We start from the raw sequence: 71,489 nt of genomic DNA, 5'->3' as shown, positions 1-71,489 counted from the left end.
AAAATTCAAATTGTGTATTTAAAATATGTATCTTTTTTGTCAACTGTACCTCAATAAAGCTAAAAAGTAAATATAAGGCCCAGGACGGTGGCTCACACCTGTAATCCTAGCACTTTGGGAGGCTGAGGCAGGTGGATAACCTGAGGTCAATAGTTCGAGACCAGCCTGGCCAATATGGTGAAACCCCATCTCTATCAAAAATACAAAAAATTAGCCAGATGTGGTGGCAGATGCCTGTAATCCCAGCTACTCGGGAGCCTGAGGCAGGAGAATCACTTGAATCTGGGAGGCAGAGGTTGTAGTGAGCTGAGATCGTACCACTGTACTCCAACCTGGGCAACAAGAGTGAACCACTGTCTCCAAAAAAACAAAAATACAATATTTAATTGGAGTAAATATAATATGATGTAACATATATGCACACACATAAAGGGTGTGATTTGAGGTGATAAATACATCAATCAGCTTGATTTGATTATGGTAATTATATCATATGTGTATTTCAAAATTCAAATTGTATATTTAAAATATATATCATTTATATCATTTTTGTCAACTGTACCTCAATAAAGCTAAAAAGTAAATACAATATTTAATTGGAGTAAATATAATATAATGTAATACTTATGTACACATACACAAAGGGTGTGATTTGAGGTAGTAAATACATCAATCAGCTTGATTTGATTATGGTAATTATATTATATGTGTATATCAAAATTTAAATTGTATATTTTAATATATGTCATTTTTGTCAAATTTACCTCAATAAAGCTAAAAAGTAAATACAGCATTTAACTGGAGTAAATATAATATAATGTAATATATATGTTATATAGTATATCAATATTGTTTATTATTATTATATATTAATATAATATATTGAATAATAATATATTATAATTTATTATAATAATTTTCAATATTGTGTCAATTAATTTAAAACACATTTATAATTGTAATATCTAATGTTCAAGTAGATGAACATATAATTTGTATCAAAATATAAACATCAATATAAATAAACAGCAGAACATTGTGCTCTAGATTTCCAGATAAATTTGGTGAAAAAACATTGTGATGAAATATCATATATAGAAAAGAAAAACAATTTATCATTGTTTTAATTAAATAAAGTGTAAAATTTTCCTGTTAAATGTTATTTCATGTTATTTTCCTGGTTCAAAATTGTTTCTCAAAAATGGCTTGATATCTGGCCAAATTTTATTTGTGGATAGTCAAATATATCAATAAATGAAATTCATATCACTTCACTATGTGCTTTTGATAACATTTTTAAAATTACACAAATATATACATGTAATAAAACTTTCCCTTTTATCCTGCAGTATTGTAGATTACAGTTATAAAATGTGGCAACCACCAGCCAGCTTCCCTCAAGACTGATCAATGACTGATCAATGACTGGTCAATAGTGAGGCATTTTTTTCAATGCACAGGTACCCTCACTTGCATAAGTTGCAGGGTCGTGCCTGTGCAGGGTAGGATCTTCTCTCTATTTACAATTTTTATGTTTCGTTAAGATGGACTTTTTACATTACTTAAAATATATATTGCATTCAAATATTATTTATCTTGATCATAGAATTTTTAGCACCCCCTTAAATTTTGTTCCTGTCTCACTAGCCTCACTCTTAATTGGTACTAATTAGAAATAACACTTTTGATTTAATAAGCAGAGGCCACTATGTCAAAAAATAGGTGGAGAGCATAAAAACCCCATTTACAAAAGAATAAATGTATATCATAAGCATTGAAAAAATATGTATAAGCAGAATAGTACTCAAAAATATTCTTTTTTAAAGAAATTGGGAACTATTGCAAGCTTGTCTCCCTGTTCAGATTCCAGTGATTTGGGAGGAATTTTTTTCCCACAAGGGGGTTAGGGGAGCCAAGGAGCATGACTCTGTGTATTCATGAGTTGGCATGGGGCAAAATGTTCTTGTGATGGCTTAAGTGTACGGGTTGATAACAATTTATACATTGGTGTATATTATTAACTATCCGTTGACGAAAAGGAGTTCTATCGAGTCCTTTTTAGATTGAGGACACACGTTTCTAAGGAGTTTCTAGGGAGTAATAAAATTACTGAGGGTGGAACTAGAGATTTATGTAAATGGTTTAAAAAAGTGGGCGGGACCACCTGGCTAAGCGTATAAAACCCAGCCCTGTGCAGAGTGACTTGTCTCTCAGACGGTGGCTCAGCCTTCAGGACTCTCTTCCAGCATGGCCGAAGACACCTCTTCACGCAGTAAGTTCCCTTGTGCTTGACTGAGCGTTTGTTGGCTTGGGGGAAAAGTCGGGCTAAAAACCTAGTGGTCTTGTCAGAAGTTGTGAGAGTTCCGGCCGGGCGCGGTGGCTCAAGCCTGTAATCCCAGCACTTTGGGAGGCCGAGGCGGGCGGATCACGAGGTCAGCAGATCGAGACCATCCTGGCTAACACAGTGAAACCCCGTCTCTACTAAAAAATACAAAAAACTAGCCGGGCGAGGTGGCGGGCGCCTGTAGTCCCAGCTACTCGGGAGGCTGAGGCAGGAGAATGGCGTAGACCCGGGAGGCGGAGCTTGCAGTGAGCTGAGATCCAGCCACTGCACTCCAGCCTGGGCGACAGAGCGAGACTCCGTCTCCAAAAAAAAAAAAATAAAAGAAGTTGTGAGAGTTCCATTTGTAAACTTTAAAATAACTGTATCTGGATAAGGGAAAACCAGTTTCTCCGATGTGATATTATGAAAACAGGCTGTTTTCAGTGCATTTGAGCATTGGGAATTTCAGAAAGGTACAGATATTCAAGAACTAAATAAGACATATTTGAGCTTCAGGTGGGAAGAGAGGAGGAAGGAGCAGAAAAGAAAAAAAAGGAGAGGGAGACAGATACTAAAAGAAAGCAACTATGGGCCACGTCACAAAGTTTAGAGCTCAAAATATCCTTGGAATCAAGGATTCCAAATCTGGAGAGCACTTTCCAGATTTCTCTCTACAGAACGTTTGAACTTTTCTCCTGAACTTTGGACTTTATCTAATCCCCTACTGGTCTCTAACAGGCATCTCAGACTCAATGTGTTCCAAACTGAGCTCCTGATGTTCACATCTAAACTATTCCTCCCACTGTTTTCTCCAGCTCTGGAGGTGACAGGTCATGTCTCATATCTAGAAAACACCCCGACTCCATTTTTTTCCTCATAACATAATCTAGTCAGGCTGGACATTCTGATGGCTTTAACGTTCAAATATTTAAGGAATCTGACCATTTCTTGGTCCATCTCCTTAGATGATTGGTCCATTGCATTAGATTATTGCAGCCTTCTCCTAACTGATCTCTCTGCTTCCACCAACCTATTCTCAATGCTGTACCTCATGTGATGTTGTTAAACTGTTAATTAAATTATGGTAGCCAGGTGCGGTGGCTCATGCCTGTACTCCCAACACTTTGGGAGGCTGAGGTGGGCGGATCACGAGGTCAGGAGTTCGAGACCAGTCTGGCCAACATGGTGAAACCCTGTCTCTACTAAAAAATTAGTAGAGACAAAAATTAGCTGGGCGTGGGGGCATGTGCCTGTAACCCCAGCTACTTGGGAGGCTGAGGCAGGAGAATCACTTGAACCCAGGAGGCGGAGGTTGCAGTGAGCCAAGACTGCACCATTGCACTCCAGCCTTGGCAACAAGAGTGAAACTCTGTCTCAAAAACAAAAAAACAAAAAAACAAAAAACAAAACGATGGATCAGTTGTTTGAAACTGAAGACAGGGACAAGCATTCAAAGATCAAACAAAAAAGCTGTTGGGCTTTTAACTGAACCTCTAGCATCTCTAATAACTTTTCTTGTCATCTCAATTCACTAAGTCTAATTCTGTTACAGAGTGGTATGTTCCAAAATGCTTTCCAGATTTGGTTATTTCAAGGGGATGTCCTATCCAGAAAATTATGTGATGTTGTTGTTTTTTATTTTTTCCTATTGGAAAATTCTACTGAAAGTATGAAATTCTTTTTCCAGTTAGTTTTGTCCTCTCTGTGGTGTTTTTAAAAACATCTTGGAAACTGATACTGTTTGCCTGCTATTGCTATTTGCAATGGAGCAATGGAGCAATGTAAAAAAATATGCTCCGGCCAGGGGTGGTGGCTCATATCTGTAATCTCAGCACTTTGGGAGGCCAAGGCTGGGGGATCGCTTGAGCCCAGGAATTTGAGACCAGCCTGGACAATGTGGTGAAACTGTATCAAAAAGTAGAAAAATTAGCTGGGTGTGGAGGTGTGCACCTGCAATCCCAGCTACTCCGGAGGCTGAGGTAGGAGGATCACCTAAGCCTGTGGAGGTGAAAGCTGCAGTGAGCCATGATTGCACCACTGCACTCCAGCCTGGGCAACACAGTGAGATCTGGCCTGAAAAAATAAAAATAAAAAAAAATAAAATATATGCACCAAGGAATTTTGACCTGAAAAACTGAAAGGGGTTGAAATGGTCCATTGTATCACAAACTCTTCGTTTCTATGACTTCATCACTATGCCATATCACCTGCATTATTGACTTATATTGTTTCTAATCCATATGAACAGAACACATTGTTTTTCTTAAAAAAATTATTGGTATTTTCATGACATACACATTGTTTTTTTGTTTTGTTTTGTTTTGTATGCTTTTGTTTTTGTTTTTGTTTTTTTGAGATGGAGTCTCGCTCTGTCACCCAGGCTGGAGTGCAATGGCATGATCTCAGCTCACTGCAACCTCCGCCTCCCAGGTTCAAGCAATTCTCCTGCCTCCACCTTCTGAGTAGCTGGGATTACAGGCACATGCCATCACGACTGGCTAATTATTTGTATTTTTAGTATAGATGGGGTTTCACCATGTTGGCCAGGCCGGTCTCGAACTCCTGACCTCATGATCTGCCCACCTTGACCTCCCAAAGTGCTGGGATTACAGGTGCGAACCACCGCGCCCAGCTCACAATGGTTTTTAATGGTTTTACAAAACAGAGGATCCCTGACTTCTTAGGATGGCATTCAGATGAGCTCAAGAAGTTGAAAAATCACCATCGTGTGTTCAAGAGCTCCACCATTGTACAAGGGCAGTTCTCCCCGAGTGGGTTCCCGTGGATTCGGGAAGAGGAAGTGAGAGACTAGCCTGAACCTGAAGTTCGAATATATAAATTAACCTATTACATGCTGCTTCTTTTGTAATCTTCCTACAGAGATGGTAACAACAAATCACAGGCGCAGTCGCACCAAATTCACAGAAGATCAATTGAAAATCCTCATCAATACCTTCAATCAAAAGCCTTACCCAGGTTACGCTACCAAACAAAAACTTGCTTTAGAAATCAATACAGAAGAGTCCAGAATCCAGGTAAGTTTAAGTTCGGTATCTCCAGGACTGGAAGTAGAAAGGCAGGAGGGAGAACCATTAACAGAGCCCGTACTATGTACCCATGTGCTGAGGGTTTGGTGGGGAGTCTCTCAACGGACCCTCAATAAACCCACAAAGGTGTTGGTTGATTGACCAGCTAATTTTTTTTTGTATTTTTAGTAGAGACGGAGTTTCACTATGTTGGCCAGGCTGGTCTTGAACTCCTGACCTCATGATCTGCTTGCCTCAGCCTCCCAAAGTGCTGGGATTACAGGGATGAGCCACCGCGCCCAGCAGGCTAACCCTTTTTTTTTTTTTTTTTTTACTTTTTTGTTTTTAGTAGAGATGATGTTGTCACACTATGTTGCCCTGGGTGTGAATGCCAAGTCTTGACCTAAGACTAGGTAGATGGGCCAGGCATGGTAGGTCATGCTTATAATCCCAGCATTTTGGGAAGCCAAGACAGGTGGATCACCTGAGGTCAGGAGTTTGAGATCAGCCTGACCAACATGGAGAAACCCCATCTCTACTAAAAATACAAAAATTAGCCAGGCATGATGGCACACGCCTATAATCCCAGATCCTTGGGAGGCTGAGGCAGGAGAATACTTGAACTCAGGAGGTGGAGGTTGCAGTGAGCCAAGATCATGCCACTGCACTCCAGCCTGGGCCACAGAGTGAGACTCCATCCCCAAAAAAAAAAAAAAAAAAAAAAAAAAGAAGACTTGGCAGAATGTGACAGAAGTGAGTAATAATCCTGGGCTTAGGCCCAATAAGAATTGCTCACTTTGGGAACAGGCAGTGATGTAGCTTAAATGACATTAACATGTAATTCTCTCCTTTTGTTTTCCTCACTTAGATTTGGTTTCAGAATCGAAGAGCTAGGCAGAGATTCCAGAAAAGACCAGAAGCTGACACTTTAGAGTCAAGCCATAGCCAGGGGCAAGATCAACCTGGTGTAGAGTTTCAAAGTAAATAAGCATCTCAGTTCTGTTCCCCAGCAGAGCTTCTCTACGGTGAAGCCAACTGCTACTTTGAAAAAAGAATGTCTCTTCCCTGACGACCTCCTATTCAGGGTCTTATGGTGGCAAAGGGTTCATCGTACCCTAGGAGTTCTCCCCTGCCCTCTTCCCAGGCCTTCTGAGTGTTTCTCTTGTCTATTTTCTATTTATTTATTTATTATTATTATTTTTTGAGACGGAGTCTCGCTCTGTCGCCCAGGCTGGAGTGCAGTGGCTGGATCTCGGCTCACTGCAAGCTCCGCCTCCCGGGTTCACGCCATTCTCCTGCCTCAGCCTCCCGAGTGGCTGGGACTACAGGCGCCCGCCACCTCGCCCGGCTAGTTTTTTGTATTTTTTAGTAGAGACAGGGTTTCACCGTGTTAGCCAGGATGGTCTCGATCTCCTGACCTCGTGATCCGCCCGTCTCGGCCTCCCAAAGTGCTGGGATTACAGGCTTGAGCCACCTTGTCCGGCCTCTATTTATTTATTATTTATTTTATTATTATTATTTTTTGAGACGGAGTCTCACTCTGTCACCCAGGCTGGAGTGCAATGGCTTGATCTTGGCTCCCTGCAACCTCTGCGTCCCAGGTTCAAGCAATTCTCCCGCCTCTGCCTCCCAAGTAGCTGGGATTTACAGGCAGGTGCCACCACGCCCAGCTAATTTTTGTATTTTTAGTAGAGACGAGGTTTTGCCATAATGGTCAGGCTGGTCTCAAACTCCTGACCTCGTGATCTGCCCCCCTCAGCCTCTCAAAGTGCTGGGATTACAGGCGTGAGCCACTGCGCCCGGCCTCTTGCCTACTTTCTACTCGAGTCCAGAAGTCCAGACATATCATCCCGTGTCTCCTCTAGAACTTTCCACCTCGAAGGAACCTGGGACAAGACCCTCTCAGGAGGAGTCAGTGGGATCGAAATTGGATGGAGAGTGACAAGTTTGGGTTGTGTGTTTGAATATGTAAACGGACTCTTGAAATATTCCTTGACCGCCTCCCTCAATCTTTCCATGCCCTCCCTAGGTAGAGAAGCCAGACGGTGTCGTACCACCTACAGCACCTCTCAATTACACACTCTCATCAAGGCGTTTGTGAAAAACCCATACCCGGGGATTGACTCCAGAGAAGAACTTGCTAAAGAAATCGGTGTTCCAGAGTCAAGAGTCCAAGTGAGTGATAAGCGTGGCTGTCCCATCTCCTAGGGCTATAGGTATACAGGAAGGGAAGCCGCATGGGTCTCAGGCAGTTCCTCATCATGCGGGGCACAGTTCAGGGTCTTTCACAGCTGGCTGTTCCCTGTCTGCTGGCTTCTACCCCCAGGTGCCCACAGGACTCAATCTCACATCCCCTTCTGGTATTTTCTGTCTGTCCTGAGCAATGTTGTATTCCTTGGGCCCCGAACAGTGCGTGGCAGTGAGAATTTGTTGAGTTAGTGAATATTAGTTAACATGGCATATAAGCCAGGCATTTGGCTAAAGCCTTTTTTTTTTTTTTTTTTTTCCACGAGATGGGTACTCACCCTATTACCCAGGCTGGAGTGCAGCGGCGACATCTTGCCTCACTGCTGCCTAGACCTCCTGGGTTCAAGTGGTTTTTGTGCTTCGGCTGCCTGAGTAGCTAGGATTACAGGTGTGTGTCACCACGCCCGGCTAATATTTTTTGTATTTTTAATAGAGACAGGGTTTCGCCAAGTTGCCCAAGCTGATCTTGAACTCCTGGCCTCAGGTGATCCACCCTCCTTGGCTTCCCAAAGTGCTGGGATTACAGGGTTGAGCCACCGTGCCCTGCTTATTTGACTAAAGTCTTTTTGTCTACCGTATCCTTCAGATCTTCTAAGTATGCCCTGAGGTTAGAATTATGAGGTCCAGGCTGGGCGCGCGGCTCATATCTGTAATCCCAGCACTTTGGGAGGCTGAGATGGGCAGATCACCTGAGGTCAGGAGTTCAAGACCAGCCTGGCCAACATGGTGAAACCCCGTCTCTACAAAAATACAAAAATTAGCCGGGCGTGGTGGCGCACGCCTGTAGTCCCAGCTACTTGGCAGGCTGAGGGAGGAGAATCGCTTGAACCTGGGAGGTGGAGGTTGCAGTGAGTAGAGATTGCGCCACTGCACTCCAACCTGGGCAACAGAGCAAGATTCCGTCTTGGAAAAAAAAAATTATGAGGTCCACTTTAGACATTTAACATTTAGCTCAGAGAAATGTACCAGTCTGTCCGAGGATTCATTCCTGACACATCTTAAAACGGAATAAAATTGTCGGACTGCTGTGTAGGGTGTGTGTGCGTTTAAATCAGTGCTGCCTCCTGTAAGCAGGACATGAATGCACATTAGTGGTTCTGATGGTTCTTTCCTTTTACCTCCCTCATCTTATTTTCATTTTTCATTCTCTCCTTTCATTTTGCATTATTTGGAGCATCTACTATGTGCTAGGTACTGTACTAGGTAGTGATTGCTATGGTTTGAATGTTTGTCTCCTCCAAAACCAATGTTGAAACTTAACTGCCATTGTAACACTATTAAGAGTTGTGGCCGGGCACAGTGGCTCACACCTGTAATCCCAGCACTTTGGGAGGCCGAGGCGGGTGGATCACCTGAGGTCGGGAGTTCGAGATCAGCCTGACCAACATGGAGAAACCCGGTCTCTACTAAAAATACAAAAATTTAGCTGGGCATGGTGCTGCATGCCTGTAATCCCAGCTACTCGGGAGGCTGAGGCAGGAGAATTGCTTGAACTTGGGAGGTGGAGGTTGTGGTGAGCCGAGATCACGCCACTGCACTCCAGCCTGGGTGACCGAGAGAGACTCAAGAAAAGAAAAAAAAAAAACAACAGTGTATATATATACTATATATATACACTATATATAAAAATATATATATAAAATATAATATATACTATATATATAAAATATACTATATATATTATATATACGTATATCTTGGGTTGGGCACAGTCAAGTGTGCCTCTAGTCCCAGCTACTTGGGAGGATTGCTTGAGCCCAGAAAGTCATCAGCCTGGACCACGTGGTGAAACCTTGTCTCTACAGAAAGTTTAAAAATTAGCCTAGTGTGATGATACACACCTGTAGCACTAGCTACTCTGAGAGAGACCGCTGTCTCAAAAAAAAAAAAAAAAAAAGAAAAAGAAAAAAGAGAAGAAAGCAATCATGAGTTTTACACAACATCCTTTGTTTAAATTAAGTTTTTTTGTCTTACCCACTTAGATTTGGTTCCAAAATCGAAGATCTAGATTACTTCTCCAGAGAAAAAGGGAACCTGTGGCTTCCTTAGAACAAGAAGAGCAGGACAAGATTCCTGAGGGACTGCAAGGTAACTAGCCTGTTGTTGCAATGTGGTTCACAAGCAGAGCCCTTGGATGTCCAGTGCTTCGTCCTGGTGGAGCCGACAGCTGCTCTGGGAGGTGGAGGATATTCCCACCCAAGTGTTCCATGGTTCCGTGGGATTGCTCACAGTCCCCAAAGACTCTTCCCAGGCCTGTGGACCTTCTAAAGAATCCACTGCCCACTTTCCAACTGGAGTTCAGCAACCCCACGGATACAAATTCTGTTCACCGATGTATCCACAGTGCCTGGTGCAAAGTAGACGCTCAATACACTTCTGTTGAAGGTGTGATTGAGTGAGCGGAGGAATGAATCCTCCTGTGTGGTCTGCCAGGGACAGCAGGGGCATGGCTTTCTCAGGAGGTTGTAGGTTCCATATTGGATTGAAAAGGTGGGGGCTGGGCGCGGTGGCTCACACCTGTAATCCCAGCACTTTGGGACGCCGAGGTGGGCAGATCACGAGGTCAGGAGATGGAGACCATCCTGGCTAACACGGTGAAACCCCATCTCTACTAAAAATACAAAAAATTAGCCGGGTGAGGTGGCGGGCACCTGTAGTCTCAGCTACTCGGGAGGCTGAGGCAGGAGAATGGTGTGAACCTGGGAAGTGGAGCTTGCAGTGAGCCGAGATCGCACCACTGCACTCTAGCCTGGGCGACACAGCAAGACTCCGTCTCAAAAAAAAAAAAAAAAAAAAAAAAAGGAAAAGAAAAAAGAAAAGGTGGGAAAAGGTTGACTTCCATGTTTGTGAATATAAGCTGACCTCTTGTATTCTTTCCCCTATCTTTTTTCCGCCTTAGGTACAGAAGATACACAAAATGGCACCAACTTCAGTAACGACTCTCGTTTCTCTGGAGCCAGAACGTGGTGAACATAGTCAAGTTCAGTGTACTCGATATTATCCATTGGGCCCCAAATCTCTCTCACACTCTTTCTGGGAGTCTGTCCTTCTGTTGAAACTGCAACCTAAGCCTTCTGAAGATGGTAAAGGACTTGGCCCGATGTGGTGGCTCACACTTGGAATCCCAGTACTTTGGGAGGCCAAGGCAGAAAGATTGCTTGAGCCCAGGAGTTTGAAACCAGCCTGGACGGCGTATAGGAAGACTCTGTCTCTATTATTAAAAAAGAAACAAAATAAATGAAAAGGACTGTAGGAGGCAGAGACAGGTACAGGAGGTACCACACTACCCTGTCGACACAGCCTAGATCCAGAGTTTAGCAGACCTTGAGACAATGAAAATAAACTTGGTAATCATTTTTTTTCAATCATCACAGTAATTATTGATTTGGACAAAAATCACTTGACGTTGGAACCTTAAAGTGACACTGCTCTGTCTGTGGAGTAGTCTTTCTTTTATTCCTTTATTTTCTAACAAATTTACTTTCACTTGAAAAAAAAAAATCTTAGAGTTCAAGGAAGAATGAGATATATACCTCATCTCAAATAATCTACTCACACACACTTATTCATTGCAAAAGGAAAATCAGTAATATGGCAGTGGAGAAATATGGCCAACTCCACCTTAACCGCATGGCTGAAAGTCACAGTAATGGCACAAACCAACGTGAGCGGCTTCCTGATATGATACAGGAAGAAGGCCAGTCTCTTCTGCATGTTACTGACAAACAGTGGGTGAGCTGAAACTCATAATTAGGCAAAGTCAAGCAAACACAAACTCGGGATGACAGACTGCAAAGTAACATCCATGTACTCTTCAACAACGGATTGATCAGGGCTACTCCGGAGGCTGAGGCGGGAGGATTGCTTGAGGCCAGGAGTTCCAGATCAGCCCGGGCAACATGATGAGACCCTATCTCTACAAACAAGTTTTAAAAAAATGAGCCAGATGTGGTAGTGTGCGTCTGTAGTCTCAGCTACTCAGGAGCCTGAGGCAGGAGAATGGTTTGAACACAGGAGATTGAGGCTGCAGTGAGCCATGATCGTGCTACTGCACTCTGGCCTGGGTGACACAGCAAGTTCCTGTTTCCAAACAATGACAACAACAACAGCAAAACAAAAAACAAACAACAAATGGATAGAATAATGACAATAAACATGGAGAAAAAGTAGGCTGACTCAGGAAATACTTAGAAAGTACAGTCATACTTTGCCGGGCACGGAGGCTCACGCCTGTAATCCCAGTACTTTGGGAGGCAGGTGGATCATGAGGTTAGGAGATTGAGACCATCCTGGCTAACATGGTGAAACCCCGTCTCTACTAACAATATTTTAAAAATTAGCCGGGTGTGGTGGTGGGTGCCTGTAGTCCCAGCTACTCGGGAGGCTGAGGCAGGAGAACGGCGGGAACCCGGGAGGTGGAGGTTGCAGTGAGCTGAGATCGTGCCACTGCACTCCAGCCTGGGCCACAGAGTGAGACTCCGTCTCAAAAAAAAAATTAAAAAAATTTAAAAAAAAGTACAGCCATACCTCAAAGACATTGTGGATTGGGTTCCAGACCACCACAATAAAGCAAATATTGCTATAAAGCGAGTCACACAAATTGTTTTGTTTCCTTATGAATATAAAGTTACATTGGCCGGGTGTGGTGGCTCATGCCTATAATCCCAGTACTTTAGGACATAGAAGGGGGAGGATCACTTGAGCCTAGGAGTTGTGAGGTCAACCTGGGCAATATAGGGAGATCCTGTCTCTACTTAAAAAACTAAGCTACATTTACACTACACTATAGTCTAATAAAGTGTGAAATGGCTTATGTCTAGGAAACAAGGTACATACCTTAATTTTAAAATACTCCATGCCAGCTGGGTGCCGTGGCTCATGCCTGTACTCCCAGCACTTTGGGAGGCTGAAGCAGGTGGATTGCTTGAGCTCAACCTGGACAACATGGCAAAACCCCGTCTCTAAAATAAAACAAAAACAAAAAAGCTTGATGCCCTTATTTGTAGCTCAATTATTTTTTAAAAAGAAAATATATAAAAATACTTTATTGCTAAAAATACTAATTATCTTAGCTTTCAGGGAGTCATAATCTTTTTGCTGGTGAAGAGTTGCCTCGATGTGGTTGGCTGCTGGCTGATAAGGGTGGTGGCTGCTAAATATTGAAGTGGTTGTAACCATTTCTTAAAACAATTTGCCACAGTAACTGACCCTTCCTTCCACGAAAGATTTCTCTGTAGCATGCGATGTTGTTTGATAGCATTTTACCCACCGTAGAACTTCTTTCAAAAGTGGAGCCAATACTCTCAAACCCTGCCACTGCTTTTTTAACTTCGTGCATCAATATTGTCTTCGGACAATTCAGGCCCCTGAATTGTCTTAGGAATTTTCTTTGCTAAGCATTTGTGAAGACACTGGGATGAAGGTTGGGTTAAACTTTTGAACGTGAAGTAGGCCAGGCATGGTGACTCAGGCATGTAATCCCAGAGTTTGGAGAGGCCCTGGCAGGAGTATTGCTTGAGGCTAAGAGTTCAAGACCAGCCTGGGCAACATGGCCAGACTCCATCTCGACAAACAAATTTTTCAAAAAAATTTGCCAGGTGAAGTGGCACATGCCTGTGGTCCCAGCTACTTGGGAGCTGAGATGGGAGGATTGCTTGAATCCAGGAGGTCGAGGCTGCAGTGAGCCGTGATTGCACCACTGCACTCCAGCCTGGGTGACAAAGAGAAACCTTGTCTCAAAAAAAAAAAAAAAAAAAAAGACTTTGAAGGAAAGTGACTTACGGGGAAAGAATGTGAAGAAAACATTGGTGGCCAATGCTGTGGTTCACACCTGTAATCCCAGCACTTTGGGAGGCCGAGGCGCTTGGATCATCTGAGGTCAGGAGTTTTAGACCAGCCTGGCCAACATGGTGAAACCCCGTCTCTACTAAAAATACAAAAGATTAGCCGGGCGTGTTGGCGCATGTCATTAATCCCAGCTACTTGGGAGGCTGAGGCAGGAGAATTGCTTGAATTCTCTGGGAGACAGAGCTTGCAGTGAGCCAAGATCACGCCATTGCACTACAGCCTGGGTGACAGAGCGAGATTCTGTCAAAAAAAAAAAAGAAAAAAACAAAAAAAGAAAAAAACGTGGGTAGTTTGGCTAGAGCATAATAGATTTTCTGGTTTTTAAAAGTTTGAATTGCAATGAAGAAGCTGTAATGTACCGCTTTTGCAATTTTCAGTAGCAAATACGCACATAGAGAAAAAATAAAATTGACACATTTGAGTACCGTTAAAAAAACACTTTATTTGCTTATCCATAGAAGCAATTCCTCATCTGTTCAAGTGTTTTTGTTTTTGTTTTTGTTTAATTTTAATATTTTCACAGAAGCTGGTCTTTCTTTTTCTTTTTTTTTATTTTTGAGACAGAGTCTCACACTGTTGCCCAGGCTGGAGCGCAGTGGCACGATCTCGGCTCATTGCAAGCTCCACCTCCCGGATTCACACCATTCTCCTGCCTCAGCCTCCCGGGTAGCTGGGACTACAGGCACCCGCCACCTCGCCTGGCTAATTTTTATATTTTTAGTAGAGAGGGGGTTTCACCGTGTTAGGCAGGATGGTCTCCATCTCCTGACCTCGTGATCCGCCTGCCTCAACGAGGTCTTTAATTTAAAAAAGACTGACCTCGTGATTCTCCTCCCTAGGCCTCCCAAAGTGCTGGGATTACCTGGCCGATACATTTTCAAAGAGCAATGATATTTTGTGTTTGTGCGGTCTTTCGCTTTTTTCTTATTTTTCTATTGTTGTGTTTAGGTTTGATGAGCAGTAACATATTTTTATTATTTATTTATTTACTTATTGTGTTTGGAGGCTGAACATCTGGGATCTGAAGAGCAGTAATGCTTTGAAGGGAATCTTTTTTTTTTTTTTTTTTTGGTCTGAGAAGTAGTTCTCAACAGTGGGCTTCAAATATTCAAAATCATACTGTAAACAAATGTGCTATCACCCAGGCTTTGTTGTTCCATTTACAGAGCACAGATAGAGTAGATTTAACATAATTCTTTTCTTTGTTTGTTTTTTTGAGACACAGTCTCACTCTGTCACCCGGGCTGGAATGCAGTGGTGTGATCTTGATCTTGGCTCACTGCAGCCTCCATCTTGGCTCACTGCAGCCTCCACCTCCCAGGGTCAAGTGATTCTCTTGCCTCAGTCTCCTGAGTATCTGGGCCTACAGGCATGGGCCACCATGCTCAGCTAATTTTTTTGGTATTTTTAGTAGAGATGGGGTTTCACCATGTTGGCCAGGCTGACCTGGAACTCCTGACCTCAAGTGACCTGCCAGCCTTGGCCTCTCAAATTGCTGGGATTAGAGGCGTGAGCCACCACACTCGGCCAGCGCAATTCTTAGAGGCTTTAAAATCTTTTAAATGGTAAGTGAGCATTGGGTTAAACTCAGTCACCAGCTGCATTAATTTCATGTAAAAGAATCATCCTGTCCTTGGAAGCTTTGAGGCCAGGCATTGACTTCTCTCTACCTATAAAAATCCTAGATGGAATCTCCTTCTAATAGAAGGCTTTTTCATCTACATTGAAAATCTGCTTTGAGCCAACTGCAGTGGCTCATGCCTGTAATACCAGCATTTTGGGAGGCTGAGATGGGAGGATTACTTGGGGCCAGGAGTTTGAGACCAGCTTGGCAACATAGTGAGACCTTGTTTCTAAAAAAAATTTTTAAAAAGGCCAGCACAGTGGCTCAGAAAAAAAAAAAAGATGTAAATCACTCCACCCCTTTCAGTTCACCCTCAGGCTTGCTCTGTCCCTCAGGCTGGAATGCAGAGGTAAGATCCTTGCTCACTGCATCCTTGACCTCTTGGGCTCAACTGATCCTCCCACCTCAGCCTCCCAAGTATCTGGGACTACAGAAGTCCACCACGGTCGCTGGGATTCAGGTGTGAAGCACCAGGCTGGCTGGGTCATTTTGTTTTTCTTTTTTCTTTTCGTTTTTTTCTTTTTTTGAGACGGAGTCTCCCTCTGTCACCCAGGCTGGAGTGCAGTGGCACGATCTCGGCTCACTGCAACCTCCACATTTTGGGTTCAAGCGATTCTCTGGCCTCAGCCTCTTGAGTAGCTGAGTAGCTGGGACTATGGGTGTGCACCACCACGCCTGGCTAAATTTTGTATTTTTAGTAGAGACAGGATTTCACCCTGTTGGCCAGGCTAGTCTCGAACTCCTGACCCCAGGTGATCTGCCTGCCTCAGCCTCCCAAAGTGCTGGGACTACAGGCTTGAGCCACCGCACACTGCCAAGGGTCATTTGCTAATACGATCTTTGGATACCTCTTCTCCTGGGAGGAGGTCTAGTCTGGTGCATCCTGTCCCATGAAGTCTGGTTTAATCTCTCAGAATTCAGCTGGACACTCAATTTTGGAACATCTCCATGTCTGCAGGCAAGGGCAGGTAGCCTGTGTTTAAATTCAACACCCAGACTAGGGTGGGGCTGGATTGGCATGTTGATCTCATTTTGAGAGCATTAGTACCACTGAAGAGATTTTGCCGGTTGGAGATTGGAGCCTGAATAGTTTCTGCCGGGTGGAGAGCGCTTTAAGACATTATTCCACCTCCGTTGGCCCTATTTCTTTTTTCTTTTCCTTTCTTTTTTGTTTGAAACCGAGTCTTGCTCTGTTGCTTGGGCTGGAGTGCAGTGGCATGATCTTGGTTCACTGTAGCCTCCGTCTCCCAGGTTCAAGCGATTCTCCTGCCTCAGCCTCCCAAGTAGCTGGGATTACTGGCACGTGCCAACATGACCAGCTAATTTTTGTGTTTTTAGTAGAGACAGGGTTTCCCAATGTTGGCCAGGCTGGTCTTGAACTCCTGTCCTCCCAAAGTGCTGGGATTACAGGCATGAGCCACCGTGCCCAGGCAATTTTTTGTTGTTTTAATGTATTTTCATCCTCTGACCTTTGGATAATGTTTTCCATGCTTTCTATTTCAAAGTTAAGATAAAAAATTTTCACTTGTAGGAACTTAAAAAAATTTCCATTGGAAACAGATTGGGCAGATTGGAAAATTAAGCTTTCACAATCACAATTTTTGTGAGAGTTCATTCGGTCTTGGAGAAGTCGAGGAAAGAATTGGGAATTGAAATTTCGGCGTGGCCTGATAGGACCAGGTGGGGCTTTTGATAGGAAGTGAGTGTTTTGGGTTGTTTCTTGACTGGATTATGATGCGGAATACAGTGGGTAGGGGGCCTATTAAGTTTTAGTCATTCGTCTAGCTTTTCAGTATACATGTGTTGATCCTCCGCGGGGGCCTGCTGTGCACTGCTCTGACAAGGCGTTCCACCGGGGCAACTGCCTACCGGGAGCTCTCTCAGGATCCGCATCGCTCAAGCTGGCCAGAGTCCCCAGAAGGGATGCTCTACTGGGCAGGCACTTAAGAGCTCTTACGACGCGAGTCTGCCGACGCTCCCGGCCGAATAAAAAACCTCTTCCTTCTTTAAGCCGGTGTCTGAGGAGTTTTATCTACGGCTGGTCCTGCTACACATGCCTTTTCATTTTCAGTCCCTTTCAGAAGAAAAGACCACAGGCATCAGAAATCAATCAACTTGCTAATTTATGCCAGATTCCAGTGGAGGTAAGCTGATTTTGTTTCTCCCTGAAAAAGCCAAATGTCTGGGTTTTGTTTCTTTCTTTTTCTTTTTTTTTTTTTTTTTTTTTTTGCATTTTTACTTAGTTTCATTTTTCTGCCTCTCTTATTTGCTGGAATAAGCCAAATGTTTTACATTGGTACGTTAGATTTTTTTTTTTTTTGAGATGGAGTCTCGCTCTGTCCCCCCGGCTGGAGTGCAGTGGCGTGATCTCGGCTCACTGCAACCTCCACCTCCCAGGTCCAAGCGATTCTCCTGCCTCAGCCTCCCAAGTAGCTGGGATTACAGGCGCCCACCACCACGCCCAGCTAATTTTGTGTATTTTTAGTAGAGTTGGGGTTTCACCATGTTGGCCAGGCTGGTCTCGAACTCCTGACCTCAGGTGATCCACCCACCTCGGCCTCCCAAAGCGCTGGGATTATAGGCGTGAGCCACTGTGCCTGGCCTAGATTTTTTTTTTTAATTGTCATATTCAGAAGTGATGCTCCCAGGACACCCAAAATTATTTTCGTGGTCCTCCAACCCTCAGCATTATTGGTGGCCCACAGCTACTTCTGAAAAGTTTTTTTATTGACAAATAATAATTGTGTTTATTTATGGGGTACAATGTGATGTTTTGATGCATGTTTACATTGGGGGATGATTAAATCAAGCTAATTAGTCTTTTTTTGTGGTGAAACCATTTACAATTTACAATTTACTCTTTTTAAAAAGTATATATATTTTTTGTTGTATATATATGTGTAAAAGTATATATATTTTTGAAAGTATATATATATTTTTGTTCCTCAAACTTTAATAAACATTAAAGTTGTGCCCAGCAAGTTTACTCTTTTTTAAAACATATTTACTTATTTAAAACTTTATTCCTGGCTGGGTGTGGTGGGTCATGCATGTAATCCCAGGATGTGGGGAGGCTGAGGGAGGGGGATTGCTTGAGCCCAGGAGTTTGAGACCAGCTTGGGCGACATAGCAAGATCCCTTCTCTACAAAAAATAAAAAGTTAGCTGATGTGGTAGCATGCGCCCATAGTCTTAGCTATTCAGGAGGCCGAGGTAGGAGGATTGCTTCAGCTGGGGATTTTTAAACTGCTGTGAGCCGGGATCACACCACTGCACTCCAGCCTGGGTGACAGAATGAGACCCTGCCTCAGTAAAATAAAATAAAAAATAAAAATTTTATTATTTGGCCAGGCGCGGTGGCTCAAGCCTGTAATCCCAGCACTTTGGGAGGCCGAGATGGGCGGATCACGAGGTCAGGAGATCGAGACTATCCTGGCTAATACGGTGAAACCCCGTCTCTACTAAAAAATACAAAAAAACTAGCCGGAGGAGGTGGTGCACGCCTGTAGTCCCAGCTACTCGGGAGGCTGAGGCAGGAGAATGGCGTGAACCCGGGAAGCGGAGCTTGTAGTGAGCTGAGATCCGGCCACTGCACTCCAGCCTGGGCGACAGAGCGAGACTCCGTCTCAAAAAAACAAAACAAAACAAAACAAAAAAAACTTTATTATTTAAACAGAGACAGGGGTTTCACTATGAGGCTGGTCTCAAACTCCTGGGCTTGGCCGGGTGCGGTGGTTCACGCCTATAATCCCAGCACTTTGGGAGGCTGAGGTGGGTGGATCACTTGAGATCAGGAGTCTAAGACAAGCCTGAACAACATGGTGAAACCCTGTCTCTACTAAAAATGCAAAAATTAGTTGGGCATGGTGGTGCGTGCCTGTAATCCCAGCTACACGGGAGGCTGAGTCGGGGAACCCCTTGAACCCGGGTGGCAGAGGTTGCAGTGAGCCGAGACTATGCCACTGCTCTCCAGCCTGGGTGATGGAGCAAGACTTAATCTAAAAAAAAAAAAAAAAAAAAAAAGTAACTCCTGTGCTCAAGTGATCCTCCCACGTTGGCCTTCCAAAGTGCTGGGATTATAGGTGTGAGCTACCACGCCTGGCCCAAATCTACTCTTTTAGCAAACAATTACCAATGATCCAGCTATCCCACTTATGGCAAAGCTGAAGGGCTGTCTGCATCCCGTGTTCACTGCGGCGTTATTCATCATGACCACAGCTGCTTCAGGATTCATGGCTTCTGCTCTCAGCCTTCCTCACTGTGCTCTAGCTGATCTGATGCTTGCTACATCGTCTTTGCACAAGCTTGTTTTGTTTTGTTTTGTTTTAGCTTGAATCTTGCTCTGTCGCCCAGGCTGCAGTGCAGTGGCACGATCTTGGCTCACTGCAACCTCCACCTCCTGGGTTCAAGTGATTCTCTTGCCTCAGCCTCCTGAGTAGCTGGGATTACATGCTGGCACCACCAGGCCCGGCTCATTTTTGTATTTTTAGTAGAGATGGGGTTTCATCATGTTGGCTAGGCTGGTCTTGAACTTCTGACCTCAGTTGATCTGCCCACCTTGGCCTCCCAAATTGCTGGGATTACAGGCGTGAGCCACCACACCCGGCGACAATTTTTTAAAATTTTAAATTAAATTTTTTTTTTTGTAGACATGGGGTCTCACTATGTTGCCTAGGCTGATCTCAAACTCCTCGGCTCAACCAATCCTCCCATCCAGCTGGGATTACAGGTTCGAACCACTGTGCCCAGCCCTGTTTTTTTTTTTTTTTTTTCAATAGTTTTTGGGGTATAGGTCGTTTTTAGTGACATGGATGAGTTTTTTTTGTAGTGAATTCTGAGATTTTCACGCACCCATTACCTGAGCAGTGTACTGTGTACTCAGTATGATATATTTTAATAATATAACTTATTAATGTTGGAAATTCTAAGCAATTTCATTGATAAATAGTCCTGCCTCCTCACCACCTTGCCCTCCAAAAACTTTTGTACGTATAAATTTTAAATAACTGCCTGTATTCAGAGGCAGTTGATTAAATATTCAAATAACTGCTCCTACCTACTATCATTATTTTTGCTTGTGTATGAAAAATCCCCAGACACTGAAAAGGGAGAGAACGGACATTTCAAGGTGTTAAACGTGCTGCGTGTCAGTGAAATCTATGTCAGTGTTAAGTTTTCAGTGTTTCTATTTGCCTCACTTTTAGGAGTGATCAGAAAAGATTAAGATCTTTTTTTGCTGTTGTTTATCTGTTTTTCCATTGATTTCTCATAGTGTCTGCTTTATCATTTTGCCATTATCTGGAGGCAAAGCCATGTATGACTGGTAGATTTTCCTTAAGGATTTCACCTTTTGTCATTATGTTGTACTTAAAAAACACAAAACTCATGCATTTTTTCTTCCTACACTTGATCTTAGCCAAAAGACAGAGAAGTGACTGAAGTCTGTTTTTTCCGATAATCATATTGTGACTTCTACTTTTTTTCTGTGCATTTTTACAGTGTTAGCTGATAATTTTAATATTAACTCAATTTATATTATTTTGTGTGGTTCTATTATATACCACAATACAGTTGTGCTTTACTTTTGCATACTACTGGAGAATACTTTTTTTTTTTTTTTGAGTTGGAGTCTTGCTTTGTTGCCCAGGCTGAAGTGCAGTGACGCAATCTCAGCTCACGGCAACCTCTGCCTTCCGGGTTCAAGTGGTTCTCCTGCCTCAGCCTCCCGAGTAGCAGGGATCACAGGCGTGTGCCACCACACACAGCTAATTTTTTTTTTTTTTTTTTTTTTTTTTTTTTGAGACGGAGTCTCGCTCTGTCGCCCAGGCTGGAGTGCAGTGGCGCGATCTCGGCTCACTGCAAGCTCCGCCTCCTGGGTTCACGCCATTCTCCTGCCTCAGCCTCCCGAGTAGCTGGGACTACAGGCGCCCACAACCGCGCCCTGCTAATTTTTTGTATTTTTAGTAGAGATGGGGTTTCACCGTGGTCTCGATCTCCTGACCTTGTGATCCGCCCGCCTCGGCCTCCCAAAGTGCTGGGATTACAGGCGTGAGCCACCGCGCCCGGCCTAATTTTTGAATTTTTAGCAGAGACGGGGTTTCTCCATATTGGCCAGGCTGATCTCGAACTTCTGACCTCAGGTGATCCACCTGCCTCGGCCTCCCAAAGTGCTGGGATGACAGGCGTGAGCCACCATGCCTGCCTATGGAGACATTTTTGATTGTCACAACTGGGTGTTTGCCTGTTTACTACAGGCATTTAGTGGGTGTAGGTCAGGATTACTGCTCGACATCCTGCAGTGAACAGGACAGCACCTCACAACAGAATAATCTGGTTCAATATTCCAATAGCCCAGAAGTCGAGAAGCCCTTGCTTATATCAATTGATAATATCTTCCCTTTGATTCCTAAAGTTATAAATTTGTCTTTTTAAAAAAATCCTCCCTCCCTCCCTCCCTCCCTCCCTTCCTTCCTTCCTTCCTTCCTTCTCTCCCTCCCTCCCTTCCTTCCTTCCTTTCTCTCTCTCTCTCTCTTTTTTTTTTTTGAGGTCTCGATAGGTAGCCCAGGCTTGTCTTGAATTCCTGGCCTCAAGCAATCCTCTCAGTGTCCCAAAGTGCTGGAGTTTCAGATATGAGTTGATGTGCCCAATATTTGTTTCTATTTTTTAAAAAATAAATTAATAAGTGAAGACGTAGTTAGCCTGGGTGTGGAGCATTCTACATTGGGTGATCCCCAAGTTCCAAAGCAATTCTGCTGTTTCATGGTTCTTTTCTATTTTCCCTCAGATCTGCCTTCCCAAGACTTTACTGACTGGTAAAGAACAGGAAATGAACAATTCCCAGGTGAGTTTTTCAAACAAATCTAAATGCTCATAATGAACAAACATATGATCCATGGTCCTGTTGCTCAGAATTAACCTCCGTGAACCTTTTGGCATATTTTCCTCCTTCCTTCCATACTTTTATTAAAAGGTAACACACACTCTACTTCCTCCTTTCCTATCAAAGCTAAAACATTTCAAGTAAAGCTCAAGGCCGGGCACGGTTGCTCGCACCTATAATCCAGCATTTTGGGAGGCCGAGGCAGGTGGATCGCTTGAGTTCAGGAGTTTGAAACCAGCCTGGGCAACATGGTGAGATCCCATCTCTACAAAAACTTAGCTGGGTGTGGTGGCATACACCTATAGGCTCAGCTGCGCTGGAGGCCAAGGTGGGAAAATCCCTTGAACCTGGGAGGTCGAGGCTGCAGTGGGCCATGATCGTGCCACTGCACTCGAGCCTAGGTGACAGAGTGAGACCCTGTCTCAAAAAAAAAAAAAAAAATCTTGGTTAGAGAAACACCAGGGGTTTGGTCTAGGTCTTGCTACTGGCTGCACAGAAAGGTATTGACTGAGACAATAGGTATTGCCAAGGAAGAAGCTTTAATCAGCTGCCCTAGCTGAAGAAATGGGAGCTCAGGCTCAAATCCATCTCCCAGACTCACTAAAACTAGGGGTTTATACAGCACGGAAGAAATATAACAATGTGGCCAGGCGCGGTGGCTCACACCTGTAATCCCAGCACTTTGGGAAGCTGAGGCAGGCAGATCACAAGGTCAGGAGATTGAGACCATCCTGGCTAACACAGTGAAACCCCATCTCTACTAGCCACCACATCTGGCTAGTTTTTGTATTTTTAGTAGAGATGGGGTTTCACCATGTTGGTCAGGCTGGTCTTGAACTCTTGACCTCAGGTGATCTGCCTGACTTGGCCTCCCAAAATGCTGGGATTACAGGCGTGAGCCACTGTGCCCAGCCTATATTTAAAAAATAATTTCTAATAGAGGCAGGATGTTTTAAGAAAAATAGAAAAAAAAATAAATAAAATTTTCTTTTTTTCTTTTTTTTTTGAGACAGAGTTTTGCTCTTGTCGCCCAGGCTGGAGTGCAGTGGCGTGATCTTGGCTCACTGCAACCTCCCTCTCCTGTGTCAAGCGATTCTTCTGCCTCAGTCTCCTGAGTAGCTGGGATTACAGGTGCACCCCACCACGCCTGGCTATTTTTTTTGTATTTTTAGTAGAGACGGGGTTTCTTCATGTTGGCCAGGCTAGTTCAAACTCCTGACCTCAGGTGATCACTCTCCTCAGCCTCCCAAAGTGTAAGGATTACAGGTGTGAGCCACCACACCTGGCCAAAATAAAATTTTCTTTGAGATTGGGGTTTCACTATGTTGCCCAGATAGCCTCAAACTCCTGGTCTCAAGCAATCCTCCTGCCTTGGCCTTCCAAAATGTTGGGGTGACAGGTGTGATCATATGACACCATACTCGGCCTCTGGCTTACTCTAAGTAAAAGATGACAACGTGGATTAACGAATGGTGGAGAAGATGGAAACTAATGGCTGGGTTTGAGATTCAGGAAGTAAAATTGGTGGGACTAGAGGGTAGGGAAAGATGGCAGTGTCATGAGTAGGTCTAAGGTTTATGGCTCATTGGCAAGATCCTCTGGGCACAATTTATTTTTGTCCAGAGTAGAGAGAATTATGGACATGCTTAAAGCTTGGTTCAGCAGAAATAAGTTTCTGTATCCCCCGCCGCAGGATTCAATGGCATTTTTATACCGATTGGGAATCTGTTGTTACAGGGAAGAGTGACCTTTGAGGATGTCACTGTGAACTTCACCAAGGGGGAGTGGCAGCGGCTGAATCCCGAACAGAGAAACTTGTACAGGGATGTGATGCTGGAGAATTACAGCAACCTTGTCTTTGTAGGTAAGGACGGCTTCCCGGGCAGGGGGACTCAAAACCTAAAGTGTGAAACACACAGACACCCCATGGCGGGCCGAATAGGGTTGGCACAGAGGTGCTCCTCACTTTGCATATATTTTTGTCGAGCCGGGACTAGGGTGAGGCAAGTGAAATGTACCAAGTGCTGCATTTAAGGAGCCCCCATCCTCAGGGTCGTGCAAGTGCCCGGAGAATGAGTGAGGGTCTCTGTAAGTTTTGTGGGCTGGATGCCCCACCCATCACCCTACCCTGGTCTTGATTTTTGGAAAAGCTTTATCCTCCAAGAAGAAAAATCATTTCCTTCCTTCCTTCCCCCACTCCCTCCTTTCTTTCTTTCCTTCCTTCCTTCCTTCCTTCCTTCCTTCCTTCCTTCCTTCCTTCCTTCCTTCCTTCCTTCCTTCCTTCCTTCCTTCTTTCCTTCCTTCCTTCCTTCCTTTTTCCCTCCCTCCCTCCATCCCTCTCTCCCTTCCTCTCTCTTTCTTTCTCTCCTTTCTCCCAATGCAGTCTGGCTCTGTCACCGAGGCTGGAGTGCAGTGGTGCAATCATAGGTCACTAGTATTTTTTTCTTTATTTTATTTTTGGAGACAAGAGTCTCACCCTGTCGCCCAGGATGGAGTGCAGTGGTGTGATCTCTGCTCACTGCAACCTTTGCCTCCCAGGTTCAAGTGATTTTCCTGCCTTAGCCTCCCAAGTAGCTGGGATTACAGGCGCACACCACCATGCCTGGCTAATTTTTGTATTTTTTGCACAGATGGGGTTTCTCCATGTTGGTCAGGCTAGTCTCGAACTCCTGACCTCAGATGATCTTCCCGCCTCAGCCTCCCGAAGTTCTGGGATTACAGGCACGAGCCACTGTGCCTGGCGTCACTGCAACATTGACTTGGGGACCTGGGCTCAAGCCATCCTCTCACCCCAGCCTCCTGAATAGCTGAGACCACAGACGTGCACTACCACACGTGGCTTTGGTTTTGTAGAGACTGGGTCTTGCTATCTTCATGTAACACGTAACATGTTGGTCTCAAATTCGTGCGCTCAAGCAATTCTCCTGTCTCTGCCTCCCAAAGTGCTGGGATTACAGGCATGAACCACCATGCCCAGCCCAGAAAAAGCATTCTTTGTTTAGTTTGACTGCTCGTGTGCATTCCCTCAAACTGTCCATCCACACAACTCCCCCCAACCAATGGCACCTACCTGCACACTGACATACAAATGCTCACACTCACAAATATTCACACATGTATACGCAAGCACTCGTATACACTCACACACTTGCACAAACAACTCACACATCCACAAACACCAAGGTATCTTCCATCACAGGACGAGAGGAAACCACCACACCCGACGTGATCTTGAAGTTGGAGCAAGGAAAGGAGCCATGGTTGGTGGAAGAGGAAGTGCTGGGAAGTGGCCGTCCAGGTAGGTGACCAGAGCACTGTGTGTCAGTGTTGCATGGAAGCCAATTCAGTGTTTCTAAATGATGAAGTCATTTGGCAGCAAGCAGGGCCGGCTGTGACTTCCTAGGAGTGCTGGAAGAAATCTCCAGATATTTTTCTCCACTCAGAAATGTTCTTTACATTCTTCTCTGAGTTTTCCTTTGCAGACAAACTTTCTTTTTTTCTTTTCTTGAGACCGAGTCTCACTCTGTCGCCCAGGCTGGAGTGCAGTGGCGCGATCTGGGCTCACTGCAACCTCCGCCTCCCGGGTTCAAACGATTCTCCTGCCTCAGCCTCCTGAGTAGCTGGGATTACAGGCGTGTGCCACCACGCTTGGCTAATCTTTTGTATTTTTAGTAGACATGGGGTTTCGCCATGTTGGTCAGGCTGGTCTCGAACTCTTGACCTCAGGCGATCCACTCACCTTGGCCTCCCAAAGTGCTGGGATTACAGGTGTGAGCCACCACGCCTGGCCTGGCAAACTCTGTTTCTTAATCTCCCTCTCCAAGGTATCCCTGGGCTCTCACCTGCTCCCCGTGCACTAGGTCTACGTTGCTCAGTCCTTTAAAGATAGACATGTGATAGCTTCGTGTAACATTAGTTCACCTAGAACTCTAACAGAGCTGACATTAACTTTGGTTTCTCATAGACATTAGGTTTGAAGCCAGAATGATCACCACAATAGATTGTTTATGGCATTTTATTCCAAGCATGTGAGTGGAACGTTCTACACGGGACATTTTTTTTTTTTGTATTCCATTTTAGAAAAAAACGGGGACGTTGGAGGACAGATTTGGAAGCCCCAGGACGTGAAAGAGAGTCTCGCAAGAGAAGTCCCATCAATCAATAAGGAAATGCTGACTACGCAGAAAGCCATAGAACCTACCGGATCTAAGAAAATACTTCGACTGGGCATAGATAATGTTTCTTCCAGACTCAGATTCCTCGAATGTGACCCGTTTGAAAGGCATTTGAACCACAATTTACATTTGAAAAGCTATGTACACAATGATTCTCACAACGATAATGGATACAGAAAATTAGTTGGTGAGAATCCATCCAAATTTGTAGGAAACCAGCTTAAATGTGATGCCTGCAGAAAGTTATTCGGTTCAGAGTCGCGCCTTCAGAGTCATCTGAGGCAGCATGCCGGTCAGAAATCCTTTGAATGTCGTTGCTGTGGAAGGGCGTTCGGGAAGAAGTGGAAGCTTGATAAACATCAGAAAACGCATGCAGAGGCGAGGCCCTATAAATGTGAGAAATGTGGAAACGCCTACAAGCAGAAGTCAAATCTCCTTCAACATCAGAAAGTGCATACTAAAGAGAAACCCTATCAATGTAAGACATGTGGAAAAGCCTTTTCTTGGAAATCATCCTGCATTAATCATGAGAAAATTCATAATGCCGAGAAATCCTATCAGTGTCATGAATGTGAGAAATCCTTCAGGCAGAATTCAACCCTCCTTCAACATAAAAAAGTTCACACTGGACAAAAACCCTTTCAATGTCCGGACTGTGGAAAGGCTTTCATTTACAAGTCAGATCTTGTGAAACACCAGAGAACACACACGGGAGAGAAACCCTATAAATGTAGCGTATGTGAGAAGGCCTTTTCCCAGAAATCCAATGTCATCGATCATGAGAAAATTCACACTGGGAAGAGAGCTTACGAGTGTGATCTATGTGGAAATACCTTCATCCAGAAGAAAAACCTCATTCAACATAAAAAAATCCATACTGGGGAAAAGCCCTATGAGTGTAATAGATGTGGAAAAGCCTTCCTTCAGAAGTCAAACCTTCACACCCATCAGAAAACTCACAGCGGAGAGAGGACCTACAGATGTAGCGAATGTGGAAAAACCTTCAACCGGAAATTAAACCTTAGTTTGCATAAAAAAACCCATACTGGACAAAAACCTTATGAATGTTCCGAATGTGGTAAAGCCTTCGCTGACAAGTCATACCTTGTTAGGCACCAGAAAAGAATTCACTCCAGATAGGAAACCCGTGCACTTAAAAACACATGGGAATTATGGTCGCCTGGAATTGTCACCCCAGAATTCATGTTGAAATGGCCTGTGATTTGGAGGCTGTGTTTGAAGGTAGCGAGGCTTTATTATGCACAGTGTCCTTTGAACACCGATTTGGCATACTCACTCAGCAAATATTTATGAAGTATAAATATTTCCTCGATGCCTTCTGTGTGCCAGGGACTCTCAAACACTGAAGATGTAGCAATAAACCAAATGTGCTAAAAGGCCCTTATGGAGTTTTTTTTCCAGTGAATAGTGACCAGTGGTATCCATATCTTTAAAAACGTTTACAAGACTGTACTTTTGGCCAGGCCTGGTGGCTCAAATGCCTGTAATCCCAGTACTTTGGGAGGCCGAGGTGGGCGAATCACCTGAGGTCAGGAGTTCAACACCAGCATGACCAACATGGTGAAACCCCGTTTCTACTAAAAATACAAAAATAGCCAGGCATGGTTGTGGGCACCTGTAATCCCAGCTCCTCGGGAGGCTGAGATAGGAGAATCGCTTGAACCTGGGAGGTGGAGGTTGCAGTGAGCCGAGATTGCACCCTTGCACTCCCGCCTGGGCCACCGTGTCTGGCCTACACTTCTTTTTTCATAGTACGTTCCTTCTTTTCCTCTTAAATGCTACAAATAATGTATTTTTAAAAAACCTCATATGTGTGTTTCTGGTTGCTCTTCTCTTCTTTCCCACACCTACTCTGCCTAGTTTTGCCCCGTTCATTATATATCACCAGGCTCTTCTTATCTCATTGTACACACAAAACCCTCTCAACTTCCATTTATCTACTCACATGGCCATTTTAAAAAATTGTTCTTTACTCCTTGCTGAATTCAGTCTAATATATCACCCACTGATACTGGGTACATCATAGGCTCTTTAAGGCTTGGCCACTGGGAAATGGACATTTATGGGGATAGGTTTATCATCTTAATCATATTAATAACATGAGCAACATCTTACAGTGCTTTTGAATTCACAAAAATCACATGGATTTTAATATACCGCATTTTTCTTTTTTTTTTTTTTTTTTGAGACAGAGTCTCGCTTAGTCGCCCAGGTTGGAGTGCAGTGGCGCGATCTCGGCTCACTGCAAGCTCCGCCTCCCGGGTTCACGCCATTCTCCTGCCTCAGCCTCCCAAGTAGCTGGGACTACAGGCGCCCGCTGCCTCGCCCGGCTAATTTTTTGCATTTTTAGTAGAGACGGGGTTTCACAGTGTTAGCCAGGATGGTCTCGATCTCCTGACCTTGTGATCCGCCCGCCTCGGCCTCCCAAAGTGCTGGGATTACAGGCGTGAGCCACCGCGCCCGGCCAATATACCGCATTTTTCATATAACCCTGATGTTATGCCCTGAAATTATTGGAAAATGGTAAATACAGTTGATTGCTGCATAGCAAATTTTACTAGTAACCAGTCGCAAACACATGTGGAAGCCAGCCAATGTATTGGTGAGGTTATTATTTTCATAACTTTACAAAGGAAAACTATTCCCCCCTGCTCTTTTTGTGTCCTGACTGAAAATCATGGAGTGCTTTGACCACTCTCACCAGCCAAGCTGCAGGTTTTTCCCAGAAGGCTTGAATCCAAACCAGAGCCTAAAACAATCCCAGGCACTGATAGAGGTATTTAGGTTTAGGTTGCTTCCCAAAACACTAAAAGAAACTGGTCCCCGCCCTTGACCAAATTCCTTATAAACTTATATAAACCCCATACCCTGACGGTCTCACGGCAGCAGACACACCAAGGTAGACCATCCTCCACCTTTTTTTTTTAGACAGGGTCTTTGTCACCTAGGCTGGAGTGCGATCATAGTTCACTGCAGCCTTGAACTCCCAGACTCAAGTGATCCTCCCACCTCGGCCTCCTGAGTAGCTGAGACATGCCTGGCAAATTTATTTATTTTGAAATGGAGTTTCGCTTTTGTTGCCCCAGCTGGAGTGCAGTGGTGTGATCTCGGCTCACTGCAACCTCCATCTCCTGGGTTCCAGTGATTCTCCTGCCTCAGCCTCCCAAGTAGCTGGGACTACAGGTGCCCGCCACCATGCCCAGCTAATTTTCTATTTTTAGTACAGATGGGGTTTCACCATGTTGGTCAGGCTGGTCTCGAACTCCTGTCCTCCGGTGATCTGCCTGCCTTGGCCTCCCAAAGTGCTGGGATTACAGGTGTGAGCCACTGTGCCTGGCTGCTAAATTACTTTTTGTAGAGACAGGGTCTTGATATATTGCCCAGGCTGACTTTGAACTCGTCTGCTCAAGCAGTCCTTCCACCTTGGCCTCCCAAAGTGCTGGGATGACAGGCATGAGTGACAGTGCCCAGCCAGTTGGCCATGCTTTTTCTCTCACTGTCCGCCTGAGGATATGCTGCAGCACTCTCTAAGTTCCCCTCATAAATGCTCCGGACAGATCCCTCTGGTGTTTAGTGCTTCTTTCTTTGGAATCGCAACTGGCCTGATCTCAGAATGGTTTTGGGCACTCTCTTGTTGGAATTTCCCTGCTGCCACTTTTGGAGTGACTCTTACCTAGTCTTAGGTTCAGTGGGACAAAATAAAGGGAACGCAAAAAATCCAGTGAAAATCATTTATCTAACATAAACAATCCATATCAACAGTAGCAAAATACACCAAGATACTCCACACATTACCAGTGTTCTTCCAACTCTCATGAGCACTAGCATCTCCATCCGATTGCTGGCTCACACCTCCTGTTTCTGAGTCAGTTGGTCTGGAGGGGGACCCAAGAATTTGCTTTTCTAATCAGTCCCTAGCTGCTGCTGTTGCCGGTGGGAGAACAACATTTTGAAAACCATTGTGTCAACACATGAAGAGCACCATTCTAATCTTGTAGGGAAAATATGCATATGCACCTGAGTTCTGGGATCTAGGTGTCTGAAGCAGTTAAAATAGATATACCCCAAAATAAGTGTTTTTCAATGAGCTTGCATCCTGAGATACTTGTTCCTTCATTCTGAGTGAAGTACAGGATTCTTCTTGCAAGGATGAAGTGAGGCCGAGTGAGTTTGCCAAGCAGCTCTGTACAGAGTGTCATCTTCTTATTCCCCCTGAGGGATCACTCCTGCCTGTGTGCTAAGTAGCCGAGAGTTCTCTGCCTTTCTTAAAAGCTCCTCAAAAATCCCATTGTGCATGTAGAAGAAGATATACCCAGAGTGAAGCCTCGCCTCCTGCATTTTGGTCTCTGAGATTTCTGATACACGTAGATCGTTGTATGTGAACCAGGCCTGCTTCTGAAAGTCATACACATCGCTGATGTAATGGCCTGAATTTGGGGAGCTCCCAATGTGGCTGACAACACTGATGAGTCTGTAGGCCTGGAGAGGATCCCCCATCTTCACGTTTCTTGTCAGTTCCTTGGCTTCACCTCTTGTGTTCTCTGTATCTAAAATGTTTTTGTTTCCTGGGTTATCACAACCCAATGCCTCGAGGTGGTTCAGGTCAGCCTGCTGAAGTCTTAATTCTGTAGACTGACTGGGGGTCTCCTCTGCATGTTCCTGGGCATCCAGTTTCCTAACACCTGGAGGTGGTGCCTGCTGAAGAAATTCCTCTATGATGCTCTCCTCAAAACACTGCTGGAACTGTTCAGTCATTCCTTGAGATCCTTCTGGAATCCTGTTTTCTTTACACTCATAAAAGCCATTGGTAGACTCCATGACACTGTCAAAATCAAACTCTACGAATGTATTGGTTTTCTCATACTTCTGAAGTTCTGGATGTTGAGGCACTTCTTGAAGATGAACCTCAACAAGCCTTGTGTCTGGGCTGCTGATCGGCTTCCCTCCATCTTCACATATCACAGGAAGAGAAATGTCTTCCTGGTCCATCAGTGAGTCAGCCACTGGAAGCTCCTGTTCACTTATGGCCCTATCTCTAAAGTGGACCAATTCTGACTCTAGTGCAGAACCATTTTCCAGGTCTCCCTGATGCTGCTCTTGGCTTTCTTCTCCACAGTCTCTCTGGGATCTTTGTAGGTCGGCATTCTTCTCTGGTTCAACGGGTAGAACCAGGGAATCACTGGATTCTGAGGTCAGCTTCATTGATGGTGTCAATGGGCTGGTGATCTCAGAAATCATCTCCTCAGAGACTTCCAGGACTTCACATTTCCCAACAGGTGCATTACTGCTCAAGGGAAGAGGTGGTTTGGTGCTTTCATTGCAATAAGAAGATAAGCTTAAATATTTGGGAATATAAACTTGCTCGTTATTCTTCACCAGCAACCAAGCATTGTTGAAGCTATAGCGTTTCAGATGAACGATAAGGACCCTGGAGAGCCTACTAAATGTATGCCTTGCAACACAACTCTTGTGCTTACACATCTCACAGTTATACTCAAGCTCTTCTTCTCTAAAGAAAAGATCTAAAGAATTCTGAATGGACAAAGGAAGTGGTTTTGTTTCTTGGTGCAGGTTGATGGAGAGATAATTGTTAGGTTCTACCTTGAGAACCGCATGACCACAGGCTTTACAGATAATGGAGAGCTGCAATTCAAACTCAAAATTAGCAACAACAGGACAAACAAACACTTTGGTGGCAGCACTACCAACATGCATTTGTGGAGATGAATTTTCATCCCCGCATTTTTTCCCAGTATTCAAAATGGCATTTAAGTTCTCCATGTCTTCTTTCAGCTGGTCTAAACACTGACCTAAAAACTCATGCGCATCATTCTGCATGTTGCCAGAAAATATTTCTGCAACTGCTGAAATGACTTTTTTAACATTCCCAAGTAATTCTCTCTTGATCTCTGTACTACAGAAATCTTTCAAAGCAAGCAGCTGGGTCAAGGTCATAATAAGAGCCTCAAAGGGAATATATTCCCATGGGACATCTTGAGTGAGTAAGTCATCAGCAAAAGACGGAATTGCAAACAGCGATTGTAAAATTGCATTCATGTAACAGGTGTTTCCCAAATTGGGGAACCCTTGCTGCAGTTGCTCTGAATGAGAGTCAAGAGGCACCTGGGCTTCGTTGCATCTCGGGTCATCCTGGCTGTGCGCTGGTTCTAATGGAAATGTCAAACCATTTTTGGCATCGAGAGTCTGGGTTGCAAGAACAGTCTCATCTAGGTTAGGATGTCCATTAGAGTTGGTCTTGAATGAAGGCCCGAGTTTCAAATCGCTAGCTTTTTCTAAATCCTCTAAACTTGATGGGTTCTTCCTATTGCTTTGTATATATTTCAAGGAATCTGTCTTATATTTCTTGTTTGGTACAGGGTTATGTTCCTTCAGAATGTCCTCATTCATCTGTAGACCAGATGCTAGTGGGTTTTTCTCCTTCCCACCTTGATTTTCTAATAACCCTTTTTTCACATGTGTTGGTGATTTTGACATAAACAAAGGCATCTTCTGATAACTTGGCTTGTTACAAATGCTGTAAAATGAAGTTTTGTCAATTTCCTTCAGCACATTCCTGCTTTCAAACACACTCCAATCATCATCAGGTTTCATGGGTTGCTGAAATTTGTTTTGATGGATTATGTCCAGGAACATATTCAACTGTTTAGCATCTCTGTAGGATAATTTGTCAATAAACAAGAACACATTGTTTTTCAAAGTTAAACGCAGGTGACTTTGTCTTTTTTTACAATGTCTAAGGACCACACTTCTAATGTTATTACTCAGCTGAAAAATTCTTATAAATTTTCCAGATTTGAAAGTGACCACCAGTTTAATTTCCTTTTTTCTTTGCACTGTTTCAATGAGAGCTTCTTTCAACTTAGTCATCCCAGTCCTCTGGCTCCAAATCTGGATGAATCCACGTACCTTTAGAGATATCATCCTTTCTTCATGTAACCTAAAGAAGAAAAGCACACATGCATTTTAACCAAAAATATATTAACAGTTATATTTTATGAAAAACCTCATCCACATATAATAATGATTTATTTTTCGTCTTCTTATGCTCTAAGTAAAACACTCTTTTGGGGAACTGCTCGTATTCTGAAGCTACGCCAGTTCTGTAGAAGACATAGACTGAGGGCACACACTCTTTCAAGGGAGCTGTTAGACGAGAAAGAAGATACAAATGGCCAACAGAGAGATGAACAGGTGTTCAACATCACTGCTCATCGGGAAAATACAAATTTGGTTGGACATGGTGGCTCATGCCTGTAATCCTAGCACTCTGGGAGGCCAAGGTGGAAGGATCACTTGAGGCCAGAAGTTCAAAACCAGCATGGCAACATAGGGAGACCTCATCGCTACATAAACTTTTTTAAATTTAAAAAAGGGGAGGGGCCAAGATGGCCAAATAGGAACAGCTCCGGTCTCAGCTCCCAGCAAGACCAACGCAGAAGGGGGGCGACTTGTGTGTTTCCAACTGCGGTACCCGGTTCATCTCACTGGGACTGGTTAGGCAGCGGGTGCAACCCACAGAGGGTGAGCAGAAGCAGGGTGGGGCATTGCCTCACCTGGGACGTGCAAGGAGCCGGGGACCTCCCTCCCCCAGCCAAGGGAAGCCGTGAGGAACTGTGCTACTTGGCCCGGATACTACGCTCTTCCCACGGTTTTTGCAATCTGCAGATCAGGAGATTCCCTTGTGTACCTACACCACCAGGGCCCTGGGTTTCAAGCACAAAACTGGCCAGTTGTTTGGGCAGACACCGAGCTAGCTGCAGGAGTTTTTTTTTTTTTTTTTTTTGTACCCCAGTGGTGCCTGAAACCCCAGTGAGACAGAACCATTCACTCCCCTGGAAAGGGGACTGAAGCCAGGGGTCCAAGTGGTCTCACTCAGCAGGTCCCACTCCCACAGAGCCCAGCAAGCTAAGAACCGCTGGCTTGAAACTCTCACTGCCAGTGCAGCAGTCTGAAGTTGACCTGGAATGATGGAGCTTGGTTGGGGGAGGGGCATCCGTGATTATTGAGGCTTTAGTAGACACTTTTCCCTGGACAGTACTAAGGAGGGTGAGAGGTTTGGACTGGGCAAAATTCACCACAGCGTGGCAAAGCAGCTGTGGCCAGACTGCTTCTCTAGATTCCTACTCACTGGGCGGGGCATCTCTGAAGGAAGGGTAACAGTCCCAGTCAGGGGCTTACAGATAAAATCCCCATCTCCCTGGGATAGAGCAGCTGGGGAAGGGGTGGCTGTGGGCACACAGCTTCAGCAGATTTAATCTTTCCCACCTGCTGGCTCTGAAGAGAGCAACTGATCCTGATAAGAGGGATTTCCCAGCACAACAGCTCTGCTAAGGGACAGGCTGCCTCCTCAAGAGGGGCCCTGATGCCCGTGCCTCCTAACTGGGAAGACACCTCCCAACAGGGGTTGACAGACACCTCACACAGGAGAGCTCTGTCTGGCATCAGGCTGGTGCCCCTCTGGGACAAAGCTTCCAGAGGAAGGAACAGGCAGCAATCTCTGCTGTTCTGCAGCCTCCACTGGTGATGCCTAAGTGTACAGAGTCTGGAGTGGACCCCCAGCAAACTGCAGCAGACCTGCAGAAGAGGGGCCTGACTGTTAGAAGAGAAACTAACAAACAGAAAGCAACAACATCATGAACAAAAAAGACCCCCACACAATAACCCCATCCAAAGGTCATCAGCCTCAAAGATCAAAGGTAGATAAATCCACGAAGATGAGGAAAAACCAGCATAAAAACGCTGAAAAATCCAAAAAACAGAATGTCTCTTCTCCAAATGATCGCCAATTCCTCTCCAAGGAGGGCACAAAACTGGACGGAGAATGAGATTGACGAATTGATAGAAGTAGGCTTCAGAAGGTGGGTAATAACAAACTCCTCTGAGCTAAAGGAGCATGTTCTAACCCAATGCAAGGAAGCTAAGAACCTTGATAAAATGCTACAGGAATTGTTAATTAGAATAACCAGTTTAGAGAGGAACATAAATGACCTGATGGAGCTGAAAAACACAGCAAGAGAACTTTGTGAAGCATACACAAGTATCAATAGCCAAATCGATCAAGTGGAAGAAAGGATATCAGAGACTGAAGATCAACTTAATGAAATAAAGCATGAAGACAAGACTAGAGAAAAAAAAATGAAAAGGAATGAACAAAGGCTCCAAGAAATATGGGACTACGTGAAAAGACCAAACCTACGTTTCACTGGTGTACCTGAAAGTGACAGGGAGAATGGAACCAAGTTGGAAAACACACTTCAGGATGTTATCCAGGAGAACTTCCCCAACATAGCAAGACAGGCCAACATTCAAATTCAGGAAATACAGAGAATATCACAAAGATACTCCTTGAGAAGAGCAACCATAAGACACATAATCATCAGATTCTCCAAGGTTGAAACAAAGGAAAAAAATGTTAAGAGCAGCCAGAGAGAAAGGTCAGGTTACCTACAAAGGGAAGCCCATCAGATTAATAGTGGATTGCTGCAGAAACCCTACAAGCCAGAAGAGAGTGGGGGCCAATATTCAACATTCTTAAAGAATTTTCAACCCTGAATTTCATATCCAGCCAAACTAAGCTTCATAAGTGAAGAAGAAATAAAATCTTCTACAGACAAGCAAATGCTGAGGGATTTTGTCACCACCAGGCCTGCCTTACAAGAGCTCCTGGAGGAAGCACTAAATATGGAAAGGAAAGCCGGTACCAGCCACTGCAAAAACACACCAAAATATAAAGACCAATGGGACAGAAGAAACTGCATCAACTAATGTGCAAAATAACCAGCTAGCATCACGACGACAGGATCAAATTCACACATAACAATCTTAACCTTAAATGTAAATGGGCTAAATGCCTCCAATTAAAAGATACACACTGGCAAATTGGATAAAGAGTCAGGACTCATTGGTGTGCTATATTCAGGAGATCTGTCTCATGTGCAAAGACACACATAGGCTCAAAATAAAGGGATGGAGGAATATTTGCCAAGCAAATGGAAAGCAAAAAAAAAAAAAAAAAAAAAAAAAAAAGAGGAGGGGCTGCAATCCTTGTCTCTGATAAAACAGACTTTAAACCAACCAAGATAAAAAAGACAGAGGGGCATTACATAATGGTAAAGGGATCAATGCAACAAGAAGTGCTAACTATCCTAAATATATATGCACCCAATACAGGAGTATCCAGATTCATACAGCAAGTTCTCAGAGACCTACAAAGAGGCTTAGACTCCCACACAATAATAGTGGGAGACTTTAACATCCCACTGTCAATATTAGACAGAGCAACGAGACAGAAAATTAGCCAGGATATTCAGGACTTAAACTCAGCTCTGGACCAAGCGGATCTAATAGACATCTACATAACTCTCCACCCCAAATCAACAGAATATACATTCTTCTCAGCACCACATAGCACTGATTCTAACATCTACCACATAATTGGAAGTAAAACACCCCTCAGCAAATGCAAAAGAACGGAAGTCATAACAAACAAGCTCTAGGCTGGGTGCGGTGGCTCACGCCTGTGATCCTAGCACTTTGGGAGGCCAAGGCTGGGGGATCACGAGGTCAGGAGATCGAGACCATCCTGGCCAACATGGTGAAACCATCTCTACTAAAAAAATACAAAAAATTAGCTGGGCGTGGTGGCGGGCACCAGTAGTCCCAGCTACTCGGGAGGCTGAGGCAGGAGAATGGCGTGAACCCGGGAGGCGGAGCTTGCAGTGAGCCGAAATCGTGCCACTACACTCCAGCCTGGGGGACAGAGTGAGACTGTTTCACAAGAAAAAAAAAAAATTAGTTAATTAAAAAATAAAAGCTCTCAGACCACAGTGCAATCAAATTAGAACTCAGGATTAAGAAACTCACTAACCCACACAACTACACGGAAATGAACAACCTGACCCTGAATGACTACTGGGTAAATAACGAAATTAAGGCAAAAAAAAAGAAGTTCTGTCTGGAAGTGGTGGCTCATACCTGTAATCCCAGCACTTTGGGAGGCTGAGGCAGGTGGATCACTTGAGGTCAGGAGTTCAAGACTAGCCTGGCCAATATGGTGAAACCCCGTCTCCACCAAAAACACAAAAATTAGCCAGGTGTGGTGGTGCATGCCTGTAATCCCAGCTACTCTGGAGCCTGAGGCAGGAGGATCACTTGAACCTGGGGGGCGGAGCTTGTAGTGAGCCACGATTGTGCTACTGCACTCCTGCCTGAGTGACAGAGTGAAACTCTGTCTCAGAAAAAAAAAAAAGGAAAAATAAAAATAAAGAAATAAAGAAATTCTTTGAAACCAATGAGAACAAAAGGACAACATACCAGAATCTCTGAGACACATTTAAAGCAGTGTTAAGAAGGACATTTATAGCACTAAATGCCCATATCAGAAAGCTGGAAAGATCTGAATCAACACCCTAACATCACAATTGAAAGCACTAGGGAAGCAAGAGCAAACAAATTCAAAAGCTAGCAGAAGACAAGAAATAACTAAGATCAGAGCAGAACTGAAGGAGATGGAGACACGAAAACCCTTCAAAAAAATCAATGAATCCAGGAGCTGGATTTTTGAAAAGATTAACAAAATAGACGGTTAGCCAGCCTAATAAAGAAGAAAAGAGAGAAGAATCAAATAGACAATAAAAAATGATAAAGGGGATATCACCACTGATGCCACAGAAATACAAACTACCATCAGAGAATACTACAAACACCTCTGCGCAAATAAACTAGAAAATCTAGAAGAAATGGATAAATTCCTGGACACATGTACCCTCCCAAGACTAAATCACGAAGAAGCCGAACCCCTGAACAGACCAATAACAAGTTCTGAAATTAAGGCAGTAATTAATAGCCTAACAACCAAAAAAAGCCCAGGTCCAGATGGATTGACAGCCGAATTCTACCAGACGTACAAAGAGGAGCTGGTACCATTCCTTCTGAAACTATTCCAAACAATAGAAATATAGGGACTCCTCCCTAACTCATTTTATGAGGCCAGGATCATCCTGATACCAAAATCTGACAGAGACACAACAAAATAAGACAATTTCAGGCCAATATCCCTGATAAACATCAATGCAAAAATCCTCAATAAAATACTGGCAAACAGAATCCAGCAGCACATCAAAAAGCTTATCCACCATGATCAAGTCGGCTTCATCCCTGGGATGCAAGGCTGGTTCAACATAAGCAAATCAATAAATGTAATCCAGCATATAAACAGAACTAATGACAAAAACCATATGATTATCTCAATAGATGCAGAAAAGGCCTTCGATAAAATTCAACATCGTTTCATGCTAAAAACTTTCAATAAACTGGGAATTGACGGAACATATCCCAAAATAATAAGAGCTATTTGTGACAAACCCATAGCCAATACCATATTGAATGGGCAAAAACTGGAAGCATTCCCTTTGAAAACCTGCACAAGGGCGGGCACAGTGGCTCACACCTGTAATCCCAGCACTTTAGGAGGCTGAGGTGGGCGGATCACCTGAGGTCAGGAGTTCAAGACCAGCCTGGCCAACATGGTGAAACCGCGTCTCTTCTAAAAAGTACAAAAAGTTAGCCAGGTGTGGTGGCAGGCACCTGTAATATCAGCTACTTGAGGCTGAGGCAGGATAACTGCTTGAACCCCAGAGGCGGAGGTTGCAGTGAGCTGAGATCACGCCACTGCACTCCAGCCTGGGCAACAAGAGTGGAAACTCCGTATCAAAAAAGGAAAATGAAAATTAAAACCATACCTGATGAGTTATCATTCGCTGTCATATTTGGACTGGAGTGGATTGCAGAAGTTGGAAAACATGAAGGAAAACTGGAATACTATTAGGAAGAATTGATGGGGCAGAGAGTAAATGCTGGATATGCAACCAGTAGTGTCAACACAGGGAGTACGGGCCGGGTGTGGTGGCTCATGCCTGTAATCCCAGCACTTTGGGAGGTCGAGGCAGACAGATCACCTGAGGTCAGGAGTTTGAGAGCAGCCTGGCCAACATGGTGAAACCCGGTCTCTACTAAAAATACAAAAATTAGTCGGGCATGGTGGTGGGCGCCTATAGTGCCAGCTACTCGGGAGGCTGAGGCAGGAGAATTGCTTGAACCCTGGAGGTGGAGGTTGCAGTGAGCCAAGATCTCGCCACTGCACTCCAGCCGGGGCAACAGAGTGAGACTCTGTCTCAAGAAAACACAAAACACAAAAAACAAACAAACAAAAAAACAGGGAGTAAGGAAAGGGAGTAAGATGGCAAGTTGTTGTGCTAGCTAATTAGCAATACTGAGGTGGGGAGAGAGACAGAGAAAGGGAAATATGAAGAGTGAAAAAAAAAACATGGAGGAAAAGACATCTCAAAACACAAACAGAGATTTCAGAAAAAATAAAAAATATCTCTCTTAATTTGCTCCCTCCCCTTACTCATTTGCCTATTTCTCTCCAGGCAATCAGGAATGCCTACTTGCTTCTAACGTTCCAATTTCAGGAAAAGCAGTGAAATCCCAATGAAACCAACAGAAAAAATTGCCCTTTGCCTACTCACAGTTGTTTCCGAAGAAACTTGAGTCAATTTACGGAAGTTTAAGCTTTGGAGAGCTGTCCATGGTCACACTGCAGGCAGAGCCCTGACTGCCACGGCTGTTACTAGAAAGAAAGAAAAAGGTCAGAGTCCTGAAAATGAGCTTTATTTAAAAAGTCTGCACATAGTCCCAACCATCTTTCGTGTTAATTTATTGCATTATATCTTAGAAACTGGGAAAACCAACCTTCCTCCAAAATCCTTTACGTTAATTCAATCTGGGAGAAAACCTGGTGTGTTAATGGGATTATCTCTAGATGCATTCCTAAAAGCGCCCCTCCCCAATTACACAGATTAGATTAGTATATCAACCAACCTCACATTCATTGGTTTTCTTGGAACTCTGCCACAACCAGACTTTCTAACATTTGTTGCCTGATAAACCCTGTACTTTATGGGTCTCTACCTTAAAGACTAGTTCTGACTTTGCTCACCTAGAACTTTAAGCATCTTTATTTTTTTCTTGTTACAAAGAGGCACTACAGAGAGGATGCACAGAGATCACACATTGTACATTCCAATTTCCAGGATTCCAAGCCTGGCTTCACCACTTACTGCTTTTATAATATGAAGGCTGAAACTCAACCCTCCTGAGTCTTAGTTTCACATAAGTGAAAATGGGGCAGCAATAATAACAGTGACTTCTTAGGATAAGCCATTGGGCTAAAATGGCTCAAAATCATGTCTGCACATAAGTAATTACCATAATTGTCAACATCATATTCCTATTGCTAATTCTAAGAATATATTAAACTACAGGGATGCCTCATATGGAGAAAATTAAGTCTCCATCATGGGAGGAAAGGGAGTTTAGTGACATTTATTACAGGTTTATTGTTTGTTGTACTATATCAGTCTGTATAATTTACATGCCTTAATATAATTTAATTCTGCAAGTGACCATATGATATTCAATTTTATTACATTTAACATAGTAAGAAAACTGAGGTCCAAATACATTATTAATACATTAAGAGACTTTTAGGAGTCAATTCAGCTAAAGAAACAGGGATGTGCAGTTAGAAATGGCTGCAGTTGATGGGTGCCCACATTTCTTCAATGTAGGGCATGAACTATACTATGCCAAACCCAGCAAACCGTGTGGGAAGCAGAAAATCTTCCATGATTATAATTAATGTGTCCTCCGTTTCCCGAGAGATCCTAACATAATATCTAGAGTGTGAAGAAAAGTCCCTCTATTTCATCCTGTTGCTGCTGATAAATTAGTGCCTCTTTAGGGAAACTTCACCCTCACTGGACCTTAAATTTAATGAAAGGAGGAATCACAAAAATTAGAGTGATCTCTAATTTTAACTCAGCTTTTCCCTGAGCTGAGTTCAAAAGACAGATAGCCTTTATCATTTTCATTTTGAATGCATGCTCTTTTCTGAAGATGCCAGTATCCAATGCCACAGAAAACAGAAAACTATCCCTCAAAATAAAAACCCAGAATCAGGATTTTCTAATTTACAATTCAGCCTCATAAAGGGTAGGAGATGAAATTCCCCTCATCACAATATCTGACAATATCTTTAGGGCATTAAGTTTAGAAAAACCCTCCTTCCAACACACACACACACACACACACACACACACACACACACACACACACACACACACATCCCATCACCCAAACAAGCAAACCTTGAATGAAACTTACAGTTCGGAGAGCTGTTCTGGGTGAGAGTGGACGATAATTCTTTTTTCAGAAATGAGATCTTGCTATGTTGCCCAGGGTGGTCCCAAACTCCTGGCCTCAAGAGATCCTCCAGCCTCAGCCTTCCAAAGTGCCTGGATTAGACTCCATAGTGCCTGGATGAGAATGGATGAAAGTTGAGTCTGACAGGGATTACGATGTTCCGACCTTTTATTCCCAGGTGGCTCCACCCATATCATGGGTTTTTCCAGGACATACGTTTCTTGATTAACTCATCTCTGTGTAAGAGTTTAAAACATTTGTCTAGAAAAGGCTAGCTAGGTCTACTACATTTCTAGACATTCTACTACATTTCTAGACAAATGTTTTAAACTTTATTTATTTCAATTTGTAAGTTAAAACTTTTATTTAGAAGTCATTGCAAATATACATAAGAATTGCAAGATTAGTAGAAATAACTCATGTTCCCTTCACCCAAATTTACCAATTGTGTATATTTTGCCACATGTGTCTGCTTTCTCTCTCCCTCTTTTGATGTTTTTTCTTTCTTTTTCTATCTATCTATCTATCTATCTATCTATCTATCTATCTATTTTTTAATAAAGACGAGGTCTCGCTATGTTGCCCAGGTCTGGAACTCCTGACCTCCAGTAATCCATCCCCCTCGGCCTCCCAAAGTGCTGGGATTATAGGCGTGAGCCACCGTGCCCAGTTAGATGTTCAAGTCCCTTATATAAAATGATATTATTTTACTCCAATTAATGTTTACCTGTTTTCCTTGTAGTAACCGTCCTTTTTGTTTTACATATATATAAGTATGTATATATTAAACATATATATATATATCCTACATTTTCAACACGTGTAACAGATGTGGATAGTTTCAAAAAGATCATTTTACGTTCTAGTGGTTACCCTGCTTGACCAGAGTGTACTACTTTTATTTTTCTATTGCAGTGCGTTTTCTTTTCTTTTTTTTTTTTTTTTTGGCGGGGGGCAGAGCAGGCACGGGGACGGAGTCTCACTCTGTCACCCAGGCTGGAGTTTAATGGTGCAATCTCGGCTCACTGCAGCCTCTGCTTCCCGGGTTCAAGTGATTCTCCTGCCTAAGCCTCCCAAGTAGCTAGGATTACAGGCGCCCACCACCACACCTGGCTAATTTTTTGTATTTTTAGTAGAGACGGGGTTTCTCTATGTTGCCCAGACTGGTCTCGAACTCCTGACCTCAGGTGATCCACCTGCCTTGGCCTCCCAAAGTGCTGGAGTTACAGGCGTGAGCCACCGTGCCCGGCCTTTTTTTATTTTTATTTTTGAGACGGAGTCTTTCGCTTTGTTGCCCAGGCTGGAGTGCAGTGATGTGATCTCGGCTCACTGCAACCTCCACCTCCCGGGTTCAAGCAGTTCTGTCTCAGCCTCCCGAGTAGCTGGGATGACAGGCACCGACCATGATGCTCAGCTAATTTTGTGTTTTTAATAGAGACTGGGTTTCACCTTGTTGGTCAGGCTGGTCTCTAACCCCTGACCTCAGGTGATCCACCCGCCTCGGCCTCCCAAAGTGCTGGGATGACAGGAGTGAGCCACCGACCCAGCCCTTTTTTTCTTTTATATACTTTTTGAGACAGGGTCTTGCTCTGTTTCCCAGGCTGGAATGCAGGGGTGTGATCATACCTCACTACAGCCTTGATCCCCGAGGCTCAAGTCATCCTCCAACCTCTGCCTCCCGACTATCTGACACTACAGGCGTGGGGTAATTTTTAAAGTTTTTTGAGACATAGTCTCACTTTGCCGCCCAGGCTGGAGTGCAGTGGCGCGATCTCAGCTAGCTAATTTTTAAATTTTTTGTAGAGATGGGGGGGGAGGGTCTCACTATGTTGCCCAGGCTGGTCTCCAACTCCTGGGCGCAGGCGATCCTCCCGCCTCGGCCTCCCAAAGTGCTGGGATTACAGGCATGAGCCTGGCCAGCATTTTCTGTTTGGATGTTTTTACGTAACCGGAGTCGTCATGATGGAGGTACAGTTCCTTGGACTTCCGGCTCCCGGGCTCTGGAAATCTCAGCTCGGACCCGCCCCTTCCGGCGCCGCCTCCCCCGAGTCTCCCGGCAACATAAGAGTTCCGGGCTCCACACGCTGCGTCTGCGCAGTGCCGGGCTGAGGCCTCCAGAAATGTGGGACTCGGGGCGGGCTCCAGCGTAGCCAGGGAACATGGAGTTGCTGGCCTAGAGCGGGTGGGGCCTAAAGGCAGGAGTTAGGGTTCAGAGAAAACCAGCCCAGGGGCGGGTTCCCTCCGCTACCCATTCAGCCTCAAGCGAGGTGGGGTGTGGTAGGCGGGCTGGTGCCAGAAACTACGCCAGCAATGGTTAGTAACAGTCATCCCCGCCGGGCGCGGTGGCTCACGCCTGTCATCCCAGCACTTTGGAAGGCCAAGGAGGGCGGATCACCTGAGGTCAGGAGTTTGAGACCAGCCTGACCAACGTGGCGAAACCCCGTCTGTACTAAAAATACAAAAATTAGCTGGGCATTGTGGTGCGTGCCTGTAGTCCCAGCTACTCGGGAGGCTGAGGCAGGAGAATCGCTTGAACCCGGGAGGCGGAGGTTGCAGTGAGCCGAGATGGCGCCATTGTACTCCAGCCTGGGCGACAGAGAGAGGCTCTGTCTCAAAACAACAACAACAAAACCCAAAAAACAGTCATCCTCCAGGTAGAAGAGACAGAAAAAAGGGTGCGGAAGAGACTTAAAAGTCTCAGGCCTTCAAGCGTATTTGCCTCAGCCACCCAGGAATCGTGCAGGAAAACTAAAACAACATGGCGACAAGCCCCTCAGTCTTGGGGAAGCGGACGGTTTCCCAGCCGAGCTTTAGGAGGAGGCGCCGCGGGGCCTCACGGGTGACGTCGTCCCCGGGGGTGGTTTGCGCGGAGGGTCGCTTTGGGCGCGCGTAGAGCCGCGCGGCGCCTGGGCCGGCGAATCCCAGGCACAGTCATTTGCGGCCCTGTCCCGGCGCGCGAGGGGCCAAGGCTGGCCGGGGGCTGGGTCCGCGCGGTGGCGACTGCGTCCTGCCATCTTCCATCTCTCCGCCTGAGGCGGTTGCCAGAGTCAGGTCTCCAGGCCGGGCGCTCACACGTCTGTGCCCAGGGAGGCCCCAAGATGCTGGTGAGGCCTCCACCCGGACTGGTGTCCAGGCTCTTGACACTGTCGTGAAAAGGAATTCATGGAGGAGCAGAGCAAAATATGGAGATTCATTGCGAATCTCCTGAACATACTGAAGAAAGAAAAGTGCAGGCATACCACAGAGCATCACGCCCAACGGGGTTTGGGGCTGCTACCTATAAATATTTATTTAACCAAGGGGTGGAATATTCATGAAGGTTCTTGGAAAAAGGTAAACATTTCTTGGTACTGTGGTGCCACCCGTTTTTTTTTTTGTTTTTGTTTTTGTTTTTTTTTTGAGACGGAGTCTCGCTCTGTCGCCCAGGCTGGGGTGCAGTGGCGCGATCTGGGCTCACTGCAAGCTGCCTCTCCCGGGTTCACGCCATTCTCCTGCCTCAGCCTCCCAAGTAGCTGGGACTACAGGCGCCCGCCACCTCTCCCGGCTAGTTTTTTGTATTTTTTTAGTAGAGACGGGGTTTCACCGTGTTAGCCAGGATGGTCTCGATTTCCTGACCTCGTGATCCGCCCGTCTCGGCCTCCCAAAGTGCTGGGATTACAGGCTTGAGCCACGGCGCCCGGCCTACCACCCGTTTTTATACTAAATATGGGTGTTCCCCAGAACTGTCACAGTGGGTGTGTGACTTAGTATGTAAATGAGCACATAATGAGAGGTCCTAGCTGAGACGGGTCAAATCCAGCACCATGTTGGGTCCAGTTGGCTTTAGCCAGCTTGGCCCACACCCTGGTTTTCAGGGTCTTATCCGCCGCTAACTTATGCAGCTGTTTCAACGATTTCCTTTGCTAGTCATGTGAAACTGTTGCCTGGAATTTTCCGTTCTCCTGAGACCACCTTTATTATTCCTGTCTCAAGGGGCACCCCATTTGTGCCTGTAGGGAGATTGCGTTGCGACCAGGCTTCTGGCTGCTGATGCAGCCTCAGCCAGATGGTTGTGTGGTTGAGTCCTGTGTTCATTCCACAAACATGCAGCAAGGCTGCGTGGGTTCCAGCCCTTCCTACGCACTTCCCTGCTGCATGACACTGGCAAGTTGCTTAAGCTCTCTGTACCCCATTTCCTCCTCAATAAGGCAGGGATGGTGATAGTACTAGTTCCAAAGGATTATTGTGAGAGTTAACGTAATACATGAGTTAACATGTATAAAATGCCTAGAACCTTGTCTTTGGATTCCCTCAAATATCCAAGGTGTTTGTACACTAAAGGAAGACACCCAACTTAATTTTGGATCTACAGACCTTGCATTATCTGCAAAATACCACTGGTTTCTTGACACTGAAGTTATACAAATGTGTCATAATTTCCTTCACAAATTTCTGGTGTATGTTGATGTTGCTTGAATTAAAACAACCCTGTGACAAGTGGCCTCGTGGAAGACTTTGCACATGGTTATGCTTGTTTTCTGTGGCTGAACTTGTGGGATTTACCTGAATCACCTGTAGGCAAGTTTGTCCCTGCCTCAACATGGTCTCCTGTCTTTCACAAGACTTCAGTGTAGCCCCATGTCAGCTAAGGCTGAGACTTGGGGCTACATAATTGGGTAGGGCATAGAGCCAGCCTGGATTCTCACATCTGTTTGTCCTTCCCATAATCTGCTCCTCAGCCCTATGCCCTTCCTCAGGAGGTGCAGGAAATGACCAAAACCCTGATGAGTTTGCATTACTTTTTGTTGTTGTGATTGAGATGGAGTTTTGCTCTTGTTGCCCAGGCTGGCGTGCAGTGGCAGGGATCTTGGCTCAGTGCAACCTCCACCTCCCAGGTTCAAGTGATTCTCCTGCCTCAGCCTCCCTCATAGCTGGCATTACAGGAGCCTGTCACTACGCCCGGCTAATTTTTGTATTTTTAGTAGAGATGGGGTTTCACTATGTTAGCCAGGCTGGCCTCGAACTCTCAACTCAGGTGATCTGCCTGCCTTGGCCTTCAAAGTGTTGGGATTACAGGCATGAGCCACCATGCCCGGCCAGTTTGTGTTACTTTTTAACTTGCCCCTACATCATTTTCCAGCTGTGTAATAAATTTAACGAGCATTTATTGTGTGTTGAACGCTCACTTTTCTGGGTTAGTGATTCTCACTTGGTGGCAGTTTCGCCCCCTAGAGGACAATTGGCAACGTCTGGAGACAGTTTTGGTTGTCACATGGATGCTTCTGCCTGGGTAGAGGCCCAAGACACTACTCAGCATCCTACAGTGCAGTGGATGGCAGCCTCCCCACCCACCCCAGTCTCCTACAGAAACAGTTATCCAGCCCAAATGTCAGTAGTGCCCAAAGTGAAAAAATACAAAAAATTAGCCAGGCTTGGTGGCAGGTGCCTGTAGTCCCAGTTACTCAGGAGGCTGAGGCAGGAGAATGGCGTGAACCCAGGAGGTGAAGGTTACAGTGCACCGAGATAGTGCCACTGCATTCCAGCCTGGGCAAAAGAGCAAGACTCCATCTCAAAAAAAAAAAAAAAAGAAAAGAAAAGAAAAAAACCCTGAAGTCTAGAGCTAAGATCTTGGTCTCTAACGTGCCTGCACTTAATGAAAGTCAGATGTAAAAACTAATAAGTAAAAAGAAATTTGATATATAGGACAAAATAAGAGTATATACCCACCAAGGGGTACGTGTAAAAAAGTTTAATTCCACAGTGTGATAATGGAAAGATTCACAAGTGATAAATTTTAGGAAATGACTAGGAAGTTGGTAACCAAATAGAGATGCACCAAGAAAACAAGGAGGGACTTTTCTTTTCTTTTCTTTCTTTCTTTTTTTGAGGTGGAGTTTTGCTCTTGTTGCCCAAGCTGGAGTGCAATGGTGTGATCTCGGCTTACTGCAACCTGTGCCTCCTGGGTTCAAGTGATTCTCCTGCCTCAACCTCCTGAGTAGCTAGGATTACAGGTGTGCGCCACGATGCCCAGCTAATTTTTTTTTTTTTTTTTGAGACAGAGTCTTGCTCTGTCACCTAGGCTGGAGTGCAGTGGTGCAACCTTGGCTCACCTCAAGCTCTGCCTCCCGGGTTCATGCCATTCTCCTGCTTCAGCCTCCCGAGTAGCTGGGACTATGGGTGACCGCCACCACACTTGGCTAATTTTTTTGTATTTTTAATAGTGGCAGGGTTTCACCATATTAGCCAGGATGGTCTCGATCTCCTGACCTCGTGATCTGCCCACCTCAGCCTCCCAAAGTGCTGGGATTACCAGTGTGAGCCACTGCGCCCAGCCTAATTTTGTATTTTTAGTGGAGATGGAGTTTCACCATGTTGACCAGGCTGGTCTCAAATTCCTGACCTCAAGTGATCCACCCACCTTGGCTTCCCACAGCATTGGGATCACAGGCGTGAGCCACCATGCCTGGTCAAGGAGAGACTTCTGAATCAAGTTAATTTCATCTGTGAGAAAACATGTACTGAGCAGAAAGTCTATGAATGTGAGGCTTTCGTCAACAGTATCCCCTCAAGACAAAACTCCATGAACATGTCTTAAGTGGAAGGGGCTTGAAGCATAATTTTGATTTACTTAATTATAGAAGAAATAACCTTTATCAATTTAATGGAGATGAAAAATCATTTGTTCAGTTATAACTCATCTTAAATGAAGCATGAAAAAATTCATACAAGGCAGAATGTAGTGAATGTGAGGAGGTATTCAGGCAGAAGTTATACCTAATTGGACATCAAAGAATACATACTAAAGACAAACTCTGTGGATGCAATGAGTGTGAGAAACCCTTTACTGATTGCCCATCCTGTGCTAGACACATAAGAATCCACATAGGTGAGGAACCCTAAGAATGCAGTCTCTGCCTGAAAGCCTGAAGCAGAAAAGCACACCTCCTTATACAATGGAAAATTAACACTGGGGAGAAACTTTATAATTATAGTCAATGTAGGAAAGGCTTTATTGATAGTTCATCTCTTTTTCAGCATATGAGAACTCATATGGGAGAGAAGCCCTGTGAAGGCAATCAATGGGAAGAAGCCGTCAAATGCAGCTCAGCTTCCTTGCAGCATGACAGAACCGATACAGGAAAGAAAATCTGTGATTGTAAAGAATGTGATAAAGCAACAAGAAACAAGACCTCCCAGCTCATCCTGCATCAAAAAACTGGTTCTGGGGGAAGCCCTGTGAATGTACTGAACGTGGGAAGGCTTTTAGTGTGAGTTTTCCTCCTTAAGGCAACGTACTAGAACTCACACTGAAGAGACACCCGACAAACATAATACATGTGGAAAAGCATTCTGTTGCATGACTGACATTATTCAACACTAGGAAATCCATCGTGGAGAGAAACTGTTATGTCTCTAATGCACATGAGGAAGCCTTCCAAAATAGCTCAGCCGTTACTCGACTTGAGAGAACTCATACTGAAGAGAAGCCCTATACATTTAATAAGTGTGGAAAAGCCTTTGCTCACAGTTCATCCCTTAGTGAATGTGCAAGAACTCATATGGGCAAAAAATGTTGTGAATCAAGCCTTCAAAATTAGCTCAATATTTATTAGAAACTAAAGAGTTCATACTATATGTTGGTAATTTTTTTTTTTGAGATGGAGTCTCGCTCTTGTCGCCCAGGCTGGAGTGCAATGGCACGATATCAACTCACTGCAACATCTGCCTCCCTGGTTCAAGTGATTCTCCTGCCTCAGCCTCCCAACTGGCTGGATTACAGGTGCCCACCACCATGTCCAGCTAATTTTTGTATTTTTAGTAGAGACAGGGTTTTGCCGTGTTGGCCAGGCTGGTCTTGAATACCTGATCTCAGGTGATCTGCCTGCCTTGGCCTCCCAAAGTGCTGGGATTACAGATGTGAGCCACCACACCCAGCCTATATATTAGTAATCTAATGAGCTTAATATAACTTATATATTTTCAAACTCTGTTACATTAGAAATTACTTTCTAGACCTAAAAGCCAACTTATTATTAAAGGTTTATGGAAAAAACTGGCTGGGTGCAGTGGCGCACACCTGTAATCCCAGCACTTTGGGAGGCTGTGGTGGGCTGATCACTTGATCCTAGGAGTTCAAGACCAGCCTGGACAACGTAGCAAAATCCCATCTCCACAAAAAATACAAAAAATTTAGGCAGACATGGTGGCATGTGCCTGTGGTCCCAGCTACTTGGGAGGTTGAGGTGAGGGGCTCACATGAGCCTGGGAAGTGGAGGTTGCAGTGAGCCATGATCATGCCACTGCACTCCAGCCTGGATGGCACAGCAAGACTGTCTCAAATAAATAAATAAATAAATAAATAAATAAATAAATAAATAAATAAAAGGCCAGGTGTGGTGGCTCATGGCTGTAATCCCAGCACTTTTGGAGGCTGAGGCTGATGGATCACGAGGTCAGGAGATGGAGACCATCCTGGCTAACATGGTGAAACCCTGTCTCTACTAAAAAATACAAAAAATTAGCCAGGCATGGTGGCGGGCGCCTGTAGTCCCAGCTACTCGGAAGGCTGAGGCAGGAGAATGGCGTGAACCCAGGAGGCGGAGCTTGCAGTGAGCCAAGATCACACCACTGCACTCCAGCCTGGGCAACAGAGTGAGACTCTGTCTCAAAAAAAAAAAAAAAAGAGATGAGAAAAAACTTACGTTAGGCCTGTGTTTTGTATAATATAAAAGTTTAAACATAAAAACATAAGAAAAAACAAAACAAAAAAACCAAATAATATATGCAGTTAAATGGTGTATCTCATATTGTATACAACTTACATAAGGTCAATTATGACATCTTTTTAGTCTTTTCTAGCAGTTATATGAGTATCTACCTTTATTTTTATTAAAACTTTTTTTCAAAGACAGGGTCTCTCTACGTTGCTCAGGCTGGTTTCAAGCTCCTGGGCTCAAGCTATCCTCCTGCCTTGGCCTTCCACAGTGCTGAGGTTACAGGCATGAGCCACCACAGCTGACCGATGAATACTTATGTTGATTTTCAAGAAATCAGAAGGAAATGTGTATATTTTTATAATTATTTATTTAGAACATTACACACAAAGGTGATTCAGTGGATAAATGCAGATGTTTTGCATTCCTGTTAGCAGTTGTGTGAATATCTCATTTAAAAATGCCTAATCCAACACAAATTAAAATGCTAATTGCTTTCTTACGACAGTGTCACTTGATATTATGGAAAAGCAGAATCGAATCTTCATAAGCAGAGATCACGATGAAGCACCGAAGCATACTACACTGACTGATCAGTTTTCTCAAGTACATTTCATTCGTTAAAAACGTAAATTGTATTCATGTTCTAAATATTTATTTTAAATGCCATTTGGGGTCATAAGTTGAAATGACCATAAAAGTCATTTTATGGGTCACAGGTCATCCTTCAGAGTTGTCATCTTCTGTATCTATATCATTTTATTCAAGCACAACAGGAATTTTTAATATTCATTTTACATTTTATTTATTTATTTATTGAGGCAGAGTCTCCCTCTGTTGCTCAGGCTGGAGTGCAGTGGCGTGATCTTGGCTCACTGCAACCTCCACCTCTGGAGTTGAAGCGATTCTCCTGTCTCAGCCTCCCGAGTAGCTGGGATTATGGGCACGCACCACCACGCCTGGCTAATTTTTGTATTTTCAGTAGAGACGGGGTTTCATCTTGTGGATCAGGCTGGTCTCGAACTCTTGACCTCAGGTAATCCACCCACCTCAGCCTCCCAAAGTGAGTATTGTTTTTTTTGAGTGATGTTCAGAACAATGAACACTAGTTCATGGTCATGGAACTTCCTTACTAAGTTATATTTTCCGTCTCATCTGCTTTGCTTTTCTCTTCTTTTTCCCTCCCTGTATCTGCAGTGTCATCTCAGGAACTGCCATGTTTCTGCCTCGGCACTGAGGCTCTAAGAATAAAGCTAATATATGTCAGGTTCAGGGGAATCATTTCATGAGCTATACTGATGTGTTTAAAGTTTTACTCTGACTTATAAAAAATTATAAAAGTAAGAGTCATTCGTTTCAGTGAATAAATACTTTTCTAGGGACAATTTCTTTGGCAAGAATGCTTCTAAAACTTGCTTTTTTTGAGACAGGGTCTCACTCTGTCACTCAGGCTGGTAGGTAGTAGTGCAGTCATGCTCACTGCAGCCCTGACTTCCTGGGCTCGAGTGATCCTCTCACTACAGTCTCCCAAGCAGCTGGGGCTACAGGCACACACCCACACCCAGCTTATTTTTATTTTTATTTTTTTATAGAGACAGGGGTCTCACTGTGTTGTCCAGGCTGTTCTTGAACTCCTGGGCTCAAGTGATCTTCCCACCTTGGCCTCCCAAAGTGCTGGGATTACAGGCCTGAAACTTTGTTTTTCTCTTCTAAATCTGTATTGGTTGAGATTCTTTCTGTTGGAAATGACAGAACACACAAACTGATACAAGCAACAAAAGAAAGTTTATTGGTCATATCACTGGAAAGTCCAGTATACCTACTGGACAGGAAGAAAGAGATGTCATAATTTTTACAGAGGAAATGACTGCTTAGAAAACCAAAAAGAAACAAGAAAAAATAATTGAAAAGTCATAAATTTAGTAATATGACCAAGCACACAGGAATATATTTTAATCAATATTTAAATCAATAACATTCCACAATAACTACAATTAGAATGAAATGGGAAATTATTCCACGTGAATAGTTTAATAAAATGTAAAGTGCTTAGGAATTAGTATAACCAAAAAGTGAGATCTCTATATTATTGGAGGAAACAAAATAAATATTGTGTTGAGTTCACATAATATGTTAGAAATAAGTTGAAAAAGACCTGGAGAAAAGAGCCTTGTGAAAACATTATAAACATGATGAGGGGCGTGTGGGGAGGCAGACTATTTCAGCAGCAGCTGGTCTTCATAAAATGCTATAGAAATTAAATGTCTCGGCCAGGTGCGGTGGTTCACGCCTGTAATCCCAGCACTTTGGGAGGCCGAGGCAGGCGGCTCACGAGGTCAGGAGATCGAGACCATCCTGGCTAACACGGTGAAACCCCGTCTCTACTAAAAATTACAAAAAGTTAGCTGGGCGTGGTGGCGGGTGCCTGTAGTCCCAGCTACTCGGGAGGTATGACTGGGAGGCGGAGCTTGCAGTGAGCCAAGATCGTGCCACTGCACTTCAGCCTGGGCGACAGAGCGAGACTCAGTCTCAAAAAATAAAAATAAAAAATAAATAAATAAAAATAAAAATAAAAAAATAAATAAGAGAAGAAATTCAATGTCTCCTTTCTGTATTTTAACTACAGATACGTGGTTTGCACACATCTGGAAGAAAATTAACCGATGGTAGTGTTGTCATCACTAAAGAAGGCTGAGAAGTGTCAGACAAGTTGGTGAGGAAACCCCCAAACTATGGCAATATTAGGAGATGGAAATCCAAGCCTAATTTGGGTATGGAAATAATCACATCCTGGTGCCATCCTGGGAGTGACCAAGCAACCTCAGATAGATCCTGGGAAAAGCAAGAATGATGCAGAAAGAAGAAACACATGACAGGACTTGGATGTAGGATAGAGCTGGCAATCAAAGCATGTGCTTGCTGAAACTCCTAGATACTGCTGTTCTTTCTGCCCAAACTGTGCACTCATTGGTCAGTCAGTATAAGTAATAATAACACTGAACACTTACATAGTTGTCAGCCTATTCTAAGTACTTTACATAAGCTGAGTTAATTTATTAAATCCTTCTAAGACTACATGAAATAGATTTCATGCTTAAGCCATTTTTTATATATATATATACTTTTTTTTTTTTTGAGACAGAGTTTCACTCTTGTTGCCCAGGCTGGAGCACAATGGTGCCCTCTGGCTCACTGAAACCCCCACCTCCCGGGTTCAAGCAATTCTCCTGCCTCAGCCTCCCAAGTAGCTGGGATTACAGGTGCACACCACCGCACCTGGCTAATTTTTTGTATTATAGTAGAGACAGGGTTTCACCATGTTGGCCAGGCTAGCCTTGAACTCCTGACCTCAGGTGATCCACCTGCCTCATTCTCCCAAAGTGTTGGGATTACAGGCGTGAGCCACTGTGCCTGGCCTCATTTTAAATTTGATATATGAGAACATTAAGTAATTTACCCTCAGTCACCAAGATTGGAACACAGGCAGTCTGAACAAGACAAGATTCTTATCCTTGTGGCACTCTTTAAAAGATTATTTTAATTCATGCAGAAACATGCTATGTTCATGGATGAGTGACTCTAAGACTGTAAAGGCTGAAGTTCTTTCAAAATAATTCACAGAGCTGTGAATTTACCCCAGGACTTTGTTTTTACCCAGAGCTTGACCCCCAGAAGCTTCCTGTGGGCAAAGGAGGTCAAGTTCAAGTTAGGTCAAGGTCTCTGGTGGGATGGCCACTGTCCTCCTTGCTGCTTCTGGGAGGGGCTGGCTCAGTGTGTCACTTATAGCTGGTGGGAAGAACACAGTTTTCTTAGACTGATGGTTCTGAGGGCTTCCAATCAGACCTGTTGTTCAGACTGTATTAATATTTCTTCTTCTGTAGATCTGCCTTCTTCTTTTTTTTTTTTTTATTTGAGACGGACTGTCGCCCTGTCACCAGGCTGCAGGCTGGAGTGCAATGGCGAGATCTCGGCTCACTGCAACCTCCACCTCCCAGGTTCAAGCGATTCTCCTGCCTCAGCCTCCCAAGTAGCTGGGACTACAGGTACGTGCCACCACCACGCCCAGCTAATTTTTGTATTTTTAGTAGAGACGGGGTTTCACCTTGTTGGCCAGGATGGTCTATTATCTCTTGACCTCGTGATCCGCCCATCTCAGCCTCCCAAAGTGCTGGGATTACAGGTGTGAGCCACCGCACCCGGCCTAGATCTGCCTTCTTAAAGCTCAATCTGTACCTGAGAAGACAGCGCTACTAAGGTAGTATTATTACTCACTGTATTCATTTTCTATTGCTGAATAGCAAATTGCCACAAACTTAGCATCTTAAAACCACACTCGTTTATTTGCCCACAGTTCTGTAGGTCATAAGTCTAGACAAAATTGGTTGTGCTGTCTGCTCCAATTCTCCCAAAGTGGAAATCAAGACATCAAGCCAGGGCTGAATTCTCATCAGGAGCTCAGAGTCCTCTTCCAAGTTCATCCAGCTTGTTGGAAGAATTTGATCCTTTGCAGGCTGTTGGGCAAAGATAACTCTCAACTTCTAGAAGCTACTCTCTGCATAGCCTCCTTGGTTTTCAAAGTTAGTAACAGCAAATTTCTCATGTGTCAAATTCAAATCCCCCTTCATGCTTCATGTCTCCGGGACTATAGGAAGGGACTCATCCCTTTTATGGGCTAACATGATTAGATCAGGACCACAGACAGAATCCCCCTTTCTTAAAGTCAACTGTGCCCTTTTACACAACTTAATCAGAGGAGTAAACTAAATTATAGTCACAGTCCCAGGAATTTTACCAGGAATCTACACCAGGGGGTGGGATTTATTTACGTATTTTTATTTTTTAATTTTTAAGCTTTTTTTGAGACGGAGTCTCGCTCTGTCGCCAGGCTGGAGTGCGATGGCATGATCTCGGTTCACTGCAACCTCCGCCTCCTGGGTTCAAGCGATTCTCTTGCCTCAGCCTCCAGAGTAGTTAGGATTACAGGCAAGCACCACCACACCTGGCTAATTTTGTGTTTTTAGTGGAGATGGGGTTTCAGCATGTTGGCCAGGCTGGTTTCAAACTCCCGACCTTAGGTGATCCACCTGCCTTGGCCTCCCAAAGTGTTGGGATTACAGGAGGACCTGTATTTGTGGACCTAAACACGGGAAAGGTGTAGTAGTGTGGGGCGCCATGGCTCATGCCTGTAATCCTAGCACTTTGGGAAGCTGAGGTGAAGAGATTCCTTGAGCCCAGGAGCTGCAGACCAGGCAGGGGGCGTGGAGAAACCCCATCTCTGCACACACACACACCCCAACGTCCCCCACCCCCTGCCAACATTAGCCTGGCATGGTAGTGCATGCCTGTAGTCCCAGCTACTTACTCAGGAGACTGAGGTGGGAGGATCCATTGAGCCCGAGAGGTCGAGGCTGCAGTGAGCTGTGATTATGCCAGTGCACTCCAGCCTGGGGGTCAGAGTGATATCGTGTCTCAAAAAAAAAAAAAAAAAAAAAAAAAAAAAAAAAAAAAAAAGTAGTACAGTAAGCATGTGGTATGAAGGATAAAAAAAAAAAGGTCCACCTGCGTAGGGCACTTACCATGAATGCAGCTTGCAGGATGGGAAGTTGCTCTGGGTATTGTGAGTGAGTGAATGTGAAGGCCTGGGACATTGCTGTAGACTTTATAACACTCTACGCTTAGGCTACACTGAAGTTATATTTTTAAAATACAGTAATTGTGCTATGATGTACTTTGGCTACCGCATCACTGGGCGGTAAGGGCTTTTCCAGCTCCATTATGATCTGACGGGACCACCATCACGTATGCGGCTCATTGTTGACCAAAACATGGCTACGCGGCACATGACTGTAGCAGAAACTACTCAACTAATAGCAGTGATGAATTTGAGAGAAAAGATAAAATAAAAATAAAGTATCTTTGAAAATTACTCAGAGTAGATTTTATGTTCTCACCACAAAGAAAAGCTATGTAGAAATTACGTGGCTACATTTCACCCTTCTACAATGTATATGAATATGGAAACATCATGTTGCATGCCATAAATATATACAACTTTTGCTTGTCATCAGTTTTAAAATAAATAAAGATCTAAAAACCGAAAAAGGCCGGGCTCAGTGGTTCATGCCCGTAATCCCAGCACTTTGGAAGGCAGAGCTGGGCGGATCACCTGAGGTCAGGAGCTCGAGACCAGCCTGACCTCGAACATGGTGAAACCCCGTCTCTACTAAAAATACAAAAATTAGCTGGGCGTGATGAAGGCCCCTGTAATCCCAGCTGCTTGGGAGGCTGAGGCAGGAGAATCGCTTGAACCCAGGAGGCAGAGGTTGCAGTGAGCCAAGATGGCGCTACTGCTGTCCAGCCTGGCGACAGCAAAACTACAAAACAAAACAAAACAAAACAAAACAAAACACAAAACAATCCCTCAAAACCAAAAACAACAACAAAAGGCCCCAAACTACTCTATGACTTGACTTCCACCGCCACCTAATGGCAGCAGGTAGCAACTGCTCCAGAAACTCAGGCTCACTCCTGCAAGGCAGATAATGAAATCGTGGAAGGAGGCATTTGTGCAGTTACTGTTCTCTCATAAATCACAGGGACATGAATGGCTTAGTAAAATGCAAATGTCCTGATGGGTTTTAAACTCACCTCCCTATGTGGATGACTTTAGTATTTCTCCGCATAAGGGGAGAAATCATTATTATTTAGAGTGGGGTGGTGGAAGGGGTCTCAACCAGTGGTGGTTCTTTCCCTAACCAGTGGACCTTTGGCAATGTCTGGAGGCACTTTGGTCACAGCTGGGTGAGGGGTTGCTCCTGGCCTCTAGTTGGTGAGACCAGAGATGCCGCTCAACACCCTACAATGCACAGGACAGAATCCCCCCACCCCCACCCCACCACAACCAGCAAAGAATCCTCCAACCCCAAATGCTGAGGGTACCAGAGCTGGGTATCCCTGATTTAGAGTGACAGTGGAGGGAAGGAGCACTGGTGAGCTCACAAGCACCCCGACAGGACGCCGGCTCTGCTCCCTATTCAAGTCCAGCTTTGACAGTTTCAGGAGCTGGGAGGAGTTTGAATCTTGCTGTGGGCACATCAAATGATCCCTGGGTGAGGAGAGGCAGTTTGGGGCAGGGATGAGGATATTTAGAACTTTCCGCAGCCCAGGAGGTGACGGCGGTGGCTTGGTTTTCAGTGGCAGCAGAGGAGATGGGGGGAAATGGGCAGGTTGATCAGTGTCAAACGGCAGGATGTGGTGACCGATGGGAGGGGTGACGAGAAGGGCGTCATTGGCCTCTGGTCAGTGTAACCAGGTGGATAATGGTGCCATTGGGGGAGATGGGCAACTCTGGAAGGTGAGCAGGTGAGGGGAAGATGTCGTAAGCTTCGTTTGGGACAGGTTGAGGCGTCTCCCACAAAACATTAAGTAATTAGCTTGTTACAGGCTCAATTTTGTCCCCACAAATTCATGTTGAAGTCTTAACTCCCAGCACCTAGAAATGTGACTGTATTTGGTAATAGGCTCTTTAGACAGGCAATTAAGGCAAGCCAAGGCCATTAGGGTAGACCCTAATCCAATATGACTGATTTTTTTTTTTTTTTTTTTGAGATGGAGTCTCATTCTTGTCACCCAGGCACTGGAGGGCAATGGCGTGATCTCGGCTCACCGCAACCTCCGCCTCCCCAGTTCAAGCGATTTTCTTGCCTCAGCCTCCCGAGTAGCTGGAATTACAGGCATGGGCCACCACACCTGGCTAATTTTTGTATTTTTAGTAGAGACGGGGTTTTGCCGTGTTAGCCAAACTGGTCTTGAACTCCTGACCTCAGGTGATCCACCTGCCTCGGTCCCCCAAAGTGCTGGGATTACAGGCATGAGCCACTGTGCCCGGCTGATGTTCTTACAAGAGGAGTTTACGGCACACACACACAGAGGGAAGAACACATGAGGACACAAGGAGAAGACACCATCCACAAGCCAAGGAAAGACACCATCGCAAAATATGGTCCATCCACACAACGGAATATTATTTATCCTTAAATAGGAAGGAAACTCTGATACATGCCCAACATGGCTGAACTTTAAGACATTATGCTAAGTGAAATAAGCCAGTCACAAGAGGACAAATACTATGTGGTTCAACTTACATGGATGGGGTACCTGGAGTAGTCAAATTCATAGAGACAGAAAGTGCAATGATGTTTGCTGGGGGCTGGGGCCAGGGTAATGGAGGGTCAGTGTTTAATGGGTACAGAGTTTCAGTTTTACAAGATGAAAAGGGTTCCAGAGATGGATGGTGGTGATGGCCACACAACATTATTAGTGTGTTTAATATTCCTGAGAGGTACACTTGAAAATGGTTAAGATGGTAAGTTTTGTTATGTGAATTTTACTACAATAAAAAATAACTGGAGAAAGAAAAGGTGTTTTTGTTTTGTTTTGCTTTTTGAGATGAAGTCTCGCTCTGTCATCCAGGCTGCAGTGCAATGGTGCAATCTCAGCTCACTGCAACCTTTGCCTCCCAGGTTCAAGCGATTCTCCTGCCTCCGCCTTCCGAGCAGCTGGAATTACAGGCATCCGCCACCACACCCAGCTGATTTTTGTATTTTTAGTAGAGACGGAGGTTTCAGCATGTTGGCCAGGCTGTCCTCAAACTCCTGACCTCCGGTGATCCACCCGCCTTGACCTCCCAAAGTGCTGGGATTACACGCGTGAGCCACTGCGCCCAGCCAAGAAAAGTTTTTTAATCATTAAGAACGTAAAGTTAAGTTTCTATGGCCAGTTTTGTTTCTGCAGAGCAAATTCAAGCCACTATCCCCAACTCAGCTGAATGTATAAACCAGGAGGCATTCAAGCTACATCTCAGAGAACAAGTTCTCAAGTTTTTCTTTTCCTTTTTTTTGTTTCTGAATGGTGTTTCCCCTTGCAGAGTAGGACTAACTCATGGGCAGTAGGTCCGGAGTCTGCCCCACGTTCTTCTGTTGAAAACAAAGAACACAGGCTGGGCATGGTGGCTCACAGCTCTAATCACAGCACTTTGGGAGGCCGAGGCAGGAGGATTGCTTGAGCCCAGGAGTTTGAGATCAGCCTGGGCAACAAAGCAAGACCCTGTCTCTAAAAAATATTTTAAAAAAACTAGCCAGGTGTGGTGCTGCACACCTGTAGTTTCAGCTATTCAGGAGGCTGAAGTGGGAGGATTGCCAGAGCCCGGAAGATCAAGGCTGCAGTGAACTGTGATCATTCCACTGCACTCCATCCTGGGTGACAAAGCAAGATTCTCTCCAAAAAACAAGGGACATGACACATATTTCAAAACATCATGTTTTACACAATACATATATACAATGCTTACTTGTCTATTAAAAATATATGTTTTTGAGACAGAATCTTGCTCTGTTGCCCAGGCTGGAGTGCAGTGGCACAATCTTGGTTCACTGCAACCTCCTAGGTTCAAGCGATTCTCCTGCCTCAGCCTCCCGAGTAGCTGGGATTACAGGCACCTGCCCGTGCACCTGGCTAATTTTTGTATTTTTAGTAGAGATGTGGTTTCACCACATTGGCCAAGCTGGTCTCGAACTCCTGACCTCAGGTGATCTGCCCTCCTCGGCCTCCCAAAGTCCTGGGATTACAGGCGTGAACCACCGCGCCCAGCCTAAAAATAACTAATTTTTAAAAAGAAAACAAGGGACATGAAGGCAGGAGCAGGTTGGAGATAAGAGAAGATGGTTTGATTTAGCCGACAGCTTGGCAGAAGGAGAGCCTGTGGTTAAGGTTAGAACCTGAGTTTGATAAAGTTAAAGGAGTCAGCATGACATGATGTCACAGCTGTGGAGACAGTGGGATTAGCGTGGCCCTTCCATTCAAGGAAGCCAATTTATGGTAGAAAATAGCATGTGGAGAGAAACGCAGGTAAAAACGCTTAGAAAGAGGCAGCCTCGTGTAGCAGTTAACACCCGAGAATCTAGGTTCAGGCTTCCTGAGCCTAAATCCTGGCTCTGCCTCACACAGCTGGGTCTCCATGGACTTCACCTTTTGTACTCACTTTTCTCACTTTTGAAACGGGACAGTAGCAGCGTCTTCGTCGTAGATGCTCTGTGAGGATGAAATAAGTTAATGCATACAAAGTATCTAGAAGGGTGGGTAAATATTTTCAGTAAATGCCCCCAGGAAAGGGCCAGAATAGCAAATTTTTTGTTGTTCTTTTTGAGACAGAGTCTCGCTCTGTTGCCCAGGCTGGAGTGCAGTGGTGTGATCTCGGCTTACTGACACCCCCACCTCCCAGGTTCAAGCAATTCTCTTGCCTCTGCCTCCTGAGTAGCTGGGATTACAGGCACCTGCTGGCACGCCCCGCTAATTTTTTTTTTTGGAGGGGGTATTTAGTAGAGTCAGGGTTTCAGCATGTTGGCTGAAACCCCTCTCCTTCCCTTCCCTCTTCCTTCTCCCTCCCCCATCCGCCCCATCCTCCATTCATCCATCTGAGGTGCCCGACAAGGAAGATATTAAAAATATTTAACAAGGGTGGGGCAGTAGCTGAGTCTGATGAGGCCCTGGCCAATGATACACGAGCCCCAGCTGGGAGCCATTGGTGCCATCCGCAGCTGCTGTGGACAGTGACATTTAAATTGATTTAAACTTCTTCTTCTTCTTCTTCTTTTTTTTTTGAGAGGAAGCCTCACTCCACTGCCCAGGCTGGAGATCTCGGCTCACTGCAACCTCTGCTTCCTGTGTTCAAGCGATTCTCCTGCCTCAGCCTCCCAAGTAGCTGGGGTTACAGGAGCACACCACCATGCCCGGCTAATTTTTGTATTTTTAGTAGAGATGGGGGTTTCACCATGTTGGCCAGGCTGGTCTCGAACTCCTGATCTCGAGTGATACACCCACCTCGACTTCCCAAAGTGCTGGGATTACAGGCCTGAGCCACGCGCCCGACCAGATTTGTAATCTTTAAAAGGAAAAACCAGGGACACCCCACCGCCTGGGGATCGAGGGGAGCCCAGCATAGGGAGGGAGGGGGAGCCAGGGTTATAACGTCCACATTCATACCATCTCAGCCTTGACCCCTACGTGCGGATCATGGCGGTACCGACCCGGCAGGAAACACAGCGAGCGAGCTGATTTGTGATCGTGGTCAGTGCTCTGAAGAACAGACAACGAGGCGTGGAGCGCGTGCCCGGTGCGATCCTGGAAGGCTCCTCAGAGGAGGTGACATCTCGCCGGGCCTGGGCGGCCCTGACGTCCAGCGGCGATGGCAGCCCACGGCCACCAGGTGGCGCCGCGAGAACGTGGCTGCAGCGGCTGGACTGCGCTCCCGCGATCTGACCGTGCAGACAGCTGTGGCTCCAGGTTTATCGCAAACCGTTTTTCTCAGCAGGTGAACTTAGGGAGGGAGGGAGGCAGGAGAGCAAATTCCCCTCACTGCCCGTGTATCAGTTTTATTTTACCTTAATGGTAGTCAGTGCTGCAGCAGCCGAGAGCCCGGGCTCCCAAATTAGGGTTCACAGGCTGGCTCCAACCCAAACCAGCATGTGTGTGTCCCTGCCGTGAGGCGTTTTATGTATTTATTGTGTATTTGTTTTTCTATTGAGACAGGCTCTCACTCTGTGGCTCAGGCTGGAGTACGGTGGCACTATCCTGGCTCACTGCAGCCTCCCCAGCTTGAGCAATCCTCCTGCCTCAGCCTCCCAAGTAGCTGGGACCACAGGCCCGCACCACCATACCCAGCTAATTTTTGTATTTTTTTGTAGAGTAGCGTTTTTACCATGATGCCCAGGCTGGTCTTGAACTCCTGGGCTCAAGTGATCTGCCCACCTCTGCCTCCCAAAATGCTGGGATTATAGATAGGCATGAACCACCACACTTAGCAATTATTTATTTTTATTTTTACATTTTTTTAGAGTCAGGGTCTCTCGCTCGTTGCCCAGTCTGGAGTGCAATGGCACAATCACTGGCTCATTGTAACCTCCGCCTCTTGGGTTCAAGCAATTCTCGTAGCTGGGACTACAGGTGCTTACCACCAAGCCTGGCTAATTTTTGTATTTTTTGGTAGAGACAGGGTTTTGCCATGTTGGCCAGGCTGGTCTTGAACTCCTGACCTCAAGTGATCCATCTGCCTCAGCCTCTGAAAGTGCTGGGCTTACAGGCATGCGCCACCATGCCTGGCCAGTTCATTAATACTGAGACAAATCATATTAACGTAAGATGCTACTAACAGGGGAAGCCGGTGCAGGAACAAGGAAAACCTTCTAGTGTCTTTGCAACTTTTCTCCAAATCTAAGTCGATTCTCAAATAAAAGTTGATTCTTTTCTGTTGTTTATCTGAAATCCACATTTAATGGGGCAACCTGTATTTTTATTTATTAAATTGGGCAACACCAGTGCAGAGCTAAGGGAGACAGGTGGATTCTCCAACCCAGACACGCGATTTTGAGCCATCAGCGTTTGTGATCCAAGCCGGGAGCCAGCATGAGATCCCGAGTGAGGGAGAGTGATGCAGACCCCGGTGTCTGGAGGCGGAGATGCAGGGAGGCGAGTGGGAGCTGTCTGAGCAGTGGCTGAGGGTGTTCACTGCTGGGCAACTTAGGCTCTCCTCCTCTGTAAAATGGACACTAGAATCACGCCTGCCTCGCGGGTTTTTGGGAAATGCGATGCCTTTGATAAATCATTTATTGCTGCATCGGGTGCACAGGACACAGACAGAGTTAACTGACTCCTGAGTTCTTCCCATCCAATCTCTTCATGGACGTGTGTCCACATACACACATACAGACATGTGCCCAGGGAGACATAAATAGAATGTATGATGTAAATCTATATTCATAATTATAATTTAATGTTCAAATATATTCATACATTTATAAAAAGTATAGATGCACAGTTAATTAATTATGTATTTAAATATATCTTTATATAATTTTATCAATACAGCTTTTTTTTTTTTTGAGACAGGGTCTGGCTCTGTCACCCAGGCTGGAGTGCAGTGGTGCGATCTCGGCTCGCTGCAACCTCCGCCTCCTGGGTTCACACCATTCTCCTGCCTCAGCCTCCCAAGTAGCTGGGACTACAGGTGTGTGCCACCACGCCTGGCTACTTTTTGTATTTTTTGTAGAGACGGGGTCTTGCTGTGTCGGCCAGGCTGCTCTCAAACTCCTGGGCTCAAGTCTTCCACCCTCCTCAGCCTCCCGAAGTGCTGAGATTACAGGCACGATCCACCATGCCCAGTACATTTTTACATATAATACATTTAATGTCTTTTTATATTTAATATATAAGTCGCATAATATATAATGTTTAAATTTATAATTTATAAATTTAATTTATATAATTGTAATACATCTCTATATTTTTTAAGAAGAGAGTACAAATTAGGTAATGTGAAATGTTTTGTTCCTTTATTGACTATGTCAGGAAACAGGATTTCACAGTAATTCCACTGAGCCCTTATTGTGTGCCAGACTCTACGCTAAAAACTTGTAAAGACACGAAACCTGCAGATTATAAAATTAAATGTTGTCAGCTCTCAAAATTTGACTGAAAATTGCGGAGGACCGAATCCAGGAATAATTTGTGAAACAGATGGCTATTTGGAGAAATGTGATTTTAAACAGACGTCTCTGCAACACTGTCCACATTGTTTAGTGTCTAAGAGAAAAACCTTCCCATCCTTAATTACATGGTGATGTATATAATTCTTGGAATTCCTCCTGGCCTTTAGCTTGGTGGAAAATTCCGTTGCGGACTCGAGAGCTGAGGTTTCATCTGGCCGCTGGAGAGATGGTAAACATCCCAGCTGCTCTTTCTCCTTGAGCACAAGCTCTCTGTACTTGTATTCTTTCCACGTCGCCTCTCACCAATTCCTCTCCTGCTCCTTCTCCTTTTCCAGTGCCCCCATCACATACCCTGCAGATGGTTACAGGAACCACCTCAATTTCTCTCTCTTGCCTTTCAGGCTGGCCCATCTCATCAAATGTTGTCAAGGTCCATTTAGTTGCTTGAGACAAAAACCTACAAGTAATTCTTCACATACTTCCCTCTCTGCAAGTCCTGTGGAGTCAACTTTATCTTCCCCTGTTGCCTACATATTTCTCAAAAATATGGTGTACATATTTATATTTATCTGCCCAAGACCAGATCACTGTTAACTTAGGCCTGTGTCATCAGTCAGGGTTCTCCAGAGAAACAGAACCAATAGGATTTCTATGTGACTACAGCCTTCAGGCAGAATTTCTTTCTTTCCAGGAAACCATAGGTTTCACTCTTTCAGCCTTCAGCTGACTGAATGAGGCCCACTACATTGTGGAGGCCACACTCTCTTACTTGATTTACTTGATTTAAGTGATTGTAAATGTGAATCTCATCTGAAAAATACCTTCACAGTGACACCAAGGCTGGGGCTGGACAAAAGAACAGGACGCGCTGGTGAACACCTGAAGTCAGGCTTCACAGCCTGAGGCACTGCAGAGACTCCTGATCCACCTCCTTCCACCCTGGAAAACTGGAGCAGGGCTTCCACCCTTGGGATACATCCCCCTTGTATTCCCTAAAAGGACTTTATTTATTTGTTTCAGACAGAGTCTTGTTCTGTTGCCCAGGCTGGGGTGCAGTGGTACGATCTCGGCTCACTGCAACCTCTGCCTCCTGGGTCCAAGCGATTCTCCTATCTCAGCCTCCCGAGTAGCTGGGATTACAGGTGACCACCACCATGCCCGGCCAATTTTGTATTTTCAGTAGAGACGGAGTTTCACCATGTTACCCAGGCTGGTCTTGAACTCCTGACCTCAGGTGATCCACCCACCTCGGCCTCCCAAAGTGCTGGGATTACAGGTGTGAGCCACCGTCCCCAGCCCCTAAAAGTCCTTTAGAGCAGGGGTCAGCAAACTCTTGCCCACTGGCCAAATCTGATGGCCACCTGATGTCGTAAATATCACAATGTGGGCACACGTCCACAACCATTTGATTGCATCATATCTATGGCTGCTTTTGGCCTACCCTGGCAGAGGTAAGTAGTTGCGACAAATACCTTAAATGTTTGCTTTGTTACCTTGTACAGGATAAGCTTGCCATTCCCGGTGCAGATTGTGGTTCTTAACGGAAATGTCACTTCCTCTATGGGGCGATTCTGAAAACTCTGGAGGTATCTTTGATTGCCACACAGACTAGGGGTGTGCATGAAGCTCTCAGGATCCCTGGATGCGAGGGCTCTGTAACCTTGAAACCATCTGTCCCGGCCAAGCATCGTGAGTCCTCTGGAACTCATCAGCCTCCTGCTAGACACGGGTGTAAGTGAAAACCCTGCTTCTAATCAGCTACATTATGTTATAATCAGCAATTCACTTTGCATGCACATAGAAAGGATTCTTTGCCAACTTTAATACATGCAGAACTTCTCAAAACTTCGATACTGCAATAGATCAGGAGGAGACATCTCTTTGTTTAGTTCAGGATTTCGGCAAGAGCAGTTCACATGGTAAAAATCACAACACGTGCGGCAAGCCTGCCCGTGGGTGTTTGAGTCATTGACCTCATGCCTGTAACAGATGGATCACGTGTCACATTCACAGTGATCATACATGCAGATAAAAAATATATGCACGTGTGTCCCCACGTACACATAAACTAATTCTAAACGCATGTAAGAACGTATGTGTGCGTATACGTAGAGTGTATGTACAGTGCATGTTTCCACTTGCAGGAAGTCCTGGAACAGGCAAAGCAATCAATGATGACAGAAATCAGAAAAACGTTGCATCTGGGGCTGAGGGAGCACAGGGCTACAGCACGGGGAGGGGTAGGTGGAAATTGGTGGCGTGCCGGGATGTTCTGTATCCTTATCAGCTGGTCGTGACACAGGTGTATAAAATGTAAAAAATCAACACTGTGGATTTGAGATCACTAGTCCTCAAAAGAGTATCTGTGACACAGAACACATAAATACATGGAAAATACATTCATGCCAGGGAAAATTACACAACAATGAAGCAAACGGTCCCAACGACGTGGAACAATCCCACAGGCACACACGCTCACGTGCGTCAATTTATTTTTTTTTGTTTGTTTTGAGATGGAGTTTCACTCTTGTCGCCCAGGCTGGAGTGCAGTGGCACGATCTCTGCTCACTGCAACCTCTGCCTCCCGGGTTCAAGCGATTCTCCTGCCTCAGCCTCCCGAGTAGCTGGGATTACAGGCGTCCACCACCACGCCTGGCTAATTTTGTATTTTTAATAGAGACGGGGTTTCTCCATATTGGTCAGGCTGGTCTCGAACTCCCGGCCTCAGGTGACCTGCCCGCCTTGGCCTCCCAAGGCCAGGTGAGTCACCGCGCCCGGCCACATGCATCGATTTCACAAACATGATTGTGAGCGCAAGGCACCTGGGCTCAACAGAGTACATGCTGCGCAATTTTGCTGCTGGAGAAAGGGGTCTTGATCCAGACCCCAAGAACGGGTTCGTGGATCTGTTATGGGAAGGAGTTCAAGGTGAACCTCAAGAATGCAGTGAGCAGAGATTGTTTATTGAAAGCTGCTCAGTTACAGGGCAGGGCATCCTCAGAAAACAAGAGAAGGAACTCGCCGTCTTGGTTTTAAACTCTCACGTAGGAGCCTTGTCTAAAGGCTGAGCTATGTCTGCATGCGGGTGGGCTGACAGCGGGACAAAATGTTTTATTAAATACTTTGCTGATGGAAAGAAAGCTATCCTTGGCATTTTAGTGTGAAAGTGCATCAAAACATAACTATAATCATCTTTTCTTTTTAAAGCCCAGGTCTCACCATTTAATCATCTTAAAAGCAAATGCTGTTATGTGATATCAGGACATCTGGACATTTTGTTGTGGTAGACGTTTGTCTTGCAGGTGTTATTAAGCTGCTAACTGCTCCATCAGCTGTAAACATCTGAGGACTGTGGCACATGACTGGCAAGGAAGGTACCTTGCTAGTTTTAAGGTGGAGTTGATTTTAAAATGGTGTCACTCTGGCTCTCCTGTGCTCCTGTTTCCCTAACAATCTTCCTTCCTTCCTTCCTTCCTTCCTTCCTTCCTTCCTTCCTTCCTTCCTTCCTTCCTTCCTTTCTCTCTTTCTTTCTTTCTCTCTTTCTTTCTCTCTCTCTCTCTTTCTTTCTTTTCCTTCCTTCCTTCCTTTCCTCCCTCCCTCCCTCCCTTTTTTTTTTCTTTCTTTGTTGTTGTCTTTTTTTTTTTTCTTTTTTTTTTTTTTTTTTTTTGAGACAGAGTCCTCGCTCTGTTGCCCAGGCTGGAGTGCAGTGGCATGATCTCTGCTCACTGTAACCTCTGCCTCCCAGGTTCAAGTGATTCTCCTGCCTCAGCCTCCTGAGTAACTGGGATTACCGGCACACACAACGATGCTTGGCTAATTTTTTTTTTTTTTTTTTTTTGTACTTTTTGGTAGAGACAGGTTTCACCATGTTGGCTAGGCTAGTCTCCAACTCCTGAGCTCAGGTGATCCACCCATCTGGGCCACCCAAAATACATAGATTACAGGTGTGAACCACTGCACCTGGCCTGTATTTCAGAACACCTATCTGTGTGGGTTTTTGTCATTCTTTTTTAATTCTTCAGCCTGTATTCATTCTGCTAGGAGTAATGACATAAACTCTCTCTGAAGACAAACACCTTAAGTTTATTCTCCATGGCCTTCTGCACAAACTCTTCCCTCTAAACTGCCACCATCTATGGAGGACCGTGATATTTTAGAGCCAGGATGGGCATGCTTTTGGAAAAAAGTAATCTGTGAAAAGGCCCATAATCATTAGAAGAAAACATTGACAGTCTATGCAGTTTCATGGAAGAGAAAAAAGAAACAAACATTAGCTCAAGCTGCGCATTCCACAGACCATCTGCTTGTTTTTCTGCCGTGCGCAATTATTGAGAATCTCTCCAGCCATCAAACATTCAACTGGGAAGCACCTGTCCTGAGATTTTTGAGTTGGGATGAATCATCGCGGCGTCTTGCAATCGACAGCAGTTCATTTCTGAATGCGTCTCCCCTAATAGTCTCCACTGGCCACTTTCCCCCACTCCGCCGATCTCAGAAGTAATGTAAACTGGGTCCTGGGTGATGGTTGAGTCTTCGGTTTCGTTCATTTCCTCCTAGTTCCTCCAGGTGTTTGGGGTTCCCAGGTGCCAGAAAACAGGGGCCCCACGTCTTTTGAAGTGAGAATAAGAGGGCCCCATGCATTTGTGTTTTTTTGAGGGGGGAGATACTTGAGTCTTTTACAGACCAGTTTTTATTTGTCATAGCAGGTTTTTGAAATTGTGCTCAAGCACCTAACATCGTCCCTGGCACATAACACGCTCTCTGTCAACTTGTGTTGAAGGAGGAATGAGGCGCGGCTGAAAGGTGGGCATAGGTGCTGGGGGAGTCACAGGCGTCTGTGGCAGCTGCTCCATGGAGAACCCGGGATTTCTATTTGTTTGTTTTTTTTTTTTTTTTTTTTTTTTTTTTTTTTTTTTTTTTTTTTTTTTTGAGCCAGCAGCTGCTTGCATGCCCAGGTCCTTTTTTGTTCTTCTACGAAAACCCCGTTCGAGGAGACCTTGAATGAACCCTAAAGGCTTGAGTGAACTGGGAACACGGGGTGGGGTGGGAATCGCAGAATTCAATCCTTCCCCTCGTCCCACCACCCTCAGCCCAGCCTATTCCAACATCAACTACTCCTCCTTCCTTTCAGGGGGCTCAAGGGATGTTTGCGACCAAGACTGTTGCTATGGAAACCACTGCAGTGTGGGGGACGGGACGGGGCAAGCAAGGCTTGCAGGCTGGAATTTTCCATGCCCTTGAGCACACGATGAGTGGATGTGAAAGCCCTGTGTGGGCACAGAGCAAGCGTTCAATAAACACCTGTATTTATTATTTGGGAAGAGATGGAGAGGCACAATCTGATCTTTGGTCATTGCTTTCCCCTCTGACGTCTCGGTCCACTCTTCTGCAGTGGGTATGATCACCATCCCTAGCTAGCAGGGCTGTTGGGAGGATCCCAGGACTCCCTGCCTGCCTGCCTGGGGTCTACCACCAAGGTGGTCACCTGGTTCAGACGGGGGCTTGTCGAAATGTCAATTCCTGGCTACGACCTGGACGTCCAGAAAGAAAATATTTTGTGCAAAGTATTCCATTCACTGTCACAATCTGCCACTCTTTTTCTTTTTACCCTGATATATTTTTTTCTTAGTAGTTTTTAGAGCTGTGCTTTCCGATGTCAAAAGACAAAACTACAGAAAATTTTGTTCTGCATGATACTATCTATGTACAAGTAGATTATGGTAAAATACGTATGCACATGTGTGTGTCTCTATCCCTATCTCTATCCTTTCAACCTAAAAGGAAGAAGATGAGGCAAAATTAATTTCAGAGTTTATTTGGGCCAAGCTTGAGGATTACAGCTTAAGAGCACAGATTTGACTTCCCCTGATTACACACTCAGATTAGCAGCAGTTACAAGTGAATTTTAATTTTTATTATTTATTTATTTTGAGACCGAGTCTTGCCCTGTTGCCTCGACTCACTGCAACCTCTGCCTCCTGGGTTCGAGGAATTCTCCTGTCTCAGCCTCCCAAGCAGCTGGGACTGCAGGTGCATGCTGCCATGCTGGCTAATTTTTGAATTTTTTTTTTTTTTTTTTTTTTGAGACGGAGTCTCACGCTGTTGCCCAGGCTGGAGTGCAGTGGCGCGATCTCGGCTCACTGCAAGCTCCGCCTCCTGGGTTCACGCCATTCTCCTGCCTCAGCCTCCTGAGTAGCTAGGACTACAGGCGCCCGCCACCGCGCCCGGCTAATTTTTTGTATTTTTAGTAGAGACGGGGTTTCACTGTGGTCTCGATCTCCTGACCTTGTGATCCGCCCGCCTCGGCCTCCCAAAGTGCTGGGATTACAGGCTTGAGCCACCGCGCCCGGCCTAATTTTTGAATTTTTAATAGAGATGGGTACTACCATATTGGTAAGGCTGGTCTGGAACTCAACCTCAAATGATCCACCTGCCTCAACCTCCCAAAGTGCTGGGATTATAGGCATGAGCCACCGCACCTAGCCACAAGTGGATTTTTTTTTTTTTTTTTTTAGATGGAGTCTCGCTCTGTCACTCAGGCTGGAGTGCAGTGGCGTGATCTCAGCTTTCTGCAACCTTCGCCTCCTGAGTTCAAGTGATTCTCCTGCCTCAGCCGCCCGAGTAGCTGGGATTACAGGTGCCCGCCACTATGCCCAGCTAATTTTTGTATTTTTAGTACAGACAAGGTTTCACCATGTTGACTAGGCTGGTCTCGAACTCCTGACCTCAGGTTGATCCACCCATCTCAGCCTCCCAAAGTGCTGGGATTACAGTCATGAGCCACCACGCCCAGCCAAGATACAGCCTTCAAATTATTTTTACCTGTTTCTTTTTTACTTTATTAACATAGATACCAGAAAACTTTAAATATGTGTGGCTCATATAACATTTCTTTATTTCTCTCTGCTTTAGACTGTTATAAATGTGATGTACACATACCAGGGATTCGCAAACTCGGCACTATTGGCACGTGGGGCTGGGTGACTCTTGGTAACGGCTCTGCGCTGTGCATTTGTGGGATGTTGAGCAGCTACCCTGGCTTCTACCCATGACATGCGAGTGTCAATGCCTCCCACCCAATTGTGACAACCAAAAATGCCTCCAGGCATTGCCAAATGTCCCCTGGGGCACAAAATCACTCCCAATCTAGAATCATTGAAATGTATACGTACATGAAGAAGATATGTTGATGAAATGAAAAACCATGAACTCTAAGTATTTTGCCTCTTACTGAAAACCATCCCGTGTGAGCTCCGTGTTGTGTGCTCACCTGTGTTTCCCTCTCAGTCCTCATAATGACCCTACAGGGTGGACATTATTGTTATGCCCATTTTACAGATGAGGAAACTGAGGCACGGGGTGGTTAAGTGACTGGCCCTGAGATGCACTGCTAATGGGTGGCCCAGCCCAGACCCAAATCCAGGCCGTGTCACCGCTGTAAGAGAGGCGAGCGTGTGCCCAGCACCTGCACTCCCACGGTGAGAACCCAGATCTCCACTGAGTGCCCCATCCCTGACCTGAAGCCTGAGTCCTCCCTTCGGGGAGGAAGGTGAAGAAGTGGGTAGGAGTCAGGATTAATTTTACCTCCCTTGGTGGCCAAAAGAAACCAGAAAATAGGCTCCATTCCAACCTCCTCCTGTGAAATTATGATAGAACACCACGCAGAGCACGGTGGCTCACATCTGCAATCCCAGCACTTTCGGAGGCTGAGGCGGGTGGATCACTTGAGGTCAGGAGTTCGAGACCAGCCTGGCCAACACGATGAAACCCCATCTCTACTAAAAACAAAAAAATTAGCCAGGCATGGTGGCAGGCGTCTGTAATCCCA

At 45.0% G+C, this 71,489-nt stretch overlaps 2 protein-coding genes and 1 long non-coding RNA gene across 3 annotated transcripts; 2 read left to right on the top strand and 1 right to left on the bottom strand.

Annotated features, from left to right (window-relative positions):
* The first annotated feature begins 2,205 nt into the window (after positions 1 to 2,205).
* DUXA (double homeobox A) lies at positions 2,206 to 10,961 on the top strand. Its single transcript, XM_050768578.1, has 6 exons — positions 2,206 to 2,272; positions 5,204 to 5,358; positions 6,218 to 6,329; positions 7,379 to 7,524; positions 9,579 to 9,684; positions 10,496 to 10,961. The coding sequence occupies exons 1-6, from the start codon at positions 2,248 to 2,250 to the stop codon at positions 10,564 to 10,566; spliced, it is 615 nt and encodes a 204-aa protein (XP_050624535.1). The 5' UTR covers positions 2,206 to 2,247; the 3' UTR covers positions 10,567 to 10,961.
* Positions 10,962 to 29,166: 18,205 nt separating this feature from the next.
* On the bottom strand, positions 29,167 to 44,049 carry USP29 (ubiquitin specific peptidase 29). Its single transcript, XM_050771678.1, has 4 exons — positions 43,253 to 44,049; positions 41,389 to 41,540; positions 39,693 to 39,793; positions 29,167 to 33,100 (listed from the first exon to the last, which is right to left on the bottom strand). Exon 4 carries the CDS (start codon positions 33,082 to 33,084, stop codon positions 30,346 to 30,348), a length of 2,739 nt encoding a protein of 912 aa, XP_050627635.1. The 5' UTR covers positions 33,085 to 33,100; positions 39,693 to 39,793; positions 41,389 to 41,540; positions 43,253 to 44,049; the 3' UTR covers positions 29,167 to 30,345.
* A 6,461-nt stretch (positions 44,050 to 50,510) lies between these two features.
* LOC126943279 (uncharacterized) lies at positions 50,511 to 53,045 on the top strand. Its single transcript, XR_007721727.1, has 2 exons — positions 50,511 to 50,726; positions 52,747 to 53,045. It is a non-coding gene; the product is annotated as an uncharacterized LOC126943279 (long non-coding RNA).
* Positions 53,046 to 71,489: the final 18,444 nt, after the last annotated feature.

The sequence above is a fragment of the Macaca thibetana genome, chromosome 19, assembly GCF_024542745.1.
Source record: "Macaca thibetana thibetana isolate TM-01 chromosome 19, ASM2454274v1, whole genome shotgun sequence".
In the NCBI taxonomy this organism is placed as follows: Eukaryota; Metazoa; Chordata; class Mammalia; order Primates; family Cercopithecidae; genus Macaca; species Macaca thibetana.
This window is presented reverse-complemented; position numbering and strand designations above follow the sequence as displayed.

Coding starts and splice junctions, on each gene's coding strand:
- DUXA (XM_050768578.1), top strand. CDS start 2,248: ATGGCCGAAGACACCTCTTCACGCA. Junction 5,359..6,217: donor CAGAAGAGTCCAGAATCCAG/GTAAGTTTAAGT, acceptor TTCCTCACTTAG/ATTTGGTTTCAGAATCGAAG. Junction 7,525..9,578: donor TTCCAGAGTCAAGAGTCCAA/GTGAGTGATAAG, acceptor TTACCCACTTAG/ATTTGGTTCCAAAATCGAAG.
- USP29 (XM_050771678.1), bottom strand. CDS start 33,084: ATGATATCTCTAAAGGTACGTGGATTCATCCAGATTTGGAGCCAGAGG.